We start from the raw sequence: 72,089 nt of genomic DNA, 5'->3' as shown, positions 1-72,089 counted from the left end.
GGGTGGAAGGGAGCGAGAGGTCAAGAAGGAGGGCACAATGATCAGAAAGAGAAACCGGTATAGTATGAGTGGTGTAAGGGATTTGTTTAAGTAATCGGGAGAGAAATATAAAGTCAATGCGTGTTCTAGAACTTGGACCAACACGCGTGAAAGGGGCGGGGCACAAAGTGCTGCGTAAAACAGCGTCAGTTGCACAAAGCGCATCAATTAGAAAAGATAAGGCTCGGCTCGGTCGGTATGAAATTCTTTGATTGTTGGATTCCGAGTCCTCCCTTCTATAAATTGCATTGAAATCTCCAGTTAAAATTGCTTTCCCAGTGAAAGAAGTCACGTAAGGTAAAACAGTTTCCGAATAAAATGTTTCCCTGTCTACTCTATTTCTCTCACCCGGCGGCGCATATATGTTGATAATATTAATTTCGCCATTAATAGTTAGGCTAGTTATCCTACCTGAGGCGTGAAATCGTACATTAGAGACTGGGATACCTTTCTTTACGAGTATAGTGGTGCCCGCACGCGACCCTCCGCAATTTGCAAAGGCTCGATAAATAGAATTAGGCCAAATGATTCCCTCTGTTGTTTCTTGAAGGCAGACGACATCTGCCCCGTAATTTCTAAAAAGTGCCAAAAACAGGTTAATCTTAAGTGGGCTAGAAGACCCGGCAATATTTAAAGAAAACAGGATCATGATTGAAGTAGTGGGATAGGGCTTAACTTGAGTCTTTCCTCTTAGATACTCCACCGTGGCTCTTCTTCCTGTGTCCGCCCCTTTGTTTACCCGATCGACTGCCCCGGCGTTGAGACCCCCGGACTGCCATGACCGGTTGCCAGTCGTCGTCCTTGGCGTCCAAATGGCTGGAATGGTTATCAGATGACTCTCCGTCTTCGTCACTCTCTGATTGTGGAAGCGATAAGGTGAAGGTACTGGGGATTACCTCCATGAGGCGAGGGGAGGGAAGGGAGAGAGTTTCAGGGGAAACTTTTGACTCGGAGACGGACCCAGCCGTCAGCAGTGATGTTTCTTTGACGTCGCAGGTAGGAGGTTTCGGAGTCAGGGAGGTGATATGTGCGAGGGCCTCGGGGGGTAAACACTCCGTATCCATAGCCGCAGAAACATCCCCTTCCCCGATTGCACTCTCGTCTTCACCAGTCAAAATAGCTCTCGTTTCCTCTCTCTTTCCCTGCTTAGGCGTCACCTCCTCTCGCCTTCGCTGATGTTCTATCTCCTCTGCGACCTTCACTATGGGATTCTCCATGTCCTCGGTGCTTCCGGCGATGAAAGTGTCAACTGCAGTTCTCTCAGTCTTCCCTTTTTTCTTAGGAGTTTCCTCTTCTCCACTCGAATGGCGGCGTGCTTTTTCTTGATGGCCAAGGGTGTTTAGTAGAGGTGGGAGGGGTGGGGATAATGGCGGGGGCGGTGGTCGGGGGATGGTAGGGGAGGCTCCAGGGTATATCCCTCCTTGGGAGATACGCTGCTCAGGGGTGGTCGCGGACTGCGTGGTTCCTTCGAGTCCAAGAGGAGTGAGGCCACACTCCTCATCCACGGCCTCGCTCAATTCGACTGTTTCTCCTGAGGTCGCCTGGGCGTAGCTCCTACTAGCGTAATTACGTGGGCACAAACGTCTTTCATGACCCTCCTCTCCACAACGGGCACAGGTTCTTCGTTGTCCGTCATAAATAATTATGGCTCTATTCCCTGCTATATTTACATAGCTAGGTATATTTTTCTCAACCACCATTCGGGCAATTCTCGTGCCGGTTAGTACGCCGAACAACTGATTTCCTGACCACTTGTCGTCTGACATTCTTATAACTTTCCCATAGCGGGATAAATGATCACGAATGTCCTCTTTACTAACCTCAGGTGGTAGACATGAAATTTTCACATTCACTGGGGAGCCGGAGGTCCTTTCTAAAGTTATGTATCCCCTTTTCGTGTCCTCAGATGGGAAGGGGAGACGTTTCGGGTGTTTCTCGATAATTTTTTCCACAAGGCTTTCATTCGTCAGCTTCGCGAAGATGTCCTTCCGGTTCAAGCCAAACTGGATGGCAACGACATCCTCTGCCGCGAGGCCCAACAATCGAATAAACGAGTGGACTTCGAGCGGCGTTGCGTTTTTCACTTCTTCTTCTAGTTGAATCAGTAAGGTATTAATCCTTTGCACCGCCATTTTAGGTGAACGGGAAGATCAATACAAAGGGATATGGAGATATAGGGGTCAGGGGTCACTTAGTTCTCGGAACCGCATACACACCACTAAATTAACACCGGTGGAACAGCTAAAAAAGTAAATTAACGGCCGCATAGCGGCCGCTAACTAAGTCAGACAACTAGAAAACTGCCTCTCCACCTATGCAAGATTTCACTTCACACACACGAAAAATAAACACGGGACTTTGTCGTCCCAACTCCCGGCAAGGAGAGGCTTCTCCGGCCGGCAAAAATTCAGCCTTGGGGCTTACTCGCAGCGATCGAGAAACACGTCCGCTCAGTTAAGCTACCGAGGCGTCATTCTTCCCTGTGGAAATTTGTGGACTATACCGGACAAGGTGGTATGGACTGCTGAGCATATTATGCGACGAGCAGTCCAAATCGTGCGCACGGCGCCACAGCCGGAGAGTTAAGTCCGAACTTTGAACACATATAGGTGTTCTCTCTTTTTTTCATTCTTTTTCCTTTCTTGGTTCGCGCAAAATTTCCTTCCTTTTTTCCGTACGTGCGGTCCTCGTCTAGCGATCACATTCTACTCGCTTGCCGCCGATCGTGTGGCCTGCTACTTCTTGGTATTTTCGAGCAATGAACTCTGTTAGATCTCATTCCGCTCTTCACAACTTCTCTGTACACATTTTGCAGCTAAGCCAGATTTGAGGAATTTTGGGTAGTAATGAGAAGTTTGAGCGTATTTTTCAGAACTTTTTTTTGCATAAATGTATCCTTTTACGGGAGACACTAGGAGAAATTTTGAAACGTGCGAATGTACTTGAGGTAAAAACCTCAATAGCAAATTAGTGTTACATTTTAACTTGCTTTCATGCATTTCAATTATCCATAGCGTAAATAGTTATGAATTTGGCATAAATCTTCTCAAATATTTCAAAACTTCTTTTCCAGTACCTGTACATTATACAGAAAATATCCTAAAATATAAACATACGCCATAATACCGATGGTTCAACAACAATCTGACGACAGCAATGCTATTTATATGCAACGTTTTTTTTTTTTTTTTTTTGGGCGTCAGAGTAAGCTCCCGTATTTCACCAACATTCCATTCTTTTACCAGTACGTCATAATCCTGGATGATCTTAATATCTAAAATGGTTTCCTCCTTGAAATCAGAATTATTCTTGGTACAGGTTTTTCATTTTAACTCTTGCGAATCGTTTCACTCTTAACTCTGCCAGAAATTTCCGTTTCACTCGACTGCACCTCTTTGAATCTTATTCGTATAAAAACACTGGCCATTTTCATAATTAATGTGGATGGAAGTGGAGTGATTGCTCGAGAGGCGTTTTACCCCATTGAGACCCCACTGAATTGAGAACGGATACATTGAAGAAGGTGTAACCATGCGTAGTCCCTGAAGATGCGTTCCATTGTGAAGAAAAAATTGAGAGTTAAAATGCGTGCTTAATGTCAGATTCCGCGTGAATGAATCCTGAGAAAACATAACATTTGCCCCGCCCAGTTAAACATACACCTACTCAGTAAGTTTCATTAGGCTACAGGTACATTAAGCTTCGCATCAGGTGTTGCCAATTTATGGTGTTTAACAAGACGTAAGCTGCCGGAAATCATAGATGAATAAATGATGATTAGTCTCTCGCTAGATTTCTGTATCACTATCAAAGAGTTTCATAATAAATGTTGAACAGCTGATGTTGAACCGGACCCCGACATCTCCGGCGTATATTCATAATCAGTTTTCTTCGATATGTTTAATTAGCAATTACACCCTATAATGTGTGTAGGAAAGATCTTGACTTAAATGTTGAAAACAAGACAAAACGAAGAACTCTCAAGATCTTTTCCGCATTCTGAGGACCACTGTCTCAAAAAAGTCAAAACATTTATTCTTAAATGATCATATCCATTTCCTTCTAAGTAAAGTGGGTAAACAGTTTATTTGACGGTCGGAATCTAGAAGGAATGAGGTAAATTTTGTCGAGTTATTATTATAGTATTCTACCGATTAAGGTAGGTTTCCATGGAGTACGCAAGAAGTGATCTGGGAGCCTCCCTTTCCTTCCAGCACTGCCTTCTTTAACTCACAGTAAGGCCTACTCTCTTTCAATCTATCTAAAAATCCTATTCTTCTCCTTCCCCTCCCTCGTTTCCCTAACATTCTACCCTCTAGCACCATTTTCAACATCCCCTCACCACTAAGCACTAACTCCATCCATACCTTCTGTCTCCTCCGTATCTCATCTAAAAGCTGCCTCTCCTCGCCAACCATATCCAGCACTTCGTCGTTCCTTTTCCTCTCCGTCCATTTCACCCTCTCCATTCTTCTCCATATCCACATCTCGAATGCCTCCAATCTTCTCTCGTCTTCTTTCCTTAGTGTCCACGTTTCCGCACCGTAGAGAGCTACACTCCAGATCAAACTCTTCACTAACCTTTTCTTTAAACTCTTACATAACGATCCTCTTAGAAGCTCCTTCCGGTTCATGAACGCCTCCTTCGCTAATGCAATTCTCTTCCTAATGTCCTTACTACTGTATCCGTTTTCCCCTAACGTACTGCCTAAATAGTTGAATTGCTCAACCTGCTCAAGTTTTTCACCACCCATCTTTATCTTAAGTCTGACATTCCTCGCTCGTGATGCTTTACAAAACCGCACTACCTTAGTTTTCTTGTGATTAATCCTCATCCCATATTCCTCGCAACGCTCGTATAACGCATCCACTAGAGCCTGAAGCCCCCTTGCTGACTGGCTAATCAGCGCCTGATCATCCGCGAATCTCACTGATTTGAACATCATTCCTCCCACTTTTATTCCAGCTTCTAACTCATCCCATGCTTCCCTTACCATCTCTTCAGCGTACACGTTAAAGAGCAGCGGCGATAGAGGACAGCCTTGCCTCACACCTCGGCCAATGCTTGCCCACCCGGATTCTCCGTCCGCTACCCTCACTTGCGCAGTCTGGGCCATGTACAGATTACGAATCAGTCGTCTATCCCTCCAATCTACACCTATTCTCTTCAGAATATCCATCAACTTTACCCAGTTCACTCTATCAAACGCTTTTTCAAAATCCACGAAACACGCATATACGTCCTGGTCGTATTCTAGGTTCCTCTCCACGAGGGACCTCATTATTGCTATTGCATCACGAGTTGACTTCCCCTTTCTGAAACCAAATTGATCTTCGCCCAAATACTCGTTTGCCCTCGCCTCCATTCGTCTGTTCAATATCCTCAGCACCACTTTCGCCGCATGCGATATTAAGCTGATAGTCCTATAATCTCCGCATTCCACAGATTTCTTCTTTTTCGGAAGCGGAATTAAAACCGTCTTCACGAAATCTTCCGGCCAGCATCCCTCCTCATAGATCCTGCGCACTAGTTCGAAGAACCTATTCTTACCTTCCTTCCCTAGATTCTTCAGAAGCTCACACGGGATATTGTCCACGCCTACTGCTTTCCTAGCCTTCATATCACGAAGTGCTCTCTCTATTTCCGAATCTAATATCCCCGGCCCAAGATTATCCTCCTCCACTGCACTTTCCTCCTCTAGAGTCAATCTCTCTGGTCTGTTCATTCCGTCATACAGGTCCTCCACGTATTCCTTCCATCTACTCTGTACCTCTTCTCGCTCGGTTAGCATCCTCCCATCTTTAGCCTTAATTTTAGACATGGCTTGTCCTCTTTTGCCGCCCGATAGCGACTTAACTTTGGCGTACAACGCGCCTATTTCTCCATCCTTCTGGAACTTTTCCATTTCCTCACACTGTCTTTTCCACCAAGCCTCCCTTGCCCTCTTAGTTTCACGTCGTAAACGATTATTCAGTTCCCTATACATTCTTTTTCCCTGTTCCGTGTCCACGTTCTTCCACTTCCTCCTCTCCTCCATTTCATTTACCATTGCCTCCGTTATCCACGACTTCCTTATCCTTCTACTGTCAACGTAACCAATTGACTTCTCCGCCGCTTTGACTATTCCCGTTTTAATATTATCCCATCTTTCCTCAACAGTCTTAGTACTTTCAATCTCCCGTATACTAATGTCCACTAGTTCCTGATATTCTCTCCTCATACTCCCCTTCAGAGCTTCTACGTTCCATTTCTTCGCCTTCCTAACTTTCATAAGTCTTTTGAATCTTACATTGCATTTCATGAGTACTAGATTGTGGTCCGAATCCGCATCCGCTGCGGGGAAGCTGCGCGAGTTTTTCACACTATTCCTAAACCTCTGTCTTACCATAATGTAGTCTATTTGATATCTCCCCACATCCCCTGGACTTTTCCACGTGTACCTTCGCCCTTTATGATGATTGAACCACGTGTTAGTGATGAATAATTTGTTTCTCCTACAAAATTCTGCTGCTTTCTCTCCCCTGTCGTTTCGTATTCCTAGACCAAAATCTCCTATTTCGTGCCCATCCCTCCCTTCCCCCACTGAGGTATTCCAGTCCCCCATCACTACCAGATTTTTCTTACCCGGTGTGTCTCTAATTATTTCCTCGAGCTGTTCATACACCTCATCTACTTCTTATTCCCTATGATTGCTAGTGGGCATGTAAACTTGGACCACCACCAGGTTGGTGGGCCGCGCCTCAATTTCTACCACCAGAATCCTATCGCTTACCTGGTCTATACCTACCACACGCTTACCCATCTTCCCGTTTAATACTAAAGCTACCCCTCGCTGGCTCTCTTCCCCTCCACTATATATAACCCTATACCCATCACTCCAATAGTCCCCGCCATCCCTCCACCTCACCTCGCATAATCCTAATATATCTATCCTCCCTTTATCCATTTCCCTTTTGATATTTTCTAACTTTCCCGCCCTCATCATAGTCCTCACATTCCACGTCCCCACATTTATAGCCGACTTCTTCTTCTCCATCTTCTTGGTCTTCTTTTCTTCCTTCTCCATTGCTGCTGCAGCTGATGATGATGATGATGATGATAAGTCTCTGCAAGGATTTCGCATGTTGGCGACCCCGAGGACCTTGCCGACCTCGCTGCCGTGTCCCCTTTGCGGACGGGTCCCGGGCGATGAGATTCCGAGGCTCATTTGGTTGTACTCCATGTGTTCAGGGAAGAGATAGTTGGTAGGGTTTCCCACTTCCATTCCAACAGTGTTTTTTACGTGACACCATCACGTGGACTACCTTTCGTCTGGCTCCTACCCTTCGACCTATCTGGCATGGGTGGCCCTACCGGGAATAATTTAGAATTAATCCCGCCAGTGCAGCTCTAGGGGTCATAGGAACGCGCAAGCCTTTCCACCGCGACAAGGTTGTAGCCCAAGGGAAAGGTTTTGTCGAGTGAGACGTCTATATTCACATAATGTTTTGGATACTCCCACAGATTCAATAAGTGTATTTCAATTATGTTTCCTTGTAAAAATGGAAACAAAAGGTTGACATTTGCTGCATGTATGTCTAACTTTTTTTATTTAAGAATCTTTGAACTTTTCATAAGCTATGGATTTGATATATAAGGAAAACGTCGGCAGTGAATATTTTTATTCCTTTATCATGATAAAAAGTAAAACAATCAGCTCCAAATTACTAAATTTTGCATCAATGAAACATTAAAATGGTCAAAATTGAATATAAATCACACGATTTGATTCTATAATAACATCTTCGACCTTTATGAAGCAATTAGTGCGGAAGAGCTTTTGATCAGGATATTTTTAATTTTTCAAATATTTGAATATTTCACGTAATAGCAGGTAAAAGACCGTAGTTCATACAAATGGCTTATTTGGTATTTTAAAGCACCTTACAGGTCATTGGCATGTTAATACTTCGGCATTTCTTTTGCAAATGGCTTGTACTACATTGTATTTCATACGAAAATTTGAATTGGCAAACTCAGTGGAAAATATTATAGGCATAAAAAATTTAAAAAAGATGAAAATAATTGGTGAAGTAATGCATTGAAAAAGTAAAAATCAAATAAATATCGTTGAATTTTCGTGGAGGGCAGTATTTCTCTATTTTTTTTGTCACGTAACAGTTTCAGCAGCATCATAGTTTCTGATAAGTGCTCCGGAATCTCCCACGTCAACATTCCCAAAACCATATCCGAGAAAAAGTTTTGCTCTTTATATCTGATAGCCTATCTCAGCCTTAAAATTCTGGGGAATCGTTTCCTCGGTAGAAACGGTTCGTTTACTCGACGGACCAAGATTTGGAGACGGCGGCGTAAACGTTTTAGTGAGACTGTGCGTGTGAATTGGCGGATCACGGATGGGTCGCCGGGAAATGGCGGCTTACCGAGACGGGGTGGCACGGTGGGAACGGAGTCAGGCGGCGGAGGGATAGAGAGTGGGCATTAGGATGCAATTAGGGCCGTCTATCTCAATTCCAACACCGTATCCTCGAACGCTTCCCGCTGCTTGAGTCACATTTAAGATGATTATCATCAATTGAAACATCCGCAGTGCAAATGAAGAGTGGTGATCCGGATGAAATTCCCTCAAGTATTTATCCCCAGAGATTTTTATAAATGTGTCTTTTATACGCTTTCCACGTTCAAGGGCAATTTTACCTTAACAATACGCCACATGCCATCTCTAAGGTAGTTTTCTGCTCCAAATATCACGCTTGAATGAAGCAATTACCCTTTTCTCAGTTTTTAGGGCCAGGTAAACGACTTAAGGCTTTACATGAGACTCAGACGTGTTGATAGGGTTCTTACAGGTTTCATGGTTTTTACCTTCGTTCTATCCATTGGCTCTTGCGTCTTATCTATGTCGCATCTTCCTGGTAGGTTCTTTACGTATGCACTGCGCTAAAAATGGAGAACAGTTGGAATAGCAGTTTTTACGAAAAGGTTTTAGATTATTGCTTAGTTTTCTGTTTATTAAAACTATTTGTTTACTGCATAACCCATACCAGGTATATACCGTTATATTTCAATGAGCTTCTCTCACAGAGTAAGGTACACATTTTCATGTCCATAATATTCTTCGGATGAACTTCTGAGTTATCGGTAAGATTATTTTCTTTCGATTCGGCGATTTCTAATAAATTGAAATAAACTTTATCCTATTGAAAAAAGCGCATGGAATGCGAAAAGAGATATATTACCAAGCGCATGAAATGTGAAATGTTACCTATAGTGACATACTATCTGCATGGCATTTGCTCGCAACTTCAATGAAATTATATACATAAAAGTACTTTACGGTAAGACTAAAAGGTTAACATTATATTAAATTCAAACATTATACCAGTTGCTTTGATTGATTGGTGTGATATCAATTTTTTATATTTCAAAAGCTTTAACTTTCTATTGAAATAATTTAGGTTTAGAGTAACTGTTTACAAAAATACCAACTCATCTCCCAAATCATTTGCGATACCTAATTAGGGCACCTTTCCTCTTTTACCTATCTACAATGCAATTGCCTTCCTCCGATTTCATAACTTCACTCAGTTATATTCGTTGCAACGCATCGCTCCATGTGTATTTCCGTTATCCGATAATAACTCACAATGGTAACTCCCATTGACTTATACCTCTGTCCAACAGATTCTATTAGCGCGTAGCTTAATTGCATTCATGCAGTGCGCAGCCAATCGAATATAGATTTTAAAAATCAGATTAAGGAACGGAAAATTGTGAAATGAGTTTGTGGCCAATTATACAGTGTGATGATAATTAATCTCATTGGACCAGGAAAATTTTCACGTTAATGAATAACATAAAAATCAAATAAAGACAATAAAGAAACTTCCAAGTAACAAATAGTGATTACAAACTCATTCCACGATTAATACTGACCGGTGTTTTGGAAGTTGCTGCCCAATATTCCCAATTAGATAAATTTATGACGAATTAATGGCATAAATATCAGGCCGCATTTTTACCCTCTGATTTCTGGCTTTTTCCATCTACTCCCGTTTTCCTTGTCCTTTTTATATTACATGTTCCTATTCCTTTCTTTCCTTACCTATGAATTTATTTGTAGGATCCAATATAAAAATGTACATCCAGAAAATATTTGGCTAAGTAATTATGTTTTAAAAATGTGCATTTTCCTCGTAAATTCGAGAATGGAAATTAATAGATTTAAAGACACTCACACATATGATCTCAATCGGCTTTTGATACATATCGATATTAACTTGTTGACCAAATTGTTCGATTTCAACATAATGTAAGTATTACCTACCAATTTTTTAGCAGATTCATCCACATGGTTAAATTTTTAACACTAGGAGGACGGGAGTTTCGCGCTACCTAGAAGGACGGCTAGGGGTCATTTGACCCCTTAAAATGTATTTTGGAATAAAACGACTAATTTTCAACCAATATTCACTTTAATCGTATTAATTGTTGAATCAGTTCATTAAAAACACTATTTAACCTTATTAAATATTATTTCCACCGTCAAAAGTTAATAACAATTATTTTAAAGAATCATGAATTAAACCGTATGTAGTAGTCGATTGCTATACAAATAATGAAATTACATACACTTAATACAAAAATTGTATTACATGTTTAAACAATAGGGGTATTGGGTTTACAAAATTTGCATTAAAATTTTTAAAATTTATTACTTTGTTGTAAATCTCAGACAGACTATTTTTTCAGCGCCGTTTCCACAAAATATTTTTGCGCTGAATGCGTTCATTGGACGATTCATTCATCTACATCTAAATTTTCACACTAACCCGCAAGCCGCTTAAAAGCGTGTGGCAGGGGGTGTTAGGACACCAGCCATTTGCACATGAAAAAGAATTTGGAAAATGGAACGGAAATTGGTGCAATGATTCAATTTGATGGTATTTGGCACCTTTTTCTTTTTTGTGCCCGTGGAGATATGGTTGTTGGATTTGGAGACGTGTAAATAAATTGATACATGCTATCCATCATATCTACTCCCGCTTTGTTTTTATTATGAAATAGGATGGTCTCTGGTATTCTTTTATTCGATTCGGAAATAGTGTCGTCTGAGATCATGCTGCTGAGTGAAAGTACATTATTGTTCTAGTTTGCCTGATTCTACGTAAGAGTATGGCCTAAGGTATTTTTGAACACTCGCGTTGAATGGATTACATGGCTATTTTGGGGGCCATGCATATTTGTGCGTCACGCCTGTTTTTTCAGATCGTCAATGCAAGAGAATTTTTCCATTTTTTTAGGACTTCCTGCTAGCTGGATGGATGGAAAATAATTGTTACAAGTTACATTAATTCCTGAATTCTTGTGTTTTACGGTCACTTTAGTAATTATTTATTTCCCCAACGCTTGATTTGATGGCCAATCATCATCTTTGCCACAATATGGAAATTCATTTAGGCTGTATTTTCATTTCACATCTGTCAAAACCCAGTACTCCAAATTTGTCTGGTTTATTTGGAATTCACCTCATAAAAGGACAGCTGCATTTTTTTGGATAGAGCTGTGCATTTGCTATCATGCCAAAGTCGCCATCGGATTCACTGTCTTGGACTTCGTCGCTTCCATCACACGCAGATGTTGATGGATTGGTCGAAATGTTCTTGAATTGATGTTTACGATTTAGTTCCTGACTGATCTTCAATATTCCCTACAGCTATTTGAATCGCGACGATTCTCTTCTCTTGATATAGTTCTCGAATTCTTTCTTTCTTCCCCAACTCGCTACTGGTATGCACGCAAAAAAATCTACAAACGAAAGCGCATTATGGTAGAATCTTCTCTAGTTGCATTGGAGGTATAGAGAGCTGGAGAGCTTTAGAAATTCATACAAAAGGACAAAATTTTCAGAAGTAACGCTAATTGCCGTTCGAAAGGCAGGGACTCAACTGCCAACCGTATCTTCCAGGAACTTGCAGTAATGCTTCTTCTCCGACCTACGTGCGAATTCCAAGGGTAGGATTTACAGTAGAATTTTACAGTCCACCCAATTCCTCCGCTCTCTCAAAAAGAGACAGGATTTTTCCCCAGGACGCAGCGTGCAGTCAACCCGCCCCAAACCCCGACGGGGTCAGGCGGCACTAATGCTGCACACACGGCGAAGGGGCTAGGTCAAGTGACAGTGCCGTCAGGCCAGAAAAATGAAAGTTATTCGTAAACCTGATGAGTCGATATTGAAAATAATGTCTCTAAGAGCTCTGAATCTTGGACGACGGAAAACAATTCTTGGGATACGTGACGATTTTCCGGTGTGGGTAATACAATAATCATTGAACAATAAATAAAACAACATTAAATTATCATAATTACATGAATTTACGCAAATCAAGGATTGAAAAGGTTTTATTTCCCTTTGCTGCCCGAAAAATATCGAAAGATTGAGCACAACAAGTCGCTATGCCTAGGTTTTCGAATATAGATATGAGCCCTTGGGACCAAACTGGCATTGAACCGGGTACTTCCACGTTCAAAATGAAGCAAATCATCTTCCACACTAGCCTCTTGCTGATTATTCCATATACATGACACTAAAGTGCCCACGGGCAAGAAAATAGCGCGAAAACCAGTTGTGGGTCAAATGACCCCTAGCCGTCCTTCTAGGTATAACACGTCATAAAAATTTAAAAGAAAACATTATTGTTAAATTTTCACTAATTTATCAAAATATAGACCAAAATGAACAAAGTCAAAGAGTTTCAAAATTAAAAAAAATATTTTAATAAGAGAAAAATAAATTTGAATTCTGAAAATGGGTCAAATGACCCCTGCCGTCCTTCTAGTGTTAATATGATTTTTAAATTGATCGCCGAGTTAAATATGCCATGATTTCAACTTAAAATGGGTTGAGGTCAAATGTTAAGATTTTATCGTTTTAAATCTTTGTCTTGCCAGCAATTGCTTCCCTGAATTCAAGCAACAAGCGAAAATGGTGATTTTGGTAAATTTTCAACTGTATTTCGACTCACTTTTTAGCAGTTTTCACCGAAATTTTGCAGTCATAAATAATTATTTCGAATTCTTATCCACTTAGGATGGAACATACTTAAAAAAGATAATGCTCGACAAGGAACGCAGACAACCTTGGGTTGCCTTTGGCTTTATAGAGCTCAAGTACTAATTTCACTGCCTATTATTATACCACCTCTCACACGATGGAATGGATGCCTTTTTCAAGGAAATGTAAGTCTGGTGCGCCTTAGGATATCCTGTGATGATATTTTGCGTGACAATCATCATTCACCTCTATCAGTGATTTGGTTGCGGCATTCCGTTGCCTCCAAAATATTGGCACGATAGTGCTCAACGAGTTTTTAATTCTGAACCCAAATTTCTGTGAGAAATAAGAGAAATCTGCACCTGTGGCAACCTCAAGACAATGTTTCACTTACTAGTGAGACTATTTGGTCATAATCCGAACCCCGAGGTATTCTACTTCCATTAAACTAAGCAGGAGCAAATGCTTTCGATTCCAATTCAAAACCTATCATCGCCATCCCTTCATCCAAATCTTGACACTACTGCTCGCTTCATTACGTCTTATTCCCTCCCAACCCACCATCATTCTCACATGGTCGTCATCCATTGTACCCAGAACGTCTTTCCTCTCCCATTCCTTTCCACCTTACCATTCGTTGCTCGTCACAATCGGCACACTATGTTTCTACGAACGAGTTAAATCGTCCAGAAAGTTAAACTTATGACCAACGAAAGGATATGGCTTATCCCTAGCCATCTAAATGATGCATTGAGCCGGTGAACATGCCGTGACTTGGAAACGGGAGGCCGCTAAGAATTATGCCTTAAATCACCCGGGGGGGGACAGCAGCTCTTCTTCATAAGAGTGAATGTGGTGACCACGGTGGTCAGTACAGTGACACTCATTTCACTGCAGGCGAGGAAACATTTACTTTAACGGCTGTATTACTGTGATGTGGAAGACAAGGGGAAACCATTACATTATTATCCCGAGGAGTCGCAGCTACTCCATCTTCAATCAGGCATCATGGAATTCTCTCTGGTAAAAAATTCCGGAGGTAAACTAGTCCCCCATTCGAATCTCCGCACTACCCGCCTGTACATCGGTCAACTGTGATAAAGTTATGAGGATATGTACATGTAACGTGAGATCACTTAGTACCTTCGGTAAGCTAGAAAACCTTAAGGTGGAAATGCGTGTGAAAAGCTTCCTACAATACAACGAAAGAATAGTTATGGTAAAGTTTGAGACCAAGACAGTAGATACCGTAGTAGTACAGGTTTCCATGCCCATGACAGACTACGAGGATGAAGAAGTTGAAGGCGTCTACCATGATATAAGGGAAGTAATCAAACAGTTAAGGAGTAAAGGAAACCTTATTGTTGGGTGATTGGAAAGCTGTCGTCGGCGAAGGTCAGGATGGAAAAATAACCGAAAAATGTAGACTAGGCAATCAAAATGAAAGAGGAGAAAGGTTCCTAAAATTCTGTACAGAACACAAATTAGTGATTGGCAACACGCTATTTAAGAATCACATGCGATGAAGATGTACATGGAAAATTCCAAGAGAAAAAAGAAGATTTCAACTAGACTATATTTTAGTGAAGTAGAGGTTTAGGAACCCGATGAAGGACTGTAAAAGCTACCCAAGGGCATATATTGACATAGATCATAAATAGTGATGATGAAATGCCATCTGAAATTCAAGGAATTAAACGAAGCGAAGAACGTAAGGAAATTAGAGAAACTAAAGGAGCCAAAAAATAAACAGGCCTTTGAAAAAGTACCTAGTGGTCAGTTAGGGAGGAGACGAGACAACTCAGTTTGCCACATTAGAAGAGCAAGGGAATACGGTTTCGAATGAGTTAGATATGACAGGTTATAAAGGATATAAAAGAGAATAAATACGTCGCTATAAAAAGGCTAGTGAATAGGAGAGAGGAATGGAGAGCTGCGTCAAACCAATCTTGGGATTGTTAACTTATGATGATGATATAATGAATGACGAAATCTTCCCGCACTCTCAATAAGTGAATGAAAACCGATCGCTGTTGATATGACGTAAACAAAAGCCGATATATTTGTTTCGTAAAGAAACCCACCCCCCGGTAACTAAAACCAATTTATTCAACCGGCATCTAAGGTCGGTCTTCTTCGAATTGCTGACTTTGTGAGTTCAAAATTATCAAACTGAGTTCTTCTCTTGTAATTACCTAAGGTCATTGCCCTCGGAATCCTCCCCTCTCTCTCACTCCTGCTTGTTCATCTCTTTGCACATTGTTGGTTCCCCCCACTTCTCCATGCCTCCCACCGCGCCACACCCCTTTCCATTCTGTCCCTTCACACGAGGGGATGCCTTCCTTGAGGTCCAGCAGAGCATGAATAACCCGAAGGAAGGTGCAATACTGGTGCGTGGGCCGTGCGTGCTTTGGGCCAATAGAATCGTCATCAACGTCCCCCTCCCCCGAGAGTCTCAGTGTTTCTTTTACTTCTTACCTTTTCATTCAATCTCCATTTTATTCCTCTTCCTCCTTTCATCAGTGTCTCATACGCCTACTCTCTCATTCTGCTTAAAACGAAACAGCTTTTCAAGATAATAATGAGAAAATACTCTCGCGGAAATTTTCATGAAGCACTAAAGAACGCAAAAATGGCAAATGACAGTTTCCTTTGAAGCTTTAAAGACGCATGAGCCTTCACTAGGTGCCATCCAGGATTTTCAAAAGAATCGAGCTCGAGTCCAGCCCTCGTAATTGAAAGTTCTCCGTTTATCCTCACTCATGATTTGCAAAATCTATGAGAAAATCATGCTAAAAAACAGCAGGTTAGTAAAGCTATTCCTCAGGTTATAGTGGGTTAACATGGCGTATTTTGAAAATGCGTCTCCCCTCCTTAACTCATCAGTTATTGTTAGCTGCGATTCCACGAAGGACTTTTCCTTCTTTATTATGTCAACAAATCCTTTTCTGATACTCCTCTTTCCATCGATTATGTAAGATTCTTCATATAAACGGTCTTTACACGGCCCTTAGGAGTGTTATCACCGGTGTCTTTTTCATCTTCTCTTTTTATTCCTTCTGCCTTTCATTCTTCCGTTCCATCAGTTTTTTTTTCCGATATCTCCTCTCTCATTCTGATTAAAAAGAGACATCTTCTCCAAATGTTACGAAAGAAGGCTCTCTAACCGAGAATTCTCGATGAAGGACACATAAAAAGCAAATGTAGGCATCCCTTGGTTGTTACATTGTTCGTCATACTCAATTTTGTTGAAAAATAATTTTTTATAGCCTAATTCAGTATGTTGGTCTATTTATCTTAATCGGAGAATGCCACCTGAGTAATATAAGCGTGATGGTAGTTGTGAGTTATCATTACTCCATTTTTTATTGATCCGGGAAACCGAGCGGTATCTCTTTCTGGTCTCTATTTCACGTACAAATTGGTGGAATCCAGGCTGTAGTAGCTCCTTCCGCCCCATAAATTTCCTGTCTTCCTGCGCCGCCTCGGGGTCTTTTGAGTCCACTCTTCCTCGAAAACCGCCCTCACTCATCTCTATCACCCCTCTCTCCTCCTCACATTAATAACGCTTTCAATATTTGGCAACACAGTCTTTAGGCTCCGCTGTTTGCCAGGCACGGTATGCTGAGCAGCTGTGCTTAATAATTTCGTGGAAAAGAACATACAGTACAGTCTCTCTTACATTTTTTTCCAATCCCGCTCCCAAGTATCGAAAACCCCTCTTGGAGGAAGTGGAAGTAGGTGAGAGTAGATCAGGCATTCCCTGATAGCAAAAAGAGGCTCATGTAGATCATGCAATTTATTCTCCGTTCCGTTCCTCCACTTTCGCCCTCGGACAAGGCCCAATTTCACCCCCTCGGCTATTTTAACTTTTCTCTTCTCGCCCAACCGATGGAGCTAGATCGCGGATTTCTAAGTTAAGATTGCTACGTATTCTACTTAGGAATTGATACATCGAAATGAATAAAACGGCCGCGATAAAAGATTTTGGAGAGTGATTTTTATATTGAAAATTCTTTTGAAAACATCGGAATTTCTTTTTCTGAAATGGGAAATAAATGGAAATAATTGAAAACACGTTGAATACACATACTATGAAACATTTGCTGGATAACAATGAAATACCTCCAATCTAAGAAAAGTAACTGGCATTCATATTTTAAATGCTGTAGTTATCTGACTTTCTCTTATCATGTGTAATCTAATTATTTGAACTAATTAATTTTAATATAACTATTTATCTTGAAGGAATTCGATCTTTGTTACATTCCATGACCAAGGACACATTACAAGAAATATAGCTAACTAACTGGTGAAATGCAGTATTTTTGCAATTGCAGAACAATTAATATGCATAGAAAATTTACTCACAGCTTATAATTTCTCTGTTTCTATTAGACGCACACATTAATGAGATATACAGCATATATAGGTTGGGGAAAAAGAAATCCATTACTTTTGCATGGACTTCAGGGCATAATTTGACATTCTTTGGATTGTCCGATTTAGGTCAAATATGCACCGCTATGTTTGATAATTTGTTGTCATGTTAATGGTAGCTTTATAATGCCTCTCTCATAGAAGTCTTGGTGTTTTTGGCGAAAAACTCTAGTACCTGTTTTTCTCCATCTTCTCTTGATGCCAATTTCTTATAATCACATAAACAATCATAAATGTATTTATAATAAAATACCATGCATAACTTGATGCTATAGTTAACTATAAATTATAAAAACTAGTAATCTCTTGTTTTTTAAAACATACCCAATGATAGAAAAAATACCTGTTTAAGAACATAAATGGTAATTATAAAATGTGCATGTAAGTGTGATTATTTATTATCTAGGGGATGAGGAAATTGTTTATGGCATTTTGCAAAGTAATTTAATTTTTATTGAACCAAAGATATGGAATGTTATGTGTGCATATTATCATGGAGCAGTGTATTATTTTAGTTTAGCATATGTTGACTGTAGATTAAAGCCTGAAATTTTGGATTACAGCTTAGAGAGTAATTAAGAACCCAATCTGATATTAATTATCACTCATCCAATTATCGGTGCACCATAATCACTTAGAAATTATTTCACGCTTACAATAATGCGGATGGTTCAAACAGAAAATATTTTATCGGGAAATTCCGTTCAACCCCATTAATATTTGACCACTACATATTAAAAAAACGTATTTACTTTCCGGAACCTGATAAAAGCTTAACGTGAATGCTTGATGCAAATGTTTGGGTAGCATTTTTGTTGCATGGATACATCAGCAAATAATCAACTACATTTTTTTCAACTACATTGGGGGTTTCGCTGGTCCATAAGTTCTCATTTTTGTGGCATTGGAAACACTTGTTTAACTCAACAGTCCTTATGTACTTCCAATTATTAAAGCTTCAAAATGTTGAAATTTGTTTTTTTCTCTAAAATTGTGCATCATTTCATCTCATTTCGAACTGAAAAAGTCTATCAGAAAAAATAAACGAGTGCTAAGTATTTTTCTACACATAAAATATTACTTTTCCCTCTCAACAAATGCATTTATTCTTGATTTTTAATGCATAAATATTCCATGATGTATTGACTCTTACTTTTGTACTTTTACTTACTCTTGTTTCTTATTACCTTAACTTCCCGCACGACCGTTTTTAGCCAAGATATCCTTGGTGAGATGTTGTAATAACAATACATAAATAAATAATAATGAAATAATTAATATATTATAGGAAAGTTACTTTTTCATTAAAGGCGAACACGTAACTTCTTTCTATGAGAACACTTGGGCTTTCAAAGTGACGAACAATTGAAACAAAGTGAGATAAGGAGAGCAAAACTGTGAAATATTCAATGTAGACTAAACGCAAGACCAACTCTTCCAAAATGTACACAGGAACAACAATTACCTTCATTAGGAGACACCGCATCGGCCTACGTAAGTGGCTAAGGGGATATTTTTCATCTGCAATTGCTGCACTTGATAAATCATCACCAAAATATTTACATTAAAATTTACAACATAGTGGAGGGACCCGTTGATTCTCAACTGGGGCATCAAAATCAAGGAATGATGTAGTTATAGTATAATGGAAACAGATTATAAAATTCAGACGTGATACTGGACGACAGTTCTGTTTGATCTGTTTAATATCCTTCAATTAAAATTTGGATGCATGTCGCTCCGTCACGAAGTGTTAAACCTCATTAGTATAGTGAAAAAACGAGACCCAAATCATTAAAAATATGGTTTAATCACGTTGACCCAATGTCACACTCAACCGTTTTACTCTTGGAACACAAAAATTGCGTCTTCTTAATGCCGCGCAAGCAGCAGTAACCTCTACGAAGGTCCCTCAGGTTTTTTGGCTACTGAAAAAAATCCTTGTATTTCTTGTTTGTCAAATGCTCAGCATCAATTTCGCTTGTAATCACATCAATTCGTCCTTTTAATATAATAATACAGTTTTTATGCGATAAAGAAGCACGTGCTCCATTACATAAGTGATGATTCTCTTCACCAAGTTCATCTTCCTATTTCTAATTCCTAAAGTTGCAAGATCAAGTAAAGAAACGTTAAAAATTAACGTTCGGACTGAATCACTTCTGTCATATGAAGGATCAAACAAATTAATGTTACCAAAAAAACCAGTCCTTCAAATGACTGCGCGTGGTAAAAAATTACCGCTTAGTAATAATTAATCTTTTTCGCGATCATGAGTCAGATCACACAAAACGCGAATTTCTTTCAATTTCTTACAACATCAGACCAGGAGTATAACCTCAATTATTAACTGAAGGATGTATAATTTTTTTCGACGCATAGAGGCGGATAATTAATGACCGAGGTAATATCGCCAAGGTACGTCTATTTTGCGCCTCGTTGCCTCGGTTTTCATATTTCTCCATTTTCCTCCGCCCTCAATGGCGTTCCCAAATTTTCCATTCAACTCCCATTTCCACACATCCATCCACTCCTCTTCCCTGCCAATCTCTCCTCCTCTCTCCAACTCCGCTCTCTTCCTACAGTTTTCGATGAAGGCCATCTCACGAGTGCTAGACTAACCCCTGGGCATGGCCACCCCCTCTCGTTCACGCCCCTCCCCCTGAAACACCACTCCCTGCAACCATATAATCAAATTATTGCTATATGGTATCACTCTTTAAATCTTCATTCAAAAAGCAAGGGGATTTGCTATTTTGAAGAGCGAATTTTCGAGATACAGACTTATCGCGTTTAGCCCTTGCCCAGCCCAATAATATAACTTTGTATAATATCAGAATGATGCAAGTATTTCTCACAACACATGCCACATGAAAGTAAAAAAAATGTTTTTATATTTATACAATATTTTCCTTCGCCGTTAGCATTCCCGAAGTGTCCACCTCCCGCCCAAATCTGCTTTCGTCCATTCTCTCCTCTTGTCCATCAAATTGTCCCTCTCTCCTTGCTCTATGTCCCCTCCATCCTTCCAATTTTCGATGAAAGCCATCTCGCGAGTGCTAAAATAGCCCCTGGGTTCGGCCGTCCTCCCTCTCTCACCTTCCCTTCCTGCAACACTGTGGGATGATAAAGGGAAGTTGAGGAGGCGGCATGGAAAGATTGGGGGGGAGAAAGAAATGAAGGAAGAAGTGATGGAGTGAATAGGTATGGGAGAGATGAGAGTGGACTCTCCACGTGGAACAGGAGTGCTCGTTGCTGGATGAGAGAGGGGGGGGAGTAGGGACGCGGTATTTATGTGTCGTCGGTGCCGTGGGCGAGATGAAAAACCCGTCTGCAATGTAGTTGAAAGAATGAAAGAGAGAGAGGAACATGGGCCTTATTCTAATTCAATTAATCTAATTCAATCTTGAGTTCTCAATCTACCTGGGTGTTTCTAATTTCAGAGTCTTGTTGAGTTTGAGAAAGAATTCGTATACAAGCAAATAACTCCAAATCAAGTTTTATGAACTAGAGTGATTTTGAACATTCTGTGACAAATTTACCAAATAATAAAAGACACAGTGTCCGGCGTGATGCGGTGGAAATCTTTGATATTCAGCTTATTAAAACAACTTGTCTGTTTTCCCACTATTTTATTTTTACCGACCATGGTTTCGGCAGCTTGTGCCATTGTCAAGGTCTTACAAAATATTTTCCTGGCTTTAAGATTTCTTCAAAATGCCCATGAGTCGAGTTATAAATAGCGTCGGTAAGATGACATGGAAGAGGAGGATAGACTTTGGAGATAGGCTTCTTCGGAGTGTTGATGGAGAAGGGGAGATATCGGCATAGGGATGGAGCAGGGGGCCACATCACTTCCGGGAGACTTGATTGCTGGGCCGTGACCGCGGATATCCGCAGCAAATGGCACGGCAAAGGCAGGACGCGTGGCTGGGATTGCCCCCACCGGAGGTCAGATAAGTATCAGATCAAACAAGGTGGCAGCAGTGGCCGGGTGGCTAAAAAGAGAGAAGGTTGCCCCATTTTGGAAAAGCCACGCCTTCGTATAGCATGTCATGTTCACGGGGTCGTAGAAAGAGGATGGGATGTTATTTATTAGCAGAAAAAGGATTGCATTGCGACTCACTGCGTTTCATGTGGAAGCGCCATGGTATCAACAGTTCCAGTACGTATACCTACCCCAAACGGAAACGCATAAAGATAGAATATTTTGTAAGCACTCCATTTTATGGAATTATCACCATTAATGTTCATAATTATCACAATCAATGCTCATTCACATCGATCATCATCCAGCACATCAAGTGCCAGAGCCTTTCAATCGAACCCTAACTTCGCTGAAATCTTCAACAGAAATTGAGGCGCAGCGATTTCCGTCGGTGATGGTCTAAAACTCAGCAAATTACTCTTGGATAATTTATCGAAAGTTCTCCGCTTAAATTAATGAGAAAATTGAGCTTTTGACTATTTTTTTCACCGTAGCTCGTAGCGTTAGGCGTAGACAGCGTAGATATAACCGAGAATCATGGACTTAAAATGTATCTTATTTGCGTATTTAGGGAATATAGGGAGTATAATATTCTAGGCACCTAAATGGCAGACCAAAAATATTCTAATATAAATTCTATGGGGCAAACGTTAGATTATAGAAAGTCTATAGCAATTGGGTTTTATCAAAAATTCCCAGCATCACAAATGAGGGTTTTACGAGAGAGACTTCAGTATATATGTGTGTGATAAGCTACTCGTAAATATACTAATTTCATTTTCACAAAATATGCAGCTTCGAGACCTCTTATACTGTATAAATGGGTGAAAATTTACTATAGAAAAAATTTACTAACTATATAAAAGTGCTAACAATACCTTAGAGTGAGTGGTCTTGAATTTGATTTTCCTTGTCAAAGTAAGACGGTGTTTCCGCAATAGGAAAATGGTAACTGTATTGGCTTCTCAAGAGAAATCTCAATTCTGGTCTAGGCTCTCATCCCTCAGTACTCCCCACTCCAAACTATTATTCTGACTTTGCCAAGGGAACAAATCAAATCTTCGAGGTAAGTGAGTGGACTGTGTAAGTTTTTATTTTTTAGTAGTTTTTCAGCATAAATTATTATATCTCTCGTCGCTGACATCCTTTATAACCTCTCAAACCTTCCCTGTGTTTCCCAGCAGGAGTACGGCCTTGGGGAATTAAATTATTTCAACAATACTGGTAAATTTTGGAGAAGAAAATTCAAGACGGTATGTTGAAAAACGGAGCTGCACTTAAGTTATGCTCGACTCGATATCAACAAATATATTAACTCCCAATTATGATAATAGCGCAAAGCTAAGAATTTTTCTGCAAATGACACCCGATATAGTGTGCGAACATAATAACATATAAGCGCAGCCTACTTTTAAGTCGCTCTTCAAGTTTTTCAAATTTTGGAAATAAATAATGGGAAGAAACTGAGCGACCAGACGAAATAAGATGTAAGCATGAGGTCATCCACCCAAAATTTAAGCAATATGTCACTTGGACATGGGTTTAAAAAATATAAGGCAATATTAATCACATATTGCCGGTGTTGAGAAAGCATTTTGGAATTGTACTGAGCATTTATACGGCATAAGACACTTTCGTGGCGTTGTACAGGAAGAATGAGCCTTCAGATGTTTACAGTGAAACTCTTCCATCTTTTTTCGAATGTCAGTCTAGCTCAAGTTTCAGGGTGAAGAATTTCGGGAGAAATGTCGTACAGCATCCATTCGGGCTCAAATTAGTTCCTGGAAGTTGAAACGGAAAGGAGATGTGATCAAGTTTGCCGTTGGTAGGAGTGGAAGATGGGAAACAAGGGGTAGTGGTCAAAGGGTGAAATAAAAAAGGCGGAAAACAAGGGAAGCCGAAATTTATGGAAAAGTGCAAACAGAGAGAATGAGAAAATGTCCACTTCATAGGAAGAAGGAAATCTGAGTGGGGTGTATAAAACCCGCCACGAAGAGTGATGTGGATAACCCTTTGGCCGTAGTCTTCAACCGTAGTGCACAGCTATACTAACTCACTCTCTCTGAAGAAGGACCCAATACTTTTTTACAAAAAAATATACTAATTGTAAAACGCAAAATTCAGAATATTGAGGCGTTATCGTGTAGAAATTTAATATCAATACTCCCAAGAAAATTGCCCTTGCCCTTTGCCGTTTTTTTCATCGTTTGCCCTATATTTCATTAAAAACTAGATTAAAATACATACGAGCACGAATTTGAGCAAGAATATTATAATTTTTTCTTATTCGAAAAAACCAAAAAGAGAAAATAATTCAAAAAGGCAGAAAGACTTTTAAGAATTTACACTTTGATAATGGCAAAAGTGTCGAAACCGTGGTCAGCGATAAATTTTCAGTGTGGGGCGCACAAAGTAAGTTTTATTTTCCCATATGGAATGCAAATTCGGAAACGCTAAAAAGCAATACAGGAGTTCAAATACAAGATATTAACTGCTAGTGAAAGATTTGTTTTATAAAGGCCGTTCTACACGGAGCACGTACTTGCACAATCCGACGTGTGCACGAAGGCGCAGTCGAAATTGCCTCCTTTAAAGCGGTGAATTGCTGGAACCAATGCGAGAATGCGTGGACGTGAGATGGCAAAATAGCCCCTGTTTTCATTTTGTTCACGCATTCGCGCAATTCCACGCCATTTTAGAAAAAAAGCAGTTCTAACCTGCGCAATTCCGTTCCCCGTGTGAAACACCCTTAAGAGAACGTGGCATCTCACTGAGGACGTTTCACAAAAGGGTCCAGGAAGGACGCATATGTGGTAGGAAAGAAGCTGGTGGGGTTTCCTGAGACGTGGTGGAAGAAGAATGGAGCGCGACAGCTGCAACGCGGCCAACGGGGCAAGAAAGACAAGCGAAGAAGGAGGCGTTTATGGAAAATGGAAGCAGTGACGCGTAGAAAAGGGGGGGGGGAATTTTGAGAGGGCACAGTGGGAGGAGGGGAGGTGATGATTACGACGTTCGTAATGACTATTTCTTTCCTTTTCAGCACCCAAGCACTCCTCACCAACACCAGCACCACGGCAGTCACTTCCCTGTCTCCAGGGACCGTCATTTTTGCCGCACTCGCAGTGCAATCAGAATTGGGTGGTGCGCGTGGACGATCAGAAATGTCCCCGGACGTCGCAAAGGCGTAATGCGAAGGGTCGATCCATGTGACGGGATATTTGTAGAGTGAAGGGCTACACATTTTAACCCTATGCTCGATGAGTGCCTTTGCTTCTACTGCGATTAAATCATATCGAAATCGCTTCACCGAGTAGCGATTGGGGTAAGAAATAGGCGAGTTCTCCCCAATCTCATTTTTGGGCAATTACGGACTGATAGCTCTACTCCACCTCATCTGAATTCCAACCCCTGAGATGAATCACCGTGAAAAAGTTTTGAGAGCTAATCATTTTTAAATTCTTTTCGCTTCCTACTCCATCCACACCATACCCTCTGTAAGGGTTGATGAGAATCGTGTAATGCACAGGTGGTATTAGGCTTTCACAGAAAAGTAGTTATTTGTAACTTAATATTGATTTTTTGCTATTGATTTCCATTTTTCACCCTAGCAAAGTTAATAACTTAAGTGAATTATACCGTAAGTGATTTATACTTATTAATGCCGAAAATTTTCACTTGTAAATTAACACTAAATTCATGGAAAATTATTCACACCTTTAAAACTTTGAAAATTTTAATATTTTAAATTGTGGGTTGGCATATCTTCTTCTCATCACGAGCCAACCCAAATTGATATAAGTTGGCGTTGAATGCAGGTTGATTGACGTTCGATAAATAGTATATAAATATAATAATGAGGTGTAATAAATATCGGCGGTGTAGTGAAGTATAAATATGACCCATAATAAACGAATACAGGGTGTGCTCCAAAAGTAATGAAATTATTTTCTTAAAAAGAAAATTATTGAACATATTTGCAAAAACAATTAACATTCTTCTAATTACTGCCCTAGGGTTTCTGCTTATTTTTTTCCGGCGAATTTGCCTTTACAGGTACTCGCTCGGGAAGGTTTGCCTTTACAGGTACTCGCTCTTCGGGGACCTCTCGCAAGGTCCTCGTCACGACTGATTGTTTCTCTTCTATGGGCGAAAAATTGATTAATTTCAGGAATGCCTTAATATAAGGAAACAGTCTCCTGGGGCGACGTTTGTACTACACGGGGTTAGGGCAGCGTTTGAACCTCGTGCTTTGCCAGGAACTCGTGGACTCGTAGCGCGTTGCGGCAAGACGCGTTGTCGAGATGGATTTTCCAGGTGGCGGAGATGCATTTTTTCGTCCTGATGATCCTATTTAGGAGTCTTTCCAGTACGTACATGTAACAGACAGCATTAAATGTCTGTCCTTGAGAAAAAAATCCTTATAGACCAATCCTTTCCTGTCTAAAAAGACAATGAGCACTTATTTCATTTTTTATTTCGTCATTCTTGCCATTTTGGGTACTTATCTCTTACCGGTCCTATTATTAATGGCCTTTAATCACCTCAAAACTTTTGATTAGGGCAGAAAAGGGCCCCCGTAAGCTTCGCATATCGTTTTGTTTGACTCCTCTATACATTTTTACAGTTTAACACAGAACTTAAACTTTACTCGATTGTCGATTCCATTTTTTTCGTGACACGGTCGGCGCGCAGTGTTTTACAATAACTCATGTCCTGCCGATTTCACAGCTTGTAGATGACTAAAGCTGGGATTGTGGTAAAGCATAGCGTTGGCCCCATCTAATACAAGTAGTTTGTTCCCACTCCGACCAATAAAAGCGCTGCAGAAAATTCAATTGCATTATTTCGGAACGCACCCTATAAATATCGGCGGAATGAAAGGGACGGAGTCAAAGTAGGCGACGACTTTTATGCTTGGTTATGCACTATGCTGTGAAGATCGGTGAATAGGTATGCTGATGTTGGAACAAACGCAGACATGTTATTTCTCACCCAGGGGAGGGTTTGAGAACACACCGTCCATACATTCGTTGACCCCGTTTCGTTAAAAAAGAAAAAGCGAACGTCGCCTCCCCTGGGATTTCACTACTCAATACGCCTTGAAGTAGGAATGCCACCAAGTGGATAGGGCTGCGTTAGTATCCAATGGAATGCAATTGGTTACGGATGCATGGGCGCAGAAATGCACAGAAAAATTTGTCATGGCTCTATGCAGCAGACTATGAATTGGAAATTGTCTCCATGAGTCGCCACTAATTGAAGAACACCGACTGACTATTTTCCCACATAGCATGGGAAATTGACAGCAGCTTTTAATTTGCATGCAGCATATTAAATGTATGTAAATTGGTAAACTAAGAGACAACTGATTTTAAACAATCGTTAAAATATGCTAGTCAGAAGTGTAAATTAGGTGTATGATTAGGTTGTTACAAGTCTTTCCACTGCCAGGATCAACTACTTTAAATTTTGCAAGCCTAAAATATCTATACCGTAACAACTTGTGTCAGACTAAGGGGAGAAAAATGCCTGATGTATTCTCTCAAGTGTACTTTATATTTGGCACCTTGGCATGTAGGCAATTTGGATTAATGTGTATGCATTTAAATTGAAAAATAGAATCTACGCAGGCTTGTTTGATAGACAAGAGAACCAGAAATTTTAATCATTCATGTTTCACTAAAGATTTTTTAGAAAGAAAGAAGTTTAAGATCTCGAAAAAATTCAAGCAAAAAAGTGCTCTAATGTATGAAATATTCACTTTCTATAGAAAATTATAAAAATGATCGCTAAAATAGAATGGGACTTGGAAATTCAAGCAAACGCCAGACCATCCAAAGTAAGATCGAGATCTTTCAGTCTGTTTCCCGGAAGCATGACCAAAAGTCATTGTTTTAGAGTTAGTATACATCCCTTAAAATAATATATTTTTCAACCGGAGTCTGGTCATCCAGTGTAGAAAGGCACTGAAAAAGAACAATTGGAGAGTAGGGCAATGTAGGGCGACAGTAGCAGTGCCTGGTGGGGATGGAAGGAGCTGTCGCCGGTGGAAGGGTGCTGGGCACAAGGGGAGAGTGGAGATCAGAGACACGTCAGCGGATGAAGAGAGTGAAGGGTTAGACGGAAGGGTGCGTTTCGGGGAGACTGTATTCTGGTGCCACGTGCGCAGAAATACAGGACAAAGGAGGAACATGGGGGTGGGAAAGACGATATTGGGCCAACACGCATAGTAACAGGGATCATTCGCGGATGTGCTGCGGCGACTGGCCTTAAAACCATCCTCGTCGGTGGCTGAATCGGGTTTTTCGGCCCGGAAAAGGAAGAGAGATGAGCAGTGCGGATGCATTGGGATTTTGACGGACGTTTGGTGGGTCACGGGCTGTGAAGGGGGAAAGCATGCGAATTAGGATTCCGTGCGCTGCCGAGCGTGGTGGGCACGTGACAGGGCGGTGCGGAATGATTCATTCCATTGTTCGTTTTATCCACTCGATATATTGCAGCGCTTTCCCTTCACTTCGCTTCCGAGCGCGGTCCATTGCATTGCAAATTTCGGCGTGGAGCATTCCTTGGGGATTAGTCACGCTGTGGTCTGATACCGAGAGGGATTGACTTTTGCCATTCGATACTCCAACGGCAACGCAGCGGTCATTTATGTTGTTTGATTGAACGATAAACACGAAGAAAGACCGAAACGCAGTCTGTGCTATTTTATAACGAATCCTTCAAAACATCTTTATACTCGTTTTATAATTACCATTTAATGTAAAACCGTTTTCCAAGCTCTTATGTTTTTTGCTGAATTTTATCCACAATTTTTTCCATCACATATTTCAAGGATGCTAAATGTTTCAACACTCGACAATTCTGGCAGTTCCATATAATTTGTGATAACAACTTGCATTGAATATGGAGGGGAAGACTAAAAGTTGTAGAGATTAGCATTAATTGCGCACATAGAATTAATAATATTCACCAGCATGCTAAGGGAACCAATTTGTTTCAGCATCGTTAGAGAAGACATCGTGTAAAATATTAGTAAATTTGATCGAGATTAAACGCTTAAAACTTCTGAGACTAAATTTTAAACACGACCTCAAAACTTGATCTTTACTTGAGGTAAGTTAATACTTTTCAGAACTTAGCCATTAATAGATGCGTGATATGAATCTAAAGATAAGGATAATGAAAATGCCAAAAGATATTGTTATGATGTTATCCAGGTAACTTACGCATGTAGTACACAGCAAATGCTAACGCTAGAAAAATAGATCATTGATCCTTGGAGTAAATTAAAGAACCTAGACGAAAGAATGGCATCAAATAGAGTAAAGTAAACATAAAAGAGTAATGATATAGCGAAAGGTGAGTGAGAATGAAAAATCAATTGAGAAGTGGTAAAATCAGCACTTAGTCACTCAGATGTGGCAAGAAAGGTGGCGATGGGATAGAGGATGACAAATCAGATGGTGGAGACGAGAAAGAAGCCCTCGGCTGCTTTCAGATGAAAAGGCATGGAAAATGAGTGTTAGCGAGAAAATTGGTGAATCAGAGACACAACCTGGATTATGGAAAGCGAAGGAGAGAGAGAAAGAGGATACACTTGGTGGAGAACAAAGGGAAACGCGGATTATCGTCTAGGATTATAAATGAAGCAAGGAGCGACGTAATTAGGGTTGTAGTATGAGACGAGAGTGAGCAAAACGTGGCGTCATGGCAATGTTTTTCATGTGAATAAAGATCCACTTCGCGGTGCTCGCGACAATGCTCGTTGTTAGGGCTGATTGGACCCTTTTTGGGTGACAAAAGAAGCTGCGCAAGAATTTGGGGAGATTTGCGACTTTGGCGAGAATAAAGTGACAAGGTAAAAATGAAAGCGGAATAAATGGAGGAAATGACACGCCCAAAACAAATGGTTACGTTTTATTTTGGATTTGATTCATAGAAATGCTCTAAGGCAGCAGTAAGTTAGCTCATAAGGAATCATTTCGCCCACGATTCTGGTTTCAACGCCAGATATCCTAAACCTAATTTGGCCAGAAACTGTTCAAGTCAGATTAAATTTTCTTTAATATTTATGCCGTAAAAATGTATTAAAAGCTATCACTCATTCAAAGAACATATTTTTTAGCACTACCTTACATGTATTATAGGACTAAAAAATCAAGAAACGATGTGAGTGGCGAAAGTGCTTAACAGATAAAGCTAGGATATTTTTTATTTTTACACCTTATATTATACAATATTTAAAAGTGGTTAAAGAAAATTGAAAAATTAGCGAATATTATGTGTTAAATTTTATCCCTTGCTTCTTTGCAATGCAGTTTCGCCTATTACCTTTCAGCCATAAATTGAATTTAAGTTATATGGGTCGAAGCAGAGTAGAAAATTAACTCTAGTGTAATAGAGTCATATTATCCACCTTGGCAACGGCATAAAATTAGGTAACCGCACATATTGCAGTTAGCCTGATAGTATGTAAGGATTAAAAAAAGCCGAATCGCTCCAAACCAACAGGATTGAAAGCTTAACTCTTAACTGGTGACGTGCGGTCTGAGAGACGGCTGCGTTTCTAAAATTATGAATATTTTCAAAATTAAGATTTCAAAATATCTATAATTCTCGTTAGCTTCATATTTTTGCATAACAAGGACATCCCACTCTTAAAATTTAACGTTCCTTTTTATTAATTTCTGTAAATTTGCAATTGAACTCGATTAGCGGTCTGTGAGACCGCACGTCACTTACTAAGAATGCATCAAGAAAAGGAATAAGCGGGATAAATTTCATGGCTACTTACTACTTAGCCTTCCAACTTTAACATTTAGGGCCTTTTTTGAATCTGGCGAAATATTGATACATAAATATAATAATTATAACTCAAGTGTTTTTGGCATCAGTTTTTTGATCCTGCTTCAAATCACAATTTTTTACGACAAATTGGTTCGTATTGGTAGTGTAAAAATTTTAATATAAGCTTTAAAATAGATTAGCATTCAAAGAGTAATTAAACAAAACAATAAAAATGGCGTAGCAATATTTTATGAATTTTTGATTTATTGCGGTCTCCCAGACCGAACGTCACTGGTAATTTAACAAGAATTGCACGTCACTGGTTAAGGGTTAATATGTCCACCAATTCCAGCTTAAAGGGCTACATTTTCCCAAACAAACATGCTTTACAGTGTCATAAGAGTACTCGATGCAATTAACTAGTAAGTATTCATTCAAATTCATTTTTTCGTTGAATAAACTGACTTTTTCTCCATTAATTAATACGATCAAAGGAACATTGAATGTGATTCGTAGTCTTGAATTTCGGGAAATACTATTTTTGTAATAGCACATGTAGGTACACGAATCATTCTGTCTGCCGCATGAAAGATATTTCAAAACTAAATTTTAAGAACCCTTACTAGCGCAATCCGACTTATCCCTGGATGTTGCAAATTCCTATTACACAGTAGTTATTGGGCACAAAAAGAATATTTTTAGAAAAAAATCCTGTCCGCAAATACGCAATAAAAACATCAAACAATTAATCAATGAAGGAATTTGTAAGAAATGAATAATATGCCTCCATTCGAACGAATTAGGGAATAAAGCAACCTTGCCTATCATAATTTCCAATTTTTACACCTTTACCATAACCTCCTATTTTAGCCAAATATGGAGTTTCAAATAACCTTTCGGAATTTTATCTAAATTATAATTTTTAACATTTCTAGTTTCTTCATGTACACTAGTTGAGCACTGCTTTATCGAAGACCTAAAAGAGAAACTTCCATTATGCTTTAGTCATTCCTCATAGTTTGTTTGTGAGTTGTAAAGCATTCGGTTACTATAACCAGCTCAATGGTGTGATTTTTGTTAACTTTTTAGTGAAAATATTTAAAATGCTATATGTCCTTAGAATTTGAAAATTATAAAAAACTATCAATGCTTATTTCTCAGCCTTGAAATGAATCCGTTCCCTAGCTTTTGCTAGGGAATAACATTACTAGGAGCTGTATTACTCTTATAGTTCCTAGTAATGTTATTAAGCCTTGAGAAACAAATTGAAATCACTAGAGCTAAATATGAGCGTATGAATATCGATCAAAATATGCTCTAATAGAGAAAATAGTAGGGTTATTTTATCTCCTCTGGGCCAGAGTGATAGACCATTGAGTTTATGCCGTCAGTGAGGAACTATGAAGTAATGAATGATTCAACTTCTTCTGAAGAAAATGACATTCCAAGAAAGACTCAATCAGGTGGAAAGACATAAAAAACAGTAAAAAGCGAATATATGGAAACTAGCTCGAGATAAGTTGGAAGTTTTTAAGAGAACAGAGGGATTTACTTATCGATCTGGGGCGGACACTCGTTTGGAGAGGATTAATACACAATACCCAATGCACGCTCGTGAAATGTGCCCAGATTTTTTTTTCTTGCTGAAGCCCTGGAACGAGCTGCTCACTTTGTGAACGAGGCCTGGGAGTATGCGGGAGGTCTTTTCCTGTGTTATGAGAGAGGTTTTTTCCTGTTTTATTCTCATCGCTTATCTCGTGGTGACTATTTGGCCGATCTCTTTCCTACACTCTTTCTTCCCTACTAGTACCCACGTAAGAGGATTAATTGCCCTTTCGGGGATGTGGCCGGTCTCGAAAGTGGATAAGGGCGATGAAGTTTTCAACACGAGCACAACCGGGGGTCACCTAGGCGCATCTCCTTTCCTCCAACACCACCGATGGAATCCATCATGTTTTTCTTTTCCGAATTCCACTGTTTCCGTTACTCTTTTTCCACTCCTGAAGACAACATCCCTCCCAACTACAGATCTGCAAAAACAGCTTACTTGGCCACAATTGTTTAGCTGCTATTGAGTCATTTCCCCTCAAACGCTTTCAACGAATAATTGAGGGAGGAGCACGCGCTCTGGCGGAGTAATCGGGAACCTGCGGCCGAGTACGCCAACGCTGGACGAAATATCGTTGAGTGCAGCCCGAGACAGCTCGAGAGGTCGTGCCTCGCATTTCGAAGCTCCTCAAAACGCTTCCAGCAAAGCAAATTATTGAGCTGGCGCCAAAGCAGCAGCAAAGTCGCCCGCATCCGCCCATACTCGGTGGTTGACCGCGGGCTCGCGGCGAGGGGGCGGGCGGTCGGACATAAATCCGGTGTGGATTTAACGCCCTTCTATCGTTTTAAAATGGCTTACTCATTCCAATCAGGGAGAAAAGAAATAGGGACGGCGAAGACATCGACGCGTCTCAAGCTACGCGCATTTGCTCAATTAAAAATTTACAAGTTCATTTGCAAAGCATGATGGAATACTCACACTCGAAAGAGCCATGATTGTGCAGAAATGACAGACAATTGCAGATCTACAATTATTTCTTGATGTGACCGGTTTTGGTAGAAATACTTGGCCTAATGATGTCACTTTTCATCGAAATAGGTCATATCAGTAAATAATTATAGAATCTGCCATTACGTTCTCATTCTACACTATAATTAAATTTATAACTTTATATTTGAGCAGGAATGGGTTGAAAATGCAAAAAGAATGAATGAAACAACGGTCTCGTTGATGGACCTATTACACTAATTTTACAAAACTTAAGAAACTGCCCTAGTTTCTTTGACCAAGCACTGATAACTAGGTTTTTTAATAAGCTAGTTTCACGCTTAATATGACTCACAGATTTCGATAATCAGCCATAATAATCGGATCCTTTTTGTTTTAATTTATAGTATTTAGCTCAGTTTAACTATCCAGAAATCACTGTATTCATTAAACCTGTTAAAATCCATAAGGATGCTACATATAGCTTACGAAAGCGAATTTGATAAATAAGTTTTAATTTGAACTCGCAATGTGACTATCTCAAAAGTTTCACGAGAGCCATCAAAGAAAAATACCATTTCCAAGTACAATTTTCAGTTTTTTTCTGTTATTCATTATATAGTCTTTTAGTTACGGCAGAAAAACTACGAGAAATATAGTAGCGACGGAAACAAAATAGGTCGTGGTTTAAGTATGAACTTAACCTCTAACTTTGCCAAAGTGTGTATTTTCTTACATTACCGTTGAGGAGGTTTGGGGGCTCAAATCCTCTGAAATATTTCGAAGAAGCTAACTTTCGAACGATATTATATCTACCGATCAAAGATACGGTCTTAGGCATATCACCTCTATTTGAATCCCCTCATCCCCCCCAATTTTTTCTGCCTAGGGTCTTGCTCTCTGACATGAGCTCATTACAATGGAGCTAAGGATATTTTTTCGCACACGCCTCGTTCCCTTGGCCTACCTCCCGTGGCCGAACGTAGAAGCCTGGGCACTACACCGAAAAGAAATAATCCGTGTTCTGCCGGGCACCGTCGTCAGATGAGTTATGTGTAAGGAGAGCGCTGCTTGTTCATAGTGCAGAGGCGAATCCCTTCCTGAACACAAAATAGCATAGACGAGGTCAGTGAGAGACGAAGTGCTGGAGAAAACAACTCCAACACCGTTTTGACCTACGCTACCCAGACAAGTTCTTTTTTTTTGCAATACAGCAAAGCGCGTATTTGTTAATTTTCCCAACTAAGTTCGCCTCAAGGGTCATGTAATGCATGAGCTTTTGATAACGATTATACCTGATATTGGAAGACAAACTAAATAACAAGAAACAAATAATTTAGATGGCTGAAAGTTTAAACCGTTCGGCTATTGATCGTTGGGTGTAAATTTAACATCTGGGCGAAGAATTTGTTATTCTTGGAAAAAATTTTGACTCACGTTATTGCTAACCTTCCTATCCATTTTCTCATTTCTTACTATCATCTTCTTCCAGTTTTATTTTATATTCACCATTCAAACATGCATTAGTGTAAGAAATACTAATCGTCGCATAAGTAAGACGGTGAATTAAATTCGTTGTTGTCTCCAACGAGATTCCCAATCGAATTAATGGGTACCTACATTTTCAAACATTTTTCAGCAGATGATATCAAACTTTACAGATTCAATTTTCCTCTAATTATATGGGAAAATTTTTTCAAAACATCAGTACTTATGGAGCTTTGATGGACGCCATATGCTTCGTGATTGAACGCAAACTGATGGTACTGAAAAGGGAGGTGTTTTTATTGCGCGCAAAAGTGAAAACTTGCATCTAAGTAATAGACGACGGATTGAGGACTGAGAGGTTGCCCATATTCATAGAAACACATCTATAAGATCCTCAAACATAGGTTCCTTCCTCATTACCACCTAGGTCTTCACTAAAGGACTTACAACATGCTCCCGGTGAATACAATTGTAACGTGTTCATCTTTAGTCTCTTTCTGAAGGAAAATAGAAAAAGTGTACTAAATTTTGATAAAGACCTGACAAAAGTCCTCATATAAATATTCAAATATCTGATATATTAGTATTAATAACTATTACCATTAGTATTGTGATAATTCCTCATAGCATACAAAAAAAAGGAAAAGGCATTATTTTTACCAGGGATTGGCTTGTGAAACGAAACGAAAATGCTACGTTTCGACCCGGAGGGAAACTAAAATGCGACGCCTGTGTTAAGTTTCGTACCTGCACGAAATTAAAATCACCAATGAGTTTAGTTTCCACCCAGGACGAAACTTTACTCCCAGGAATGAAACTAAATTAACCGAAACTTCACTGCTCATAGTTTAGTTTTGATCCCAAAAGTTGAGTGGAGGGGGAAAAGAGGGAATGGTTTCGATCTATTGCGTGTAACATACGTGTAGAGAAGTTAAAACAAAAAATTGAGCTTAAAAATCGAATGGCAAGTTTGTGTTCACCGTTATCCTGTTTGCGTAAGAGTACCCCAAAGAATAACATAAGAGTACCCCAAGGCGATAGGCCGAACCTGTACTCCAATCAACCATACTTCGTACTCGGTGTGTGGATCGAAACTGAACCGTTCTAAGGTGAAGCATGTGGTCCCTTCGGAGCGAAAAATTATCTGTGTTTACGTTCTGACCCTGAGGTTTAGTTTAGTTTCGACCTGAAGTAGTTTTGACTATGATTGCGTTTCGACCCTGAGTTTATCACTGTGGGCTTAGTTCCTTTTCGTTTTATTTCTACATTTCGCTCCCGGGAACGAAACTAGTGAAATGGATTAATTGGTTTGGGAGAAAAAAAGGGCCAGAAAGAGATTAAATAAAATGGAATCACTATAAGCTGAGGTGAAACCGAGATCTGAGAGAAAACTTTACAAATGAAATTACAGCATAAAATATATCAAACTAAGCATTGGTCTCCCTTCGCAATGAAAAGAAAAAGAGGGTTCATATTATATTTTCCGCAGAAGCTCTTATTTCCTTTTATGATAAAGCAGTTCCACCGGCAGTAAAGATATTTTTTCAGATGTATGAATCCAAAACACAGTTGAGTCGCTAAGTATGAGATTAAATATTCTTTTGAGAAAACTTTTAATGATAAATGCATAGAAAACCAGCTGCGTTTACGTTTGGTCAAGAAATAAAAAATATATTTCATTTCCACGTCCACCACTTTGATACATCCTCCTTGTAAGCCCTTTATATTTTGTCTTTGAATGAGATTTAAGCAATGACGTAAATGAGGCAACTTGGTAAACACAGGTTCCTAAGGCTTCTACATATTTTTTGCATGCAAATATCACGTCAATCTACTCTCTGATCAATGAAAATATCTATCAATAGTAGGATGACTAATAAAAGAGAGATTACAGTGCCCGATTCATGAAAAATTCGCTGGAAAAGACTACCAAGTAGTGCAAGCCAAGTGCGTGAAAAAGCGACGAGCGACTGTGCGTTTCAGCTTGGCATGGAAGTAAGTGATTCGCGAATGTTTTCTTTTGCCTCGTTCAGATTACGTTTGTTCCAGCAATCGTTGGAGCTATCGTGCATTCACACAACGATGGTTAAAACCTGTGCTGCCCTCTAGTGATGACATCTAAAGTGAACGAGAAATTGACGGTTAGGAAAGCTGTTGAGGCATGCAGGGTCAAGATATTACTGTGTTCAACGTGTATTTGACGAATAATTTTTCTTCCGCCAATATTATTCCTTGTTTAGATAAATTCATGAAAAAAAGAGCGAAAGGAGCTTCACGAACTTTTCGTCTTTCTCTTGTCGCTTCTTCTTCCGTTCTCCCAGCGCCTAACCATCGTAAAGTGACAACGTTAGGAGCTACGATAGCTATTGCCCGGACATCCATTCACACAGCTAGTTCTGCCAACTATCGTTAGCACGATCACTCGAACCATCGTAAACTGAACGGGGCATTTGCCTTAGCAGGAGCGTGACTATCCAGCTCGATTAACTCCCGAGGGCAGAACGACAAGGGGCCTGGGTCCGTCAGTGCCATTGACGCGCGATGACCCGATCTCATGAGGCGAGGAAAGGCGGCTGGACGCAGCGGAATCATGGGTTAAGAGGCAGGCGCTGCGATGAGATGTGGTCCGGGCTGCTGGCCGGACGAATGGAGTCTACTCCTATGTGGCTCAGGAGAGAAATCCGTAGTCGAGAGAGGGGAAATGAAGGGGGAAGGAGTGACAGCGCAAGAACAGGAGGAATTCCTAACCTATCCTTCCCTCCGCCTCTCAAATATTAAGGTCGGATAGTCGGACCAGACGGCTAGGGAATGAAAAGAGTGAGGTTAGGTAACATTGGCATCGTTTGGAGAATGGAGAAAGGAAAAAATACAGGTAGGAAAAATAAAACAGGCAAACGCAATGTCACGAAAGAACATGTTCTACAGCGATGACAGCCCAAAGATCAAGCAATCAAGCAAATAGTGCGTAAATGGGGGCTTGATCTACGCAGTATAAAAATAACAATATCTTTTGAGATACTTGAAATGATCTAACACCTCGGATATCTCCAAGAGGCGTCAGGTTTTACGACGATGTCTGTTGACAAAGTCTCCGGCGGAGATGAAGAAAATTTAGCCATTTTTTAACATCGACTCGGGGAAAATCAAAACAAGCTATTTTACATACTCATACATTCACATATCTAAAATTTAAGACACATTTAAGGAACGATCCAGCAACAAAATAACGGTTATTGTTACGAGTAAAGCTTGAACTTAAACAACTTCGTTGAGAGATAAAAGAATATGGTTGATTTACTTCCAAATTGAAAAAAGAATTCCTTAAGAGTGAGTAAAGAAATTCTGGAAAAGAAAATTAGTCCTATTAAAGGCCTTCATTAACGACTTTGGGATTGCTGTTTTATACTTAGCAGCTAATTAATCGATAAGAGGAATGCAGGTTTCTGTAATGAGCAATAGTACTACACTTGTGAAATATGTGTTTTAGTTTTAGAAATTTCCAAATATTTACTATAACAAGCAGCCAGTGTTTTTAAAATGATATATTGATTAAAATTTCAAAATATAATGGTTGCTAGTAATTAAATTAAACATACAATAATATAATAATAATTGAAAAAAGATAAGTATTGTCAAACTCAAAAAGTTTGCCATGTTTAATTAAAAACATTTAAGTTAGCTTTTCATAAAACTTGTGAGTCGGCTATTATTTTTCTCAAAATACTCATTATCGTATTTACAAATTAAAATAAATCTTATAAGTAAAGGCACTGCAGGAAATTTCGGATATTATAATTATTATATCCAATATACCTACTTAACATTCTTATCATACCTATAGTTGTTGAAGTTGAAAATTTTACCACTTACAGGCTCTCCTAATTTTCAGAACTAACTGTTCATCGTATTTAATTCACTGAAATAAGCCAACTTAACATTTATTGAATCAGGAATACTTAATATTCAAAATTAGCATGTAAAATCGTTCACAAAAAATGAAAGACGTTTGCGCTTAAACTTTTACACTCCCCATTTCCTTTAAAATTCCATGTGCCTTCTACCATTTTTTGTTTCGAACTCTACCAAATGAATTCCTGTATTTAATCAATGAGTGGTCATTGCCTAAAATATAATTAATTTCGCACCAGTGCCATTCTCTCTAGGGTTACCGTTTACATTGTTAATTGTATTAAAATTTCTATTTTAGAAATTAAAAAAATATAGTCAACTGCACTGATGGAGTCTCCAAATATCACCAAATGATGGACTTAAAAATGTATTAATAGCTACCCTCCAGTTATATGGGCTCTCTGTTACCTAGCTGCCAATGAGCCGATCAGTCAATGTCACAGATACTTTGGATCCTCCAAACCTTTCACCGCAACCCTTCCACACGTCCTCCACAAAGACCCTCTTTCCCTATTCACATCCGCTAATACACCCTACCGCATTATTTGTGTGCCCTATCATGCATAGATGACGTCATTACTACCCGAAATTCCCCATAAAATGGATCTATTGGATCGAAAGGAGAGGGCGCTGAGCAGATCCGGCTATTTTCGATTTTATTAATAAATAAATAAATAAATAAACTTTATTGGCTCTAGGAATCCTTTCCTTTGGAGCCTAAATAAATACATAATCATAAACACTCAGACTGAGAAGGTTAACATAAAAAAAAGAAGAAATCATGAAACACTCAACCAACCAACTCAAACAACCACCTTTATACAGATTTCCAAAAACATGAAACAAAATCAAAAACCATACAAAAAACATACAAACCCTTAAATTGCAAGCTGTGGAAGATATATAATTCAGGTATCATAAACATTAAGAGAAAACAAAGACTTTTTGAAATTATTGATTGTTGAGATATTTTTTAACTCTTGAGGAATCGAATGCCATACATGACATGAATTAATATAAAATGAATTTTGGTACATGGTTGTTTTATGAATAGGTACAATTAATTTATTTTTATTTCTTGTAAATCTTGTTTTTTTCATTAAGTTATCTATGTAAGGCTGGAAAATGTAACAAGGAGTTTCAGTTTTTAAAAGTTTATACATAAAGAGACCCATTTGAAATTTCCTTTTTTATTTTCAATTTTTAAAATTTTTAATTCCTTATAATATGGAGTGACACGCTCATAATATGCAATGTTACACACATAACGCAAGATACAATTTTGTATTTTCTGTAATTTAGATATCTGACATTTATTAATGTTCGACATCACCAAAGAACAGCAATCAATACGAGGAATCAACAAAGGATTCGCTAGTTTGAGTCTCAATGCTATAGGCATTAGGTTACGGAAGCATTTTAACTGGTGCAAAGATTTAACTACCTTATTAGAGATGCATGCTATGTGTTTGTCCCAAGTTAGTGTTTTATTTAGAATAACGCCTAAATTTTTAACCTTTTCAGAATTGTCTATTTTTACGTCATTTACTTGAATTTTAGGCAGTGAGCCGATGTTTATGGAAGACAAGACCTTGGCACTGCCTATTTTATCGCGTTTGCCTTTAATAATGGAATTCAGTTTCGTTCTCCACAGCCCAGAAGCTGCGTTATTCATTTTCGAGGCCGAATTCAGGCAAACGGCGACGATAATAACAGTGGCGAGCGTTTGCATTGGCTTCTTGTGTTTTTATTCGGGAAAATTGACCACGCCAGTTGCAATCGGTGATGGAACCATTCCGTCGAGTTACTTTGAATCGACTGAGCAAGGGAAAAGTTATGCGAAACGATTATGTGAATTTGTCGATATTTCCGCTTTCCCGCTTTTCAATTGCGCTTCCAACAGCATCTATTTCCGCAATTTCATGGACAGAGCTCTAAGCCGACAAGTTAATGAGTTGAATACATATGAACCCGTTGGAAATGCATTCTCGTGTAACGCTGTAAAGAGACTCACAATGTGCTTTCAATTCTTATTTACAAACGAAATTACTTGTAGAGATATAGGTAGCTTTAACAAAGAATTAATATATTATTTTAATTCAATCGTAATTCATAATATGTTGGAGATGGTTTCGAATTTTCCTAAAAATTTCACTACCGCCTCTGACCTCAGTGATTCAATTACATGAATTCCAAGGAAATAATTCCTCCATCTCATAAATAAGACACAATATTTGACATTCACAATGAATTGCACTTATCCACATAATATTATTTGTTAAAATTGTCGATATAGCAAGAATCAATGACATATGAAAAACAGCCTCTCACAATTCTATTTTAATAGAGAGAAAACATTATGGAATAAGCCATTGAAAAAATACACCCAACGGTTTAATTAACAAGAGCTTATTTGAAAACAAAAGAATGAATGGTACCATTTTATAGCTTTAGCAGTAAGAGATTCAGTTTTGTTTTCAACGCATGGTATGCGTACGTAGGATAAAGCCTTCACTCCAAAAACGCAGTCTCAAAATATTCGCTGAATAATTTATTACCAAGATTTTGGCTTTGTTGCGCCCCCGTTATTTCACAATTCGTAAAACAATTAGATGCTAGTGTAAATCATTAACATTCCGATGTTTAACTACTTTTTGTGTTATAAAGAATAATAAATGAAATTAAAGATGTAAATTAGATATTTACAAAATCTATTCTACCACATGAATTCAGTGGAAACTGTAAATAAAGAAATGTATGAAAGTAACATTCAAGCTTTATGTAGATGGACAAAGAAACTGCCTCCCGATGTCAAATACCATACACGCAATGTCATGATTTCTTGACCTTTATTTAATAGCATCAAAACCCAGACCAGAGGTAAATGTAATCAGATGATCTGTTGCTCCCATTCTTAAACTAATGTCGTTTGATTAGAAATATAAAAAATATATTCTAGAGTGATTAAGAAGTAAAAACAGCTAAAATCGCATTCAAACTCTTATCATATCGCAATAGGTAAAACGCCTCAGTCTCTATCCGCGGACCAAAACTTGTTTCCTCCTAATTTCGCGGAATTACTCTAGTTTCCTACACGGCTTCAGTGGAACGGAAATTGGGTGCGCTTCTGTGGGTACATACCTCTCAGTTGAACGAACGAACGGCGAGTATCGGCATCCAGAACCCTCATCCTATGCACCGAGGCCTCGTTGAACGAGGACTCTTTTAGCACTTTCGCGTTTAACCGAGCGACGGAGTACTCGGGGAGCGGAATAAAAAACCCCCTAATGAATAACACATTAATTGGAGCACCCACACCCTGGAAACCCTACCTGCTTGCTACAAAGAGTCTCTTTCCACCCTCCTCAACATATAATTCCTGCTCAACTTGGTGTTTTAAGCAACCTTAAGAGGTAAAATACCCCTTTCCTGTCATGAGGGGCATGTGGCATGCCCCAGTGCTTAGTGTATGTTCAAGGCAGCCGGGTCTATGTTGGTGCCAACTTAACCTCCTAAAGCAGATATATCCTGGCTAAAGATTAGAGGAAAATAAATAAATGGGTTGGTCAAAGTTTAGAAAGAAAAATAAAGCACTCTATTCTTAACAAACAGTATTGCATTGAAATACAATTCCTTTAATTGGTTAATGCTACTGAAGGGCTGCGCCATTAAATGTATGCTGAACTAGAAAAGCCTCAAATCGACTCTGCAGAAATTTGAGATGAATAATTTTTACATATATCCTGGGGGCCAATAGAGGTTTTTATTCGATTGTCAATACTTTTTTAAAGAGGCAATCTACAGTATCATTTCTACTCATGAGGAAATCTCTTGGTAATGCCTTCGGTAGATTTGACTTTGTGCACTGAAAGGTGTTATTTCTCAGAAATTTTCGAAATGGGCTTAAAAAACTGGTGTTCTCCAAAATTAAGTTTGAGATCCAGCCAATATATAACACAAAATAGAAATTGGTCTTCTAAATTATCGTTTTATTTCTTTCAGCCTGATTTCATGTCTTTGCGTTGTCAGATAAACAAATACTTTCTCCATAATGATGGTGTTTTGGAAATTAAGGGAAAAAACCGTTGACTCACCAATTGAAGAATAATGCTAATTCCGTTTAAAATTAATGAATCAGCATGATGATTACAGTTGATACTAGTCCGCATAGCATCCACATATTTATAGACGGCCTTGGCCATTGTACATAGGATAATACGTGCCTTATCGCAGTACATCTGAAATGAAACTGTACCACAGCTTGAATTTGAAACAATTCAGAAACTATTTATATTGGTTTATTTCAATTATAAAGTAAGGAAGGCCTTCCGTTTTAACCCACGTAAATTGCCTTGAGAAAAATATTCTCAGGACTAAGAATTGTACAGCGGACATTTGAGTATCCGGGCCACTGCGCACATTACAACACTATCCAGTTTCCTACAATCTCATGTAATACTATTCGGTCCAAAGTTATTAAACTGATTTCCTAAAATCGTGTTATCTTCTTAACTAAGGAGAGCATAGGTCTACACATAAATGAAGGGTAGAAAGGAACTGGTGAACAAAACAAAAGTATTATGTTTACATTCATTGAAGGATTGTTGCTTAACGTATGTACAAAATACACCCTTAATGTTAGACATTTAGCTACTCATCTGCCCAAATATAAAGGTTTTAGTACTTCTACATGTAGCTGACTATATGAAGTGAAAACGCAGCAATATAATTCAGTGGTTTAACACATGTCCACCCTCCGCAACCATGTGGCTACACCCTGCCTTGCTGGAGAATGAGGCTCTTGATGCAGAACTGCGCACAATTTTTATTTTCAAATAGTTTAAATATGCTGCTTAAGGTTTTTGAACATAACCCGTCTATTAGTTTATTCTTTAATCTGGTATAAGTAATCCCTCTTGCTGAAAAAGATGGGTGCAAATCGAAATTACAACATGGACGCATACTGTTTGTAAATAAGGTAGGAATAATATGGTAGGAATGCAAATAAAAGGACACTGAAAAAAAATATTTTAACTTTCCTTCTTCCAAAGCTATGTTTTCTCTGACAATTTAATCCTTTTTATGCTGGAAGGAAATGGTTTACATTAGATTTGGTACGTTACCGCCCAGTTTAACAATGTAGCCGCGGGTCATTCTGAGAAAACTGTTTGATGAATGCATTTCCAAAATATTTTAAAAGGATAACTAAGACGACCGTAGGAGTGAAACACCTAAATATCTTCCAAAGCAGTCATTTTTCTGAGGGAAATGAGTTAATCACCGGCTTTGGCTGTCTTTGGAAATCCCGAAATTAATTACTTCCGGAGTTGTCCAGGGGTGAGAGTGGTGCGAGAACAAAAACTATCCCCCGGCAGGCCAAAACCCTTTTCTGCTGCTAATCCCTTTCATTTTTCCCGTGAGCACAAAAAAAAGACGAATTGGACCGTTGTATACTGGCTGAAAAAATATGCTGCTCCCGGGAGGGTTTTTAGCTAAGAATAGCTGTTTACTGTGGGCACTTATCTGATAAGGCGTGGGCGAGGAGGGCTAAACCGAGTTCCCCACACGTGACCTCTGACCACTTCCTCTCTCTGTCAATGCGACACATTTTTTCCAGACTACAACTCGGTAAAAACGCTTAAACACACGAGTTGCGTCAGTGGCGTGACCGGCGCTAGAGTGCTAGGCATGTGTTTTAAACCCGCACATTTCCCCCTCCTCATACGACAACCCTTTTCCTGTTACTATGGGGAGGGGAAGGGGACAGGTCACAATATATGAGGGGACAAGGGCACACAACATCACACACCTTCACTACCACTCTTACCCAACTCCTCTTCTACAGAAGGTGTATAGTTGTTTTTTTGGCTGGATTCCCTCCATCTCATATTCTAAACTCAAACTTCAAATTGGATAGCTCTCCTCAAACTAATACTTAAAAATAATATCGTTGCTTTAAGTAGGTAAATAGCTTATCAAGCAAGAATCTCAGTTCTCGAATAAAAGGCATATTTTTACATGGGTCCTTAAAACACATCCGCTTCAATGTAAAGAATATCTGTTGAAAACTCCTCTATTTTAATTAAAAATCACTCATCCATACTTTTTTATTGTCTTCTTCACTAATATCCTTCCAGATCCAGAAAGTTAAGGACGCGAGTATTAGGGATATTAGATCGCATCAGAATTATTTAACCTCTGAAGTTAGTGCAATTTGCGCTTGATTACTAAAAAAAGTCCATATATTAGCCATAACGAAAATTTAAAAAAAAATCTGCTTGAAAAATGATAAATACAATGGAATTCGTAAGACAATGTCTGACAAATACCACCCTCCCTATATCCAATCTTTCCGTAGCCCCTACAACGCATTCTAAACTTCCTAACCCCATTGGTAGGTACAAAGTCCCATTTCCAATGTTCAATATGTGAGTAGCAAATATATTTGTGGTCTTTCATACGACCCCTCTCTCGCGACATTGCTTTCAGCGCGTGTGTCAATTCATCCACTCGTTAGCTCCACTGTTCCTCGCCCATGTGCTCGAGGGCTGGGAGTGCCTATCCACACATCCACCATCAGCATCTGCGCATAGAGCAGTTAAGATTATTAATAACATCATCCGTTTAAATAATCAAATACAAAGATCTTAATATCAAGCAATATCATTGAAAAATTCTTCTTCAGTACTTCGTATTCCCGATCAAGTCTCATCGGCATAAACGGACAAACTAAATCAGCAACTTATTCAACATTCACATAGATTGCTACGATCACGGGAGTGGAAATTGATGTTAATTTCACCGCAGTACACGGAGCAGGGTCGATATGTAACACATTATCCAATGTTTTGCACTATTTTAATTTGATAAGGTTAAGAACAGGAGAATATGTTGAAATATAGCTCCAGGCAGCTAGTATACAACGGATAATGGAACGGAATACATTTTTTTGTATTCTAACATGCATGCAGAGCATGATAACCTGATGCTTCATTTCTCACAGCTGAATAGCCGTTATACAATAAACCTACGGGTTCTCCGATTGTTCGTATTATTGTTGATTTTGTTATCCAAACAATTTTATCAGCCGCTATCATTCATATCGTTGTGAAATGTGCCCGAAATCGCCGTCAAGAATTACATTTATCTATTTGTCATTGGAATTGGAGATTGAATTCATAAGAGTAAATTAATTGGCAACGAGACTGAAAAAGGCATAATCAACCAATAACTTCGGAAGCATTTTGATACAGCATAAAAATTTTGAGATGAGTTGAAAGCATTCACTGAGTCAATTAAAAAATGACACATTTAAGGAAAACTAAAAGCAGGTGAAAGTCCCAATAGTGACTGGTATTCATATATGGCAGCTGTTTTTTCCTTTTTTTAAGCTTCAAATTTCTATCGTTTGATTGCTTCTCTAGCTTCGCTATTGTTTCTCTCCTTTCCATATCACTTCAAAAACAAGAATAATCATTTAAATTATTTTCTCGGGCTTCTCTAACCTAAGCGAGATTAATCTACAGATAAAATTAAATCTGATGGCCATATGACCTACCTCTCCGCACCGACTCAGCTATCTTCTTCCTTATCGTGCTTACACAACATTCTTGCCAACGCGGTGCACTGTAAACTTTCCGATATTCTTATCCTTATCTGAAAAAATAATATACCGCTTCGAATTGCGAATTATTTTTCAGGAAAAAGAATCCAATCTAATAAACACTGACAAAAGAGCAGAAATACTTTTACCTGCAGATAATGGAAAAAATAATAAAGTCCTATTGACTATTTAAGTTGATAAGAGGGATTGTATGGCAACGCAGCCATTTCAATTCATAGCAGTGTTTGCTTAAGAACCCTTTGTATCCCTCGCCAGCTTTTGAGCACATCGGGGGTAATTTCAAACGCTTTCCACTCCATGAAGTTTTCAAGTTTCGCACCTCATCATCAACTCAAACTCTCTGAATAATTAGGCCCCTCTTTCACCTCTCTCTATACTCCCACTGCGGTTGATGACCGTCTAGGTACTTAAACAGGAGGTCAATGGCCAATTGGCCAAAAAACAGCGAACTCAAGGAAAAAACCACCGACTCTTAGCCCGACTTTCTATGATACACCAGTACCTTGTAAAATACATCTGACTAGGAGATACCTATTCTGAATGCTATCTTCCATCGGTATCCTTCAGCAGTCTATCATGAATGTGTTTTGAAAATGTAATTAAATCTTCGATAAAAATCTGTTGGTAATTAGTTTAGCAGTATCCATTCACATTCCTCAGTATTGATATTGGTTTCACGGAATTCCACACTCAGTTCATCAAATCTTTTCTTACAAAAACATTTATTCTCTTCTATATCTTTAATAACTTGCAAAGGGTGACAAAATCAATGTCATCTTTCGCCATGAAGACAACTTCTTACGCAATCTTCATCAAGCCCATGTCGCGTTCCATTCTCTACGGCATACTCTGCTAACAACCCATGCCATACTCACCCCCGCTGTGGGGGCAAGGACCCACGGATCCCAGGGAAGGTGGCAGGAAAGACAGGAAAATTGAGGGCGATGAAATATTAAGAGGCTGTCACCGCATTGGATGCTCGCAGAATGAAGTCTGAAGGTCCTTGTATTGCTTTGGGAGGGCAGGAAAATAGTTGGGCAGGGGGTGTGGAAGAGAGAGAGAGTTTGAGGGGGGATGGAAGCCCTGGGGTGCGTTAGGGTGGTTTCGATTGCTTTGGAAAGAAGAAGCGAGCGTCCTGCTCTAACTAAACCTTGGGTCACCATTATGCTCGTTTCGAATGATAAACATTTTGAAAAACTGACAATTTGTAAACGTATGGTGGCAAACAGCATTGTCTGTGGCATTGTTGTAAAAGAAAAAGTCGAACGCGATTCATAAAATTCCGTCCTTACATTTTATGCGTGCAGGATGGTAGTACGCGAATGGCATTGTTGCGAAATAAAAAAACAGATTGGGGTCCCTGTAAATTACTTTTTCTAACGATGGCACATTACTTTAGAGTTATCGCTTGTCACAATAAATATTGGGTGATGATTAAAAACTAAACATTCTCCAAGCTGATGGTTTGAGGCGTTAATTTATATAATTTATTCATTTTGAATGAAAATTAAACCATGTTTTTCCACATAAATATTTTATGTGCAAAAATATGGTTTAATTTTCATTTAATGCTGAACACTAAAATTTTTAAGCACCACTTAGGTTCATAAAATCAACAGCATGAAATAGAAAGAGAAATATGAATGGCGGCTCGAACGTAATAAAACCATTAAAACCGTGATAACACAGTACTAAGAGATATAGTGTACAAGAAAACACCGAGATTCAATCTCATCCCACGATTACTTCGGCTGAATATTAAAATCAATGAAAAAGAATCTTTTACGCATAAATGGAAAAAAAATAAAGGATTGCTTTCCAATTAAAAAAACAACTTGAAATAAATTAGAGATTGATCTGATAACTATATATACAATGAATATCATGAAAAATTATTGTTTCGTATAATAACACAATTGATTCATGCATGGAATAAGTAGTGCCGTGGTGGAGCTCATCAAATATTCATAACCGCATGAGTGCCATTTTAGGCGGCCCGCAGAGTTCGCAATAACATGTTCACTGATCATGTATTTGCCTTTCGCTGTACTTAGTGCAAGGAATTTCTTCAATAATATTTGAAAGTATGTTCACTAACATTTCCTGTAATCATCAAATTTGTTTTTAAAATGGTATAGCTTTAATGTAAACGTAAATTATAATGCAATAATTACGACAGGACAATGAAAAGGTTAATGCTGTGGCATGGTGTGGATTTAGAATAAAAAATCGTACCCCTTAGATATAAAATGAAATTAAGCATGGAGGTTCTGTACGGTTATCTTTTTAAGCACTTCTTCAACTGTTTGGGTAGTAGTATTTTGTTTAAGGGTGCCTCGACAACTAAGGTCATTTGCACCACCGACAAATCTATAAAATTAAAAATTTTAACAGATACATTAAAAAGGTATTTAAACATTCATAAAAATAAAAGGGGTAGTCAGATGATAAAAAGGTTAGTATTTCAACACTATTAATAAGCCCAGTGTCTATTAAAAACCTAATGACTCGGATGATACTATCAGGGTCGTCTCCTAGGATGTGCCCTAGGTCTCCTCCGATGTTCAGCCGATGGCGCACAGAACGGTATTTCTCACACTCTGTCAGGAGATGTCTCACAGTAATGGGAGAGTCGCAATCATCACATAGGGGTGGAAGTCTCTCTTCAGTGAAGAGTGGGTGAGAGCGCAGTGCCCAATTCTCAGTCGCGTGATTGCGACCTCCTCCCTGCGATTCCTCCTGACAGGCGTGAGGGGATAGGGAGGATGGTAATGTCTATCAGAAGTGCAGAGTAGTCCTTCTGTGTAGATAAAAGTTCCGTCTCATGAGAAAACGCCTGACTTCGACGAATGTTTATAGAAGACGGTCGAAACCACCTCACTGAACTGAAGAAGCTAGCTGTAATGCCGGCAAAACTAGTCTACGAAGGTATATCGTAAGATATAAGCGGTTTTGAAATTGAATTCGTCTGAACTCAAATGGCATATCGGTTGGGATCATGGAAATTCTTGGAATGAAAACTTCCTCTTTCTCGAAATTTCCTTTGAGTATAGTCGCGTGAATCACATTGATTATCAGTTTTATTTAATCACCAAGCGTATTCCATTATATACTTTTGGTTGGTTTAGATTTCGAAGCATCATGACCTCCGAGCCAACCTTCATCTGTCAATTGCTCGGTCTTAGTCTCTCCCCAGACTTATAACCTAACTATTCCCCCTCCACCTCTCCTTCGTCTCGGAGCGTTATCGTCACGCGCCCCGTCCCCACTTCGCCCCTCCCGTAAAGTGTTCTCGATCATCCAAGCAGCTAAATCGTAATCCAGGCCGTAAATCCCTTCGTAGACGAGGAATGGGAGGTCCCTGCCCTCTCTCCCAAAAACCTTAAAGATACAGCCGTTGTTTTCCCTCTCCCTAGGACTCCAGACCTCCTGTCTAAGACCTTCTTCTCTTTTCTATCAAAGGAGGAGGAATACCTACACTGATTGAAAAACTTCCATCTCTTTCTGGTGTGTTATTCATAAAAAGTTGACGTAAAACTTATTAACTAATTATTGTATCTTATATTATTTATTATTAGATATTACTAGCTGACCCGGCGAACTTCGTACCGCCTAACAATCAATGAACTTACAGTTTACTTACACCATTTATAAATCTAGAGCGGCTGCATCGTTTTTAATCATGTTTAATTTATTATAATAAAATAAGGATACAAATTCAATAAAACTACGTAAATGAGAACCAAAATTGCTTGTCAGAAAGACATTTTCTTTATCGAATCTACATAGGGTGAATCGGAGCACGTTTACGCGGATTTTTTTCTACAAATTTTCTTACGTTTTAGCTTAAGAAATTTTGGGCATTGTGGTTTAATAAAGCAGTTCATGAAATAAAAATTATACGCATTCAGTTGTTGGCTATTTGCGTTATTAGCTGTAAAAAAATGTTTTTAGGTCCAAGTCTGTTGCATACACTTGGCCCATTCAGGGGGCAGGTTGACACGACCCCAGACCGACGCTTGACTGATGCTCAAAATCGTGCAAGAAAAGCCCCTATGAAGCAGCATTCGCATTAAATGACTTAAGGCGCGCCAGTTTTAGTATCTCTGTTTGGAAAAAATGCACTGCGTAAACGTACTGCATGCGTAAACGTACTGCATGCGTAAACGCACCACGGTGAGCCCTACACATTCGGGTTTAATGTCTTGCGTCAAGCATCTTCTGAGAAACAACAGTTTTTGTTTTGTTATCAGGCGCAAGATGAAGCGGATGAAGCTAAATAAATATAGCGAAGCAAAGCAGTGACGCAGCGAGGGGAGGTTTTGGGGGATAAACCCCCCCCCCAAGAGCTTAGAGAATTTTTTTATGAAAGATTATGTTATTAATATTAGGGGGACGGATGACTAACAAACAAAACATATTTAACTATTCACACAGCCACAAAACCCACTATTTTGAACCATTTATCTTAAAAAATGTCTGGGGGAAGTGCCCCCACACTTCCCGCTTACCTTAGCGAGTTTTCTATACCCTACAGACCCGTGGTATTAGCTGCACCAAAAACCCCCTATCCTAGGTACGCACTTGAAGCGAAGGAAGAAATACAGAGGATGGTTTATCGACTCGTGAACATAGCACGCTAAATTGACCATGAGAAAATCATGGGTTTTCATTAGCACATGAGCACAAACAACCCAAAAACTGAAAAAATGACCATGCGATTTTTTAATCGTTATCACGAATGCAACACGAATTGTAAATTGAATACGTTTAAGCTCAAAAGGGCATATGAGTTGAGATCATGGAATCTACGGAATGAGGACTTCCTAACCTTTGAATTTTCCTTTGAGTAAAGTTGCGTGAATCACATTCATCACCAATTTTTTTAATGACCAAACACGTTCCGTTGGATAGTTATGGTTGGTTTAGGCTTCGAAAGATCATGAGCACAGAAACTACATTTTTCTGTAAATCGTGCCTTGGTAAGCCAGGTACGTCTAAGGACTTAAAATATTCAGATAGATAGTTGGTGATTTCGTCTTCGTTTGTTACACATTTAAAAGATTCGAATCCATGCAGAGTACGAACTATTTGAATTTACCTCGTTTTAGTCATCCACATCTTCGTTCTTGCTCGCTAAATCAACCATCTTTGATTCTTTTGGTAATCAATCATATTCTGGAACTCTTTGTTGATGAGCTCACTGAAACTAATTTGCAATCATTCCAAGGAAATGAGTTAAAACTACTCCATTCCTCGACAGGAACACGGACATTACCGTTTGTCAACAATTGCTTGGAGATTTGTTTACAAACACGGTAGTGAAGTGTCAACTCGATCTGGGACACGGCTGGGCTTACAATCAGCTCGAATTAAATTTTTTAAATGTAATTTCAATTTAATTAATATTTTGAATATATTTAGTAATTAAAATGTTATATTACACACCTACATTTCTTAGATAACAGTGAGTGCTTGTAATTTAATATGAACTTTATATAATAGCAATAAAGCTCAAATTGATTCTACGTTTTAGTTAGAAAACGTTTGTATGTGAAAAAGAAAAGGGCTGTTTTTAGGGTTTTCCCGGCAATTATTCGATTTTTTCTCGCCGTAAGAACCATCCTTGGACTTCAACGAACATTTTAAAAAAAGAATTGGCCAAATTGGTCCAGGCGTTGTTGAGTTATGCGCTTACCAACACATTTTGCGATTCATTTTTATATATAAGATTTTAGACTATTATATTATTATATATTAGATTATTTTATAAGGTTAGATTTTATATTATTATTTATATTTATTATATGGTATCTTATCATATACCTATGACTATTTGCATTTCTTATTAATTAGTCACAATCTATGAAGCGTTTAATGCATATTTTCCTTCTTAATTTCGAGTCCACGTAAAGAGTAAATATAAGGTGAGCTTACTTTTTAGGCTATATTTGCTTTTTTTATGATAGGTTCCTATCATCCTCTTAAAACTGTCAGATATTGGCTAAATTGGTAAAGAGATCGTGAAAGTGCTGGCATACAGAGGGGTGGAGTTAGCGTCGAAAAATCTTAAATCTCTTCAATTGATCTATTAAATATCTTGATCTTTATAAAAAAATATTAATGAAATCCTTTTTATTTATTCTATCAAACGGAATTAAATGGAATAAATATTATCGCATCCGTTTAGCTATTATTTTAGGGTTGATTTTAGAAAAATATCCGCTACTAAACACTTGTACCATGTATTTTTTCAAACATCAAACAATCACAAGCGAAATCCATCAAACTTAAAAGGAAAACAATTGTAGAGAGGTTTAGAAGACTTCGATCCTTAAATTTATAAGTCAATATTTTTTTGGTTGCTTGTGCAGGTCGAGGCTTAATTTTAAGCTTATTGATGAGTTATCACTTACATAAAACCATTCATTCAAATTCTAATTACTTAAACGGCTACCATAACGCAAAATAAGGATAAAATTAAACTATTTAGTTTTATCGTTAGTAATGGTGTAGCGAATATTACATGGATTCTTAGTAAAAAAGGATGTTTTCTAAAAATCTATCAACATTTTACATTGACTTGGAACAGTACCGCCACATTAGCCATCATAAAACCCATACTTTCTAATACAATGCCAGAAAATGTAGCTAGAAAAGCCTATTTATTGCGTCTATCAGTTTAAGTATGCCTAAAAAAAACTAAGTTTTCGGGAGGCCTTATCAAAGTATCCCTCCCAATCCGTCCCCTTGCCCGCCGCCAGTGGGCATCCTCTGAAAACAGGTGGAGCTGTCAGCCTCGGGAGAGACAGTCGCTATTAAAATTCCTATATAATATTCACATTTTTTCTCGGACTCCTCCAAGCACTCACCTCACCCTGAGAGACCGTCGCTGTATCCCACTGCATCCCATTAACCCTCCAAACACTAGGCATTTCAAAACCCTGCACACCCCGCTACGAAAGTCGCTCATGAATAGGAGTGGCCTTCTGAAGTTATTTCTTCTCAAGTAAACCAGACATTTCAGTTAAAATTTTGTTAGCTTTTTAAATTAAATATCCTGGAATAAATTAAACTCCAACTTTCAAATATGCGCTGTAAACTGGGTGAGTAATGCGTTTAAAGGCATTTTTTTATTAAGCATATCACTTTTCTGGTAAAGAACGAGGCCACACTCTGAGCTTAAAGACATTTTAAACTCATAATAACAATTTGATTTGACATAACAACAAGTGATTGTGATAGCCTAGTTGATCATCTAGCGTAAAAAAGTCATTTTATGACATTTTAAACATCACCTACAGTTAGGAATCAAGTTTTAAGTTCAAATATGAAAGACTTTTTAAAGAGTGGAAAATGTAAAATCGATGAAAGCGCTCTAAAGATAGGAGCCTGCAAAATTTGCACTACAGCTATCACATATATGTGTACAAATCATATAATAATCAATGCTGACTTTTTGCTTCCAGGTGAATTGCATAATTTTCTAATTCTCTGCCTCCCATCAAATGGAATGAGACAGTATATAAAGAAAATTTACAATACGTGAATTATTACAAAGTAAATGCCGCCATCATATCAATAGTCACTACCATAATTAGTATTAAAACGGACATTTAAAAAATAAGTTAAAAGAAAATAGCATATCTAGCCATTAAGTGCATCTACCTTTAGGTCTGTCAAACTAGGGTCAATTAATTTATCTCTTGTTAAAATGACTTGATAATAAATATTGCTTACGAAATCGCGATGATACTAATCCGATAAAATCCAATGAAGAAATGCATATACTGTTATTCCTACCGTATATACAGTATATCTCTGGTGACTATCCCACGAGAATATTCGTTTATTTTCTTCCGCCTTTTCACTCCCCTGCATTACTTGCGAAATGACTCTTGCTCTTTCTTTCCTCATATCATCTGTCATATTACCCTGGCTAACGCCTTCTCATCACCCACTGCACTGTCCCCTACGCCTTTATTTTAATTCCAACGTCCCCTGGCTCTTTTTATCCCTCCAGTTTTATTTTTATTCTCTCCCAACATTCCGATATCCTCTCTCGCGCAGCTTTTGTCTCAAGTGTCTAAATGAAATTTTTCGCCCCCGCCATCCCACAGAGATGCCACCACATTTTTCCTCTGCTCAATTCATTGTCTGCAGAATCTTTTTTCCTCCTTTCTCATGCAGCGCATAGTGGTGCTGGTAAGAACTGCCTCAAAATCATGAGAGCGTGGCTTCGTTTTTGAGATTATGCTGTTTGAGTAAGAGTGTCAGCTGGAAAAACTGGAAAAAGGTTTCATTATCGAGAAAATGACGTAAGATAAAAAAAGGAATTTATGTCATTCTGAAAGCCAAAATTTTGCGGCTGAAAGCCATAAATATAATCTACACCGCATTAAAATTTCAAGTACTTAATTAACATTTTACTGAGACTTATCTACATGTCACCTTTAAAATAAATGTACCACTTGATGTAGATAGTCGTGTATGAATACAGTAATGCAACTTCTCTGGTCTCTGCGGCGTTGAATGGATGAAGAAGCATTCTCGGGCTCCAACCGCGAATGTTGACAAAGATTGTCATTAGTTTCGCCAGCTATCCCGCTGGCGTCCTCAGGGGAAATATGGCTACAAACCTCGAGGTCCTCTTTTAAATAGGGAATTTCAGGCGCCAAAACAAGAAATTTTCATTGGATAAACAGGGATCGTCCTCAAATATTCTTTTCCTCGCGCTGTGGGATGGATACTCGTCTTCTCTTTGAAATTATTCGGTCTTTTGATTATTTATATGGCCTCTCTTGTAATTCTGGTCAAATTATTTCTATTCTTTCACCTCTATTTTAGCCTCGTCTACATATGTAATCGTGTGCCCAGATCTCTCCGGGAATGTTCAGCGATGATCTGCTTGTGCTTTGAATTGTTTGCTTTTCGTTTCGCTCCCGCGTTCATTTATTTGTTTTCCGCGCGTATTTTACCAATATACTATTGCTACAAGAGCATGCCACTTGGTATTCGCCCTCTGAGAGAGATGGTGACATTTCTTTCCCTGGTCCCGGAAAGGCTATCTTTGTGACGCAGTGAAATATGATGATCTAATTATGCTTCTTTAAAGCCCTTGAGATCTTCTCTGAAGTACCCACAATGAATGGGATGGTCATGGGAGATCATCAAATTGAATGAGGCAAGAGCTGTTGTTTCATTGAATTTATGGGTTTTGTTGTAATTACTTATTTTTACAAGCCTGACAGTCAAATTCATCGGGCACTAGGTACACCTAATTGATCCCTGGGGTAATAAAATTGAGAACTAATTACACAATTACCCACTTAGCTAGAAGCCAGTCTTAAATGGTAGAGAAGGCAGCTCATAGATAACCAACGGCTTCCATGCCAACAAGGAACGATATTTATGATGCATAGCGACGAAAGGATAATTAGGAGGATATTATAGCCAAATAATTGGCAGTTTGCTAATCAAAATCTCTCGATTGTATGAATTTTTGATTAAAATTTACGTATATTTATGAAATCTATATATATAAAAGAAAGTCGAAAATCGTGTTAGTTAGAACACTTATAACTCGAGAACGGCTGCACCGATTTTAGTGACATTAGGCTCTTTGGATTCGTCTCAGCCCCGGATAACATATAGGACATTAAAAAATAGGAAAAGTTCACCAAAAAAATTCAACTTTATCTTAGAGATATGTTTTTAGGAGTTGATTGTTAAGACGGTCAAAAAAATAAGGTTTTTTTTCGTTTTTACTAATGTATTGACTGATCTTTTTAACAATATTAAAAAAAATTTAAATGCTCAAACATGTTAAATATAATAGAGTATTATTAAAATAGTATTAAAATAATTGAATTAGAGGTAAGCTCAGCTCGAATTGAGTTGTCAACAAACACATAACTACCGTGTGTGTAAACAAATCTCCAAGCAATTGTTGATTATCAGTAATGTCCGTGTACTCTGCATGAATTCAAATCTTTTAGCTTTGTAATAAACGAAGACGAAGTCACCAACTATCTATCTGAATATTTTAAGTCCTTAGACGCACCTGGCTTAACACGGCACGATTTACAGCTAAAGGTAGGCTCTGTGTTCATGATCTTTCGAAACCTAAACCAACCAAAACTATCCAACGGAACGTGTTTGGTTATTAAAAAAACTGATAATGAAAGTGATTCACGCCACTACACTCAAAGGAAAATTCAAAGATGAGGAAGTTCTCAATCCGAAGATTCCATGATCCCAACTTATATGCCCTTTTGAGCTTAAAAATATTCAATTTCCAAATCGTGTTGCATTCGTGATAACGATTAACAAATCGCATGGTCAGTCTTTCAGTTTTTGTGATGTTTGTTCTCATGTGTCAGTGAAAACCCATGATTTTCTCATGGTAAATAATATGTGGTATGTTTACGAGTCGGTAAACCATCCGCTGTATTTCTTCCTTCGCTTCAAGGGCGCAGCTAGGAATTAAGGATAGGCGCAGCTAATACTGGCGGGTCTGTAGGGTATAGAAAACTCGCCAAGGTAAGCGAGAAGTGTAGGGGCCCTCCCCAGACATATTTTAGGATAAAAGGTTCAAAATGGTAGGTTTTGCGGCTGTGTGAACAGTTAAATATTTTGTGACTCATCCGTCCCCCTAATATTAATAACCAAATGTTTTATAAAAAGATTCTCTGAGCTTTTGGGGGGGTTTTAACCCCCCAAAAAACCCCCTCGCTGTGTCCCTGCTTCGCTTCACTATTTTTATTTAGCTTCATTCGCTTTATCTTGCGCCTGATAACAAAACAAAAACTGTTGTTTATCAGAAGGCCCTTGACGCAAGACATTAAACCCGAATGTGTAGGGCACACCGTGGTGCGTTTACGCATGCAGCACGTTTACGCAGTGCATTTTTTCCAAACAGAGATACTATAACTGGCGCGCCTAATGTCATTTGATACGAATGCTGCTTCATAGGGGCTTTTCTTACACTATTTTGAGCATCAGCCAAGCGTCGGTCTAGCGTTGCGTTAACCTGCCCCGTGAACGAGCCAAGTTTACGCCGCGGACTTAGACCTAAAAACATTTTTTTACGGTTAGTAACACAAATAATCAACAGCTGAATGCGTATAATTTTTATTTCATCAATATTTTCTCATTTAATTTATAATAAATCAAATATGATTAAAACGATACAGCTGCTCTTTATTTATAAAAGGTGCAACTAAACTATAAGTTCATTGAATGTTAGGTGGTACGAAGTTCGCCGGGTCAGCTAGTATATAAATATGTTAAGAGATAAAGAAATAAGTGATTGAAACGGCAATAGGAAACGAATGGTCGCATGTATTCTCGCAAAGGAATTTTCGGGATCGCAGCGTATTTCTCAGCGGCATATACAGTCGGAAATAACATTTAGCCGATTGAGGGTTGATAACTTGAAACGGAGACGGGAAAAGGAAAATAAAAGCAGAGGGTGATGGACGTTAAATTTACCCAATTGGGATAGGAGAAAGTGAGAGGAGCGTAATGATTGTTGGAGTGGGAGGGGAACATGGCCTGAGGAGGAAGATTGGAAGAGGGAGTTGTCTGCCGTCTCAGGGCCATTCTCAAGAGAAGCAAAATAATCTCCACCGTTCTCCTCTCAATCTAAATTAGGGTAATGATATCCACGAGCCTCAATTAATTATTCCGCTTTCGCATTAATGAATACGGGGAATAAGCATAATTAGTTTTCATTTCATATTTAACATTCTACAAAGTTCTCAAAAGGAAGAGTGTTCTCTGTAACATGAATTATACTGCTTGAATAATGTATATATTCTCCTGTGATTTCAGATTCACCGAATAAGGACAACAATCCTTACTAAAAAATGTATGTAAAACAGGTTTCTCTGCTACTCAATTGAAAAACAGAACAATTGAGTTCCTGTGTTGTGGTTAAAATCGAATTTATTTTTACACTATTAAGTCTGTTTGCTGAATATATTTCGATAAACACCATAAAATACGAATAATCAAATAAAGAAGCTAATTCATGTCATATAGAACTCTTCCAACAATCCGCTAAACCATAGGAATACCAGTCACCTTTAACAATGCAAAAGCAATATAAGCGGTCATATGATACCCATGGGAGTCCGGCAGTGTCATTAAATGTATCCGAATTTTAAAAATTCCAATTTTTGTGTAGTCCAGTAACACTTTCACGCGTGCAGGGATTATATAATCGTGGCAATAGCATGGTTATAGCAACGTGGCAACCACTGACGATGAGAACGACTGATAAGAAGACGGACATCCTTATAGGCCACATCTTGAGACATTATGGCCTGATGAAGACAATCGTCGAAGGACAAGTGGAAGGCAAGAATGGAAAAGGAAGACCTCAAACAAAATATGTGGAACAAGTAAAGAGAGATGTGAAAGAGAAGAAATACGTAGGTGTGAAAAGATTAGCTGATAATAGAATTGAGTGGAGATGTTCGTCAAACCAATCTTAGGATTGTTGACTAATGATGATACGTATACTGTATACATAATAATTATTTGTCAACACAATGTTATATGATGTGTACAAATTTAAATTTAAATATTATAAACCGCTGATGAAGACTTGTGATGAATTGTATCCAACATAAACGTGCATCAACACAATTAAATAATAATGTACATTTTTGAGTACTCCAGTGCCCAGATGCATCTAAAGATACGCATAGGGTTAAGTAATATGCAAATGACAGGGATTTTTAAACATTTTTCCTGCATTAGATGTAATATTTTATCATAAGTTGAGGGAAGAAAGGAAAATATTTTGAAAAAATCTTCTGGGCATTAATGGGTTAAATATAGCCATTACCGTGTGAGTGAAATTGATCATAACCACTGAAAGTGTTAATCAAAGTGAACGGTAACCTAATACATACATTTCACCAACGTTTGTGCAAACAAGCATAAAATTTTGAAATTTAAATTTATTTTTTCAAGCGGTGGAAAGAAAAAAAAATGAATCATCAACGCTTAGAAAGGACAGGGTGTTCGGCAAAAGTAATCATATCTAATCAATGGGCGCCACGATTAATGTTTCTTAGTTTTACGTGCTACCACAGTCTCAAGTTTCACAGATTTGTATATGGAAGTAAAACAAAAATTCTAAACAAGCTTGGTTTGTTTCATTTGTTCAAAATCCCGTTGACTAAATGCACCCTAAAACAAGCACCCGATAATGCGACATTACCATCGGACTTTCCAGAAATTTCCTTTTAAAAATCTGAAGTGACGCTTAGCCTAATCCGTCATAATGAAAATGCATCGGGCCAAATTCATCTCGACAGTTGATTTACTCCGAAGAATATAATAAATTAGATGACTTTCGACTAATTTTGTTCTATAAGGTATGGAATGAACATATTATTTTATTTAAAAAATGCTAAGCATTCCTTTAAATTTCGAGCCTATTGACATAGGTAACAACACTACCTTGAGTCCTCAGGTTAACCTACTGATGTAATTGAACGAGCAAACTTCAGTTATTACGCAATAATAGTTTAGTTTTCAATGGGATGGATGTCGTCCATGGTGGTCAAAATTTTTTAAAATGGCATCGCTGAAGTATTCCATTTCAATCGCGTAGTCGTGATTCAACGCCCTTTTAAAGTGAAGTCTCGCTTATCTGAGCATCTGCGTAATCTGGCCAGCTCCGAGACGAAAATTTTTGCGTACTGTCTCAGCAGATGACAAACGGGGCGTGACGATTGTCTAGCGTGCGAGGCGCGCATATGAGTCAGCGTAAGTGCGGTGCGACGAAGGAGGGATAGGGCGACTTATGCAGCAACTCGGTCCTACGCACTGTTTACTCATGTGATTCGTTCTTCCATTTTAAATAGATTTTTTCACTATAAATACGGCTAATCTGGGCAGTCAAGTAATCCAAACAGGGTTTGGTCCCAATTAGTTCGGATTAGCAGGACTCCACTGTACTAAGCGACGGGGTGTGGATCAAAGAGTAGAGGTGCTTTCGTGGCAGGCGGGTCAGGGTGTCCAGGGAAATATTCCCATCCCTCCCTCCACTCCGAATGTAGCCTCTCCTCAGACTTACCACTCAGCTATTTCCTCTCCTCCACCCCTCCCTCGCGAAGCTTTAACGTCGCACCCCGACCCCTCTACGCTCCTCCCGTAAAATGTTCTCGATCATCCGAACGGCGGAAATGTAATCCAGGCCGTAAATCTCTTCGTAGACGAGGAATGGGAGGCCCTGGTCCTTCCTCCCAAAAACCTTAAATATACCGTCGTTGTTTTCCTTCTTCCCACTCCTACACCACCTACCTCTCCCACTCGGGGCCACTGCTCCGAGTTATACTCGATTCTTCTCTATTCCGTCGATGTAGAAGGATTACTAACACTTATCGAAAACTCCTTTTTCTAGTGCCATATCTTTTCTGGTAACAGTATTACGACATCTTCAAATGACTGCATGAACTATAAGTCTATGGATAAAACGAAGAAAAGAATAGCGATTATTGTAACTATTCTGTTGACATTAAAATAATTAAATACATAAAAAACTCTAACTATCCCAAACATAAATAATGATTTCAAAATTTTCACAGGTTACTCAAGAATTGCAGAAACGTAATACGCATATGCAGCAAAAAATACGAAAATAGACTCAGGTAGAATCAAACGGGCGGGATTCGCATAAATTACTGGAAAACAGATGGTTCAACGGATATCAGTAATATAGTGTAAAATTGCAAAAATAGTATGCTGCATACACAAAAAACATTTGATGACCTATTGTAGCCCACGTTGTGTATTTTCCTGTGTATATATAAGCTTTATAACTATGTTAAGCAACAAAATGGATCACCATGACCCGATTTATTTATATATACGCACGCGAATGCGCAATTTAACGTAAAATATCCATACTGAATTAGTGAATATGAGTTTATCGGTACAGTTTAGACCTTTTCATCAAGTGAAAAAATATTTATCTATAGCTACGGAAATTTATAACTTTGCTTAAAATATGAAACTTGATTCGCAATAGTTTTAAATAAAAGAATATCCAGTATATTATGCATAGAATACATACAATCAATACTTTTCTAAATAAATATTAATAGCATTTCTTTTAAGCTACTATTATCCTAGAAAAATACAGCTTACGTTGCGGTGTTTTGGGTTTGAATGGTAAGTAGAAATGGCAGGGCTATTCTTTTTGCTCTTTAGCGCGGGATCAGAGAAAGAGATGAATAAAGATGAGGACAATATAATTTAATGACCGTGGAATGCGGTGATCAATTGAAATTATTCATCATTATACATATCATTCTTTACATTCATTTCCCTAAAAGCCATGCTGATGAGGGTAGATTGGCAAGCTTTTATGCTAAAATAATTTCAAAGTAAAAAGGCATTTTAAAATAAAATCCATATAATCTACTAATTAATGCAGTAAAAATTAAAATAATTCAGCTAATTTTTATCAGCTATCTGCGTTTCAAGAATTATGATTTCACACGATAATACCTTCGAAGCTAATAGGGAAAGCTGGACCATCAAACAAAAGCTCTTTCCATGGGTGAATTCATCATTTTACTGATGTTTCTGCATTTATAATAAAATTTAGCAGCATTTTGATTCTTTTTGCGTTTTATTCCTACAATTATGTATATAAATTTCGAATATTTATTTATCTTCGATTTAAATTTTACCTTTTTCGTATTATAGTGACTCAGCAAAAAATCCGCCTAAACAACTTCAAAAATATTCCGGGAGTCAACATTTCAAACTATTCGTTTTATCGATAACAATCTCAGTGCAAAAAGATCTGTAACTCAATGACAGTTTTTTCTCAAATTTCCTCCGAAAACCTCACCGCAATGAAAATAATACTTGAATGAATATTTCCAGATAATACTTCTCTTACCTGGAAGAATATCCCAAACTATTCCATTAGACGCTTCAAATATGATCAACTGTAGCCTATTTCCGTGAGGACTGAGTAACATCGTGCTCACTCCTCGAATATGCGAGTGTATCTCTTTATTTCCAACGTTACAATTTGTCTTGCTCCCTCCGCAAATTTAACCGTGCCTACTTGATGCTAGGAATGGGATGCTATTAGGAAGTAAATGTGGACAGTGATACCGCTTCGTTCAGTTGTTCTCTTCTGGTAGCTTATCTACAATCCAAATATTAATATTTACCAGTCACCCCTCTCAGAGTGACAACTAGTTTATCACTATTATATCGTAAAATGTGCATAAAATGCATCATTAAGTACACGCTAATGTGTCATTTAGATGGTGAAAACTCATGGAAATTCATCTCTGACTGTTTTAAAAATTAATTTCTCTTCGAAAGTCTAATTTGAGTAGATAAATTTATTTTCGAACCATTTGAATGAATTAACCCCAAATAAATAATAAATGTTCGAAGGCTCTGTTGGTTCTAGCCTTTGCTGCAGTTGAAAAGAAGTTTCATTTGCATTTATTCATTTCTAAATGAATGTAATAGTTTATCCTTTAGAGATTTTTTTATGACTAAGAATGCTTGCCATTTGATTTAAGGCACTTTTTTTGGATTCTCAGTAAGATGACAAATAATAAATTTAAGTAGGCTCCATCTTGTCTAGCCATTTTTGTAATTTTAAAGAAGTTACATTTGCATGAATAAAGTACAACATGAATGTAATGACATATCCTTTAGAGATTTTTTATGTGAACGAAAGGGTGCCATTTGCTCAAAGAAACTTTTTGGTATGCTCAGTATGTCTTCTTAATCCGAAAAATTTAGGAGCCAGATACTCGGAGGGATTGAAGCATTAAGTGGTGGGTTTCAACACGCGCTCGGAGTGCATGCCGGTTACTATGTCAACAGAGTGATTCACACACTCACCGCTGCGCCGCGGCCTCATGACGCATGCAGGCTTTGCCTCATGCCTAATTACGTGGCGTATCTCATATGCTATTCATGAGGAAGCTGCCTTGGGCACGAGAGAACCCGAAGGGATCGTATCCGTGCGATGGAAAATTAGACCATGATTCACCAATCTCCGACTGCGGTGTCTGTCACTTTGGGATAGCAAAGAGTGACTGTATGCGAAACTGCACAAAGAAGTCAACGAATCTTAGCCAGTGCCAAGTAATTTTGTACCGTAATTATTTATTAGTGTAATATTTATTACTAACCCTTAGGTTGCAAATGCATTGTCACCTAGGCAGTACCAGTGTAAAAGTTATTATGGAAAAGAAAGCAGCCTTTTCACATATAGCAGTATAAAATCCACTTATGACCTTGGCTAAGTCAGTTTACCAGAAGATGACAAAAATATCTTCTAAACTCTCATGGTGTACGACAATTTATCTCAATGAAATTCACAAAACCTTTTTCCCCTCCCATCACGAAAAATATTTAATCAGTGCATGATTACTTTCATGTTCATTAGATAAGCCATAAAAAAAGCTCAAGTGACCAGATTACACAAATCCTATCCTAAGTATTTATCAACCGATTATGATGAACGGGCTACCGTTTAATTTAGTTATATCTAGCCTCAATATCTCACATTTTAGTATTCACACAAACCAGTAAAATTAAAAGTTATTATAAACGTGCTTTCGTGCGGGAATGTGACATAAGATGATCTAAACATACTGAGGGGGGGGGGGGGGGGGGGGGTTGTGTTCATATGTAGATTCTCGTCTCCCTGAAAATTAATTTTTTTTCGGAAATTTCTTTTCTTGAGGTGTCTTTCACATAGCCATTGATTTTAATGAAAATTGAAATTACACTCGTTTTAGAGAAATAGATTTTGGCAACAAAACTATTTCCATACATCTAAAGTGTCTTACTTAACCCATCTGCTTATGTCACTTCATTTTCCCTCCAAATCTGAATGGGTATGCTTTGCATACTCCCGCAAGATAAATTTTACAAACTAGACTAAAACTTGCTACAGAAATTTTCCATTGCAAGCGCGACATTTTATTATGATTTTGGGAAAGATTGCAACGTATATGAAGACACTTGCTTCATTCGAGACCCAATAGTACATAATGAACTACATTTCCAATCTAGGATACGATTTACGGTATTGAAAATTATCGCAGCCTATGTAAGAAATATATTTTTTCCAATTGGAAATTAAGTATTAACCCTAAAAGAAAACTGGTAACTGCCATTTTAAAAATAGAATAGGAGAGAGAGAACGCCCAGTTGCAATCCCTACCTTTCGTCGAGCAGCGCCTGCTCTCCTCTCTCCCGAAGGTTGGCTTCGAGTCCCGTTCTCTCTTCATATACCGTATTCTCACCCACACTACTCCGATCACACGACTATACTACTCCGTCGCCGCGATTCAGGTTGACTCCTCTCAGCAATGGGAGTTTTACTTATAGGCCGACCTCTAGCGGCCTCTCTTTCAATAACCACGAAACATAGCCACCTGAAAAAATACACACAACATGATAAAAAACAATAATCTACCAGCATTAAAAATCAAGATCAAGTAGGTCAATATAATGGGGAAAAGCTATTATTTTATAGGTCATGCCAGCCACCTAAAAATATGCACGATATGCAATAAGCCCTAATCAAAGGTTCTGAAAGGCGAGAACATGAAACCGTCAATGGGAGAGATTTTCCAGGGACGCACTATCAACTTGGAGCGTAAAGCAGAATAAAAAAGGACCTTTTTAGCCCTCTCGGAGAGCCCAACCGCTTGCCTCGTGGAACACACTAACCACCCTTTGCACTATGAACCCTGGAAGAGGAGTCCGCGAGGTCCCTCGGCGGAAGAACTCTGGTTTCCATCGTCACCCACTCTGCGTTTAATAAGGTTTACAAAAGTCACCTCTGATGGGCAGAGCAATCCGAAGCTCCGAGGTAGCAATTTATGTTTGTCATAATATAATTACGAGTGTGAAAATAGTCCAATGCAAATATTGTGAATCGTAGCCATTTAATGAAAACTCATTCATTATTTCCGTTTACATAATGCATGGCCGAAATTTTATCAATAGGCTACAAATTAAAGGTGCTATAATAAAATTATCGCATAAAGCAAGATATTACAGTTTATTTTGAATTAAATGGAGATCATTACGGCTAAGATTTCTGATTACAGATGGTTCAGGTTTACATAAAATTATAAAGAGATTTCTCGGATCCAGCAATAGCCCACACCATAGCTTCCCCTGTGAGAAATGTTTTTTCATTTAAAGAATCGGAGGAATTCGTGAATGTATGTTACATCGGGAATCGAACACACAATTTTTATAAAGTAACTTTAAGAACGTCTACAATATAAAGAAGTCCAAAAACGCAACCATTGTGATAGTGACGCTGTTTTAGCCACTTTCATTATTTAATAAAAAATTATAATGCCGTGTAAAGTATTTTCAAGCCAAATTTCTCTTTATTTAGACTAATATAAACCTCTGAAAAACGTATAATGCCTGCTTTTCTATCTATGAAATCGGTAGAATCAGATAGGTAAAATTGATGAAAAGACTTAAACTATTAGCCATCTGTACTTAACCAAGTTGATGTATTACAAATATGAGAATCCTAACCATTTTTACTCCAGGCGATAGAATATCAACCGTTAATAGATTTATCACATATGATGTCTGCAAAGAAAAATGCAAATTATGCCATGAGATTTAAGAATATTCATGCTTACACGTGACCTTATGGACAGGGTAATCTTGGATTCGCATTCATCGCTGAGGAAAGATTTATCGATCGTATTCTAGGAAACAAAATATCAAGGAATCTGAAGAATTTGTTCATCGTCCATTTTCCCTTCCTCCCCGCTTTTTTCCGCAATCATTTCCGCATCCATTCAACCTTTCCTTCGGATGGATTTTTCTTTCCCTCCTCTCTCACTCCTCAGGGATTCCCTTTCTTAAAAGTCCAACCCTACCCTCCTCACCAAAACCGATTCCTCTCTCAACTCGCTCATGTTTCTATTCTTTAAATATCACATATCCGCAACCAACGCCTCGCCGCCGTCGCTCCAAATTCTCCTCCCCGCTTAGTTCTCCTTATTTTTCATTTGCATACAGCAAGTATTTATCATGGAGTTTACACGATCCGCCGCGAGGTGGCGGGACGAATACCTGGAGGGGTACTGCGGGGTTAAGGAAGGTTGCGTTAGGTGAGTTTGACACGGGGGGTGGGATGAGAGAGGTGGTAAAAAATGGATTTCGTATTCTATTATAACTATTCAATTGAGTAATATAATTGCACCTAATATTGCTGCCCAAGTGCAACAGTATAATTAGAAATCACCTTTAATATTGCACAGCAGTAACTAGAATTTGTGGGGCCATCCTATTTACTTATTGCCTTGCAGCGATAATGGCTCAGTATGAGCCATGACCCATTATCATAGTCCATTTAACGATTATAATGCAGCAGAGGTGTTATTGGCGTACTATTGAAATTAGGCTTGTGATAGTTATTTTGCATACATGCATCATTTGTGTCATAACTCGCGACTCCATCAGCAAATTCAGTGTTACTACTGCTTCTCAGCTGCCATTTGGCTATACCCCGAGAGTAAAATTGCCCCTCTATTGCAAGTAGGATTCTACTTGCATTCAAAAACGCCTAAGAGTGTGAGAGTCAGCAGAAGCACTCAAAGTTTCAGGAGGAGGTGCGATACTTTCGCATAAATCTCTCGAGGCCTCCTCTCAAATCGTCGTCTCATCCTTCTTCACACTTCCACAATGGAACCCACACACCTTCCAGACCCTTCCTTCCTTCCGCACCCACAATCCTATCGCATCCAAATTCACGTGATTCGGTTCGATAAGTGCCTTTTCCTCATCCTCCACCCCAGGCAGGGTCAACCACCCCCAGAAAGGCGATCTCTTCACCGCCCCCTGCGACTCCAACACAGACTCCAGGATGTCAAAACCGTGTGGGCGGGGGAGACAAGTGAGCACTGCGTCGCGGAGTTATTGCACGATGCGGTACGCTGACATAGGTTGACGCTTTGTCTATCAAGACATTCACCTCTCAACTCAACATATAGTGGATTGTGCATTAGAATATATCAATTTGTCTCCATGTCTACAATTTGTATCTCATCCCCTTTGCTCACTGAGGGAAATTATGAGCAAGATAGCTAGACTTAACTGGAAAGTAACCAAAAGTCTGGAGGCAATATCCAAACCACCAGACCAATAATAATGCTGTTATCATTATTGAAACCGCGTGAAAACAACTTTTTCTCGGTTACAAATTGTTCTTTCCAATACGATTTAAAACAAAATTAATCGATGGGAAATCAAAATCGCATGACCACACAAAAAACTGCATCATCTTAGCATCCTTCTATCTCGATGCGAGATCGCTCACATGAAGTTTATGCCACTTTGGCAGTCTTGAGGAATTTCCACGAGTCTCACACGTAACTTCTACAGCATGAGCCTCTTTAGAGCCGTTGGAATCAGAGTCGGGGGAGTTTTCCAAACCCTTCCTCGATCGCCATCCACTCTCGGGCCAAATTGAACTGCGCCTCTCATCGAAGTGTTTCGCAGCCATAGTTCTTGAGTGTTTATCAGGATGCGATGCATGAATGAAAATGGCGAAAGAGGAGAGAGGGAGCATTCAGGGGGGAGTGGGAAGGTGGGAGGCGACCCTCCCCTCTCCTCCTCCCAATTCTAATTCCATTTCCAAGCACACTCCCTCCCCACCTTAGACAAACTTCCCCCTCCCTCCTGAATCTGCACTGCCAGACGAATCACTACCCAAACGACCTTGTGTCTCGCTAGGAATACCTCAAACCGCCTAACCGAATCAGAGAAGCAAAGTTCACTGCTTGAGTCGCGCTCCATTTTGCGCTGGATTCTGGAGCGATGCTGTGAGGTGATGTCGTGACAACTAGAATTACCAATTTGTCACCCAAGGACACTTATAAAAAATTTATTACTATCAATCGATATAGTTAAAGACGCAGGGAAAAACACCAGTTTTACCCACGTTGGAAGTTTTATTCAATGCTAAAATAAAAGTCCACGGACAAATACGCCGCGCCGGTGGATCACAACCATTGCATTAACAAAGTAATGACATTTGTAACGAATAATACTAAGGGTCACAGAATGAGAAAGAATGAAGAAATTACGCCGGTTAACTGAGTGAGTTTGAGATCTACATCTACATACTACCACCAAAACGCCTAAAAAGGCGTGTGGCAGGGAGTGGTGGGACACCAACCGTCTACATATAAAAAGCAAATGCTCAAACAAAATTACGACTAGCATTCATTAAAATCCTCTATTGTTCGGGGGAAAAATGAATTCCCATACCTACCTATTCGCAAAAATATCTCTCTTAATTTATCGCTTCTGTCGGAGATATCGCGGAATGAGACAAAATAGGTTGTAATTTAATGTAAAACTTGAACGATTTCAACGTAGTTTTTTCATCTTTCTCCTAATTCTCTTGACTCTTAGGCAAAGGAATCATTCAGTTAGTAAAACTATATATAGTTTATTATAGCGTATGAAAAATGTCCCAGAAATAATGAACATCGAATGAATTTATAGAAAAAGAATTAAGGCTAATATTATATCGCGAACGACGCCATGCGCAATGATTCACTCTTTCTATTGATAATGGATGAAGGAAAGAACGAAATAAAGATATACGGGAACTAAAAAAATATACATGTATTGTATCGCTGAATTTTGGTTACAATTAGCATGAATGGGAATTGGAATATTGTATTATCATCTCATATTTTGTTTTGAAGATTGAAGGTACCTATCTCTAAATGTGTGCTCTAATTTTCAATCTTATCAGCTGATACCCAGCTGATACCGGCCGCAGCGCCGGGACATGGAGACCGAAGCCGAAGCGCCTCGAGGAAAAGAAAGGGGGGGGAAAGGCAACTCCCCTCCCTACTTCACCCGCGATGACTCCGAGGAGAAATTTGATACTCGTGAAAAATATGATACGGGTCGCTGGATCAGGGGTCTCAGTCGGAGTTGATACGTGACACCTAAATGCCGGCGAGCCAATTAAAAATAGTAGAAGCCAATTTATGGGGGCTGTGTTCTTCTCTCAGGCGCTGAAAAAATTGGCCTGTAGATGCGAAGGACCTTTTGAGTTTACACCTTTTCCGAAATTGCTGACGATAGTATTTACATTATGTAAGCAGGCATTTCGTCAAAATCATGTTATCGACTGAGGTGGAGGCTGGGTAAAGTCCTCACCTGCCATACAAGTAATCGCGGGTTCGAGTCCCGCCTGGTTAGGTTTTCTTTATCAAGAGGTTGGTTGTTCGTGTAATTAATTGTTAAATTTTTCAAATGCCCAATATAAAATGGCTCAATATGATCTGTATTCGGTGTTTGGGAATGAAACAAAATTTTAAAAAAATTTCAGAATTGAATTGTGGTTTATGATGTTATTTTGACGGAATGTAGAGTCTTTTTACGTAATGAAGATATCATCGCGCAGTTTTCCAAACGGAAGGGAAAAACGGGTGGCAAACGAAAAATGGAGAGGTTTCTCATTTGATATATACATACGCGAAATATAGTCAACTAACAAAATAAATTATTAATAAAATGTAACAATATATGTCAACTAGCTTGCTTGAAAGTCACACTTGGATGCGAAAAACAAATGGTTACTAAAGTTACAGCTAGAATTATTTTTTATTAACACCGGTGAAAAGAGACAATTGAACAGAGCACGATGGAAAAAGTTTTTTGGGAGAGCCGAAACCTGCGTTTCAAGACATAAGTAGTGGTTAATTAATAGCTGAACTTTGGGTCATCATTTTTCTGATATAACTCTCACCATAAGTCACCTCGCAGGCATTTTATATTTTGAAAAATGCAACTGAAAACATGAAATTATATATGAACAATTATAAGTTAACATAAATATATAAATCGAAAGAAAACATAAAGATTAAATTCACCATTTCTACAACTAGTTTTCATTTGCATTCAAGGGAATAGTTGACCCCGCGATCATCACTGAATCTTGGCATTGATGTTATGATGCGCGAGGCTGTGTGGTTCAGAAGCCCTTGAAGGTCCACTAATTTTTTCTTCCACTGATATCCCCTCTGGGTAAGAAGATTTTTCTTCGTCTAGCCCTTGCATAAGCTGGTGGCCACAGATCTTGGCAATCTTACGAATAATTTTGTATAGAAATGTTGATAAATTGCAAACAACAATCGGCGAAAGAGCTTCTTCTGTCGTCAGTTCATGTTGAGTTGTAGGTATTTTATTCTATTTCTGTAATGCCCGTTTCCCTCGGGTGGGGGTGGTCGCGGTCATTTCCGTGATTATCTCGTTGTCGCTTCATTCCCTTGCGAGCGCAGTGTCATGTATGTGGCTGGCGATAGCTCAGCTGCTGATGGTTTCTCAAATCAGTCACTTTTCTTCTCTTATTGTTAGACCTATCACAAGACCTCTTAAAGTGTTTCTTAGGCCTTTCTTTGATGCTTTACCCAGAAAAACCAGGAATTAGATGACAATAGTGATATAAAATCGCCTAGGAGGAAAGTAAAGCTAACATGAACACGTTAAACAATAATAGGTTACTACTTGAGCAAGGAGTCTCAAGGAGATTATTATGCATGTGAGCTGGGTTTATCCGTCTCTCATCAACATCGACGTTTTTTTCAAAGTTGCTGCTTCTCTTACATTCGTCCCATTCCTGGAAATGCGTATTGAAAAAGTATTTTTTCATGACATTCCGCATTATTTCCTTCGTATTCACTTCTTGCTCCAAGTTAAACTAATTGAGAAGACATTTAACGGCAAATTTACGTTTTGAGGACAACGAATTTCCACTTCCACGAACAATAACGTCATGTATTTTTTTCGTGTTACTTTCATGCGCTCAATTTTTTCTTATCCGAAATATCAACAATCTGAATCACCGAAGAAGAAAATCGAAATTAGAATAAAATTCCCTGCATAATACAACACACAAAATCATTGAGATATTTATCTAGGAAAATATGGGAACCTTTTTATCATTGCGAGATATCCTCCAGTAGTGGTAGTTTGTCCTCAGCGCTGAAATCTCACGCTCTGGGGGAAATAAACCTTGGTTCTTCGCTTCCGTAGCACATGCACTGAGATCCTTTGGCCCTCACTAGTAAAAGCTGACTTATTTGCTGGGTGAAATCGTGAAAGGATTCTTTTGCAATCAATTCGGAAGAACCATTTGTGGAAATCTCCGTGCGAGCTACCTCGTAAAAATCACCCGTATCGAGGAGAAGCGATCCTGAAAATGGCAAAAACCCTTCATATAACGAGGCAATAAAGCAGTTAGCGGCATTTCTACAAATGGGCAGCTGTGCTTTTAGCAGAAAAGATCTTAAACGCTAGATAAAAATCGTAAGACTGAGGTAGGGTTTACAGTCACAATATGGGTTACCGCGGCAGGCAGAGTAGTGCCCGCCGCCACTCTTGAGATCTTTCCAATGTTTGAGCTAATGGGTGCAATGAAAGATCTAGGAGAGTGTGGTTAGCAAAATGCGGGTGCATTGCGGTAAAATATGGGTTCTCTAAGAATAAGGAACTATATCCTTGCAGCCGCGCTCTTTCCGAGACAAGCTACTGACTTGACAGCGCAATCGTTGATTCCGTAATATACCTATATCTTATGTATAAAATCGTATTTTTCACAATTAAAAAATAACACAGATGGAATATATAATGTGTACAAGTGTAGAAAACTATAATGTCGTCTCATCTTTAGCGAAATAACCTCAACTACAACTAAGGCTGAACACATTTCCGCATCTAATCACCGCGTCGGGTGGTTGGACACTCAGGCACATAACTTGAAAGGAGAGGTGGGGTGGCAGGTTGGTGCAAGATTTCTCTTTTGAGAATTAAAGTTGATAATTTGTTTTGTAATGCGGTGTAAAACCTTACGCGTAGCAATGTGATCAACATTAAGTTTTCCTCTAACCATGTTATCAATACGTGAAAAATAAAACATGTTAATCGTTTAATGAAAATAATACACACTATCAATAGAAAAGAAGTTTTCACTACTACGGATTCTAAACATATTCATTCTTGTTATGGCACCCTTAAAAATTAGTCTTTTTAAAACAAAACGCAACTGTACATATACACTTCAGAAATTTTTCTCAAAAGATGGGAAAACATTTTTGAGATGATTTGATGTTAAATTGACTGTTTGTTGCTCGCCTTCCTTGCATA

Source organism: Ischnura elegans, chromosome 1 (genome assembly GCF_921293095.1).
Source record: "Ischnura elegans chromosome 1, ioIscEleg1.1, whole genome shotgun sequence".
Taxonomy (NCBI): Eukaryota; Metazoa; Arthropoda; class Insecta; order Odonata; family Coenagrionidae; genus Ischnura; species Ischnura elegans.
Note: the sequence above shows the minus strand (reverse complement) of the source record.